The 72,089-nt window shown below is 42.5% G+C and overlaps 3 protein-coding genes and 1 long non-coding RNA gene across 7 annotated transcripts; 3 read left to right on the top strand and 1 right to left on the bottom strand.

Annotated features, from left to right (window-relative positions):
• Positions 1-18,548: 18,548 nt before the first annotated feature.
• On the top strand, positions 18,549-20,705 carry LOC110486556 (ras-related protein Rap-2a). Its single transcript, XM_021558256.2, has one exon. The coding sequence runs from the start codon at positions 18,899-18,901 to the stop codon at positions 19,523-19,525; it is 627 nt and encodes a 208-aa protein (XP_021413931.1). The 5' UTR covers positions 18,549-18,898; the 3' UTR covers positions 19,526-20,705.
• Positions 20,706-23,150: 2,445 nt separating this feature from the next.
• Positions 23,151-35,191, bottom strand: LOC110486555 (phosphoribosyl pyrophosphate synthase-associated protein 1). Of its 4 annotated transcripts, none has more exons than XM_021558253.2 (11): positions 34,814-35,191; positions 34,207-34,259; positions 32,002-32,068; positions 31,433-31,605; positions 29,945-30,060; positions 29,775-29,830; positions 29,524-29,669; positions 28,474-28,518; positions 26,410-26,480; positions 26,067-26,213; positions 23,151-25,398 (listed from the first exon to the last, which is right to left on the bottom strand). In XM_021558253.2, exons 1-11 carry the CDS (start codon positions 34,894-34,896, stop codon positions 25,240-25,242), a joined length of 1,116 nt encoding a protein of 371 aa, XP_021413928.1. In that variant the 5' UTR covers positions 34,897-35,191; the 3' UTR covers positions 23,151-25,239. The 4 variants fall into 4 exon arrangements, with proteins under 4 accessions (XP_021413928.1, XP_021413929.1, XP_021413930.1 ...); XM_021558254.2 differs by having other exon boundaries at positions 34,207-34,256; positions 34,814-35,189; XM_021558255.2 differs by lacking the exon at positions 28,474-28,518.
• A 13,813-nt stretch (positions 35,192-49,004) lies between these two features.
• On the top strand, positions 49,005-55,509 carry LOC110486554 (cytoglobin-1). Its single transcript, XM_021558252.2, has 3 exons — positions 49,005-49,343; positions 54,232-54,463; positions 54,564-55,509. Exons 1-3 carry the CDS (start codon positions 49,201-49,203, stop codon positions 54,720-54,722), a joined length of 534 nt encoding a protein of 177 aa, XP_021413927.1. The 5' UTR covers positions 49,005-49,200; the 3' UTR covers positions 54,723-55,509.
• Positions 55,510-56,429: 920 nt separating this feature from the next.
• Positions 56,430-61,651, top strand: LOC110486553. The gene is made up of 4 exons (XR_002468084.2): positions 56,430-56,615; positions 57,465-58,020; positions 58,122-58,165; positions 60,489-61,651. It is a non-coding gene; the product is annotated as an uncharacterized LOC110486553 (long non-coding RNA).
• The last annotated feature ends 10,438 nt before the right edge of the window (positions 61,652-72,089 follow it).

The following is a 72,089-nucleotide window of genomic DNA, read 5'->3' as shown; positions in this document are numbered from 1 at the left end:
TAGAAGGTCAGTCCTTGCATCCATAGCTAATATCTATGAATTTGAATGCTTACATTTCTCCAGCCCCATCCCTCAGCCTTTTATCCAAACAGTGGCAGGAGAATGGTTTGTTATTGTTTCAACTGCTGATTGGCACTGTAAATGTTGTCTGTGAGAACTGTCTCTGAGCTACTGTACTGTATTACTACTAAGGTGATTGGGGAAGGTTTGTATGAGGACTAGGAGGGCAGAGGCAAATGGGTTTGGAAGTCCGCACACACAGTTTTACCACTGTATGTATTTCTGTGGATTGAATACATGTTTTTGAACAATACAAAGTAATTCAAATGAAAATGGCGATGCTATGACAAACTGCTGGGCGCCATGGACACCACATCAGTTCAGATCATTATCTAAACGAAAGAGAGAGAAGCAGAGGTCACGAGGAGCTTTATCTTACGATGTCAGATCATTTAATGGCTCCTAGTCAGAACAGGCTATTTTAACGGCACAGGCTGAGATCAGTCATAGACGGAGCACTAGATTCTCTCACATTCAGAGGAATAATATTTTTCGAAACATTATAATGACCTAATTATACTGGCTCAGTGGCCACGGGGTCTTAAAGAGAACTAGGCTGAAGGAAAACGTTTGATTAAGTGGTAGTGAGGTGACTGTGAATTTGTCCATCTTCCATTTAATCAGAAGTAATGTGCAGCTTTATTTTTATGTCATGATCCCAACGTTTTGATAGATATTCATTCAAATGTTTGAGGGGGAAACTAAACATTTGTCTGGTGTGCTGGAGTAACCTCTCTCAACATGTTCCACAGAAAAACGTTTAATACAATACAATGGAAAAACAACAGCTCTGACTTTATGTTCTCAGACTTTTCTGAATAATTTCTACATTGAAATAGAGTTGCAAAACAACACAGTATGAAACTGCTGCTGGTCAAAACACAGACATTTCAGTGTAAACACTTTTTCAATATCAATATTTTCCCTCAATATCCACCCGATATGACCTTCTGTGAATATTGATATAGTTCAAGGAGTCCCGCTAGACTTTACAGATTTTGCAGATGAATGTTGAATAGCCCTTGCACTCTGTATTCAATACTGAACAAAAATATAAATGCAACAATTTTACTGACTTACAGTTCATATAAGGAAATGAATACATTTAAATAAATTAGGCCCTAATCTACGGATTTGACATGACTGGGCATGGGCCAAGCCATGGGCGTGCCTGGGAAGGCATAGGCCCACCCACTTGTGAGCCAGGCCCAGCCAATCAGAATGAGATTTTCCCACAAAAGGGCTTTATTACAGACAGAAGTACTCCTCAGTTTCATCAGCTATCCGAGTGACTGGTTTCAGATGATCCCACAGATGAAGAAGCTGGATGTGGAGGTCCTGGGCTGGCGTGGTTACATGTGGTCTGCGGTTGTGAGGTCAGTTGAACGTACTGCCAAATTCTCTAAAATGACGTTGGAGGTGGCTTATGGTAGAGAAATTAACATTACATTTTCTGGCAACAGCACTGGTGGACATTCCTGCAGTCAGCATGCCAATTGCATGCTCCCTCAAAACTTGAGACACCTGTGGTATTGTGTTGTGTGACAAAACTACACATTTTCAAATCAAATCAAATTGTATTTGTCACCTGCGCCGAATACAACAGGTGTAGTGAAATGCTTACTTACAAGCCATTAACCAACAATGCAGTTAGGAAAATACCCCCCCAAAAAAGTAAGAGTCAAAAATAACAAATAATTAAAGAGCAGCAGTAAAATAACAATAGCGGGGCTATATATAGGGGGTACCGGTGTCAAGGTAATTTAGGTCATATGTACACGTAGATAGAGTTATTAAAGTGACTATGCATAGATAATAACAGCGAGTAGCAGCAGCGTAGAAGAGAGGGGGGGGGCAATGCAAATAGTCTGGGTAGCCATTCGATTAGATGTTCAGGACTCTTATGGCTTGGGGGTAGAAGCTGTTTAGAAGCCTCTTGGACCTAGACTTGGCACTCCGGTACCGCTAGCCGTGCGGTGGCAGAGAGAATAGTCTATGACTAGGGTGACTGGAAACAGTTGAAGACTAGGTGCAATGGTGGGTGAGTGACTTGGTGTTTGTAATAAAGTGCAAGGATGAATGATAAACAGAGTCCAGTCTCTGTAAGATGGAGGAGGTTACATGCATATACAACAAGTCACCATAATCAATGACAGAGAGAAAAGTGGCCTGAACAAGCTTCTTTCTAGCCATAAGCGGGAAGCAAGCCTTATTACGAAAATAAAAACCCAATTTCAATTTAAGCAGTCACAAGATTATCCACATGAACTTTAAAGGACAACTTGTCATCCAACCACATACCTAGGTGTTTGTAGGATGACACTTTTGCAGAGTTCTAGCTCTGGTAAAGGCCATGAATTTAGTTTTTTTTTACATTCAAGACCAGTTTGAGACCATAAAGGGAGGCCTGCAGTGACTGAAAAGCAGTCTGGAGGTGAAAATGTAAACACTTGTGCAAAAATGGTCCTCTTTGACTGTGTTCAGCACTGAAAATAAAAGCCAGACACAAACAAATATGAACATAACTCCAGGGACCTGTGGTCATGCAGCAGAACACTGTAAATCACACAGAAACAGGCTCACATATAGTAGACATACACTGACCTCAACAGTAATTGGTGGCGCAGGGAGGAGTGACTTAACATGTTTCCATTCACATGTGATGTGTAATAGGACCCGGGGGCTTGCCCGGGGGTTTCCCAAACGCATCTTAAGGCTAAATTCACCATAGGACTATAGGATCAGATGGTTCTAACTAAGAACTTAGACTTAAATGCTTTTGGGAAGAGCTGTCTAGCCCCCAGGTCCTATTACACATCATATATGAATGGAAACATTGACCGACTAGACTACTACTTTCAACACAACAATTAGGAATGGTCAATGTCATGTAGTGCTGAGCGGTTAACCACAATTTAGTTTTTTTTAACAACTAATTGACCTGACTGTTGGTTAAATTCATTGAATTCCATTTCGTTCGTTCTTTTGCTTCGCTCGGTATCTCTATCTGAAAGCACATGACCTAAGTGATTGATAGTTGGTATTCATAAAAGTACGCCTTATTTACTTTGAAGGACTACTAAAATAGTGATTTTGTAAGACAGCATAGGCAGCAGCTCTATAGGCATGAGATGACTTAAATAATAAAGTCATCAAATAAAACAAATGTAATATACACAACTGAAATAGTTGAATAAAGTAATGTGAATAAATGATTAATAAGTGATAAGCAGTAATGGACACTCACAACCATCATGGGACTTTTGTTTTTAGTTGTTACAGCATTCAACCCACATAATGCATAGTGCATTTAATGTTTAAAAAAATAATTGAAACCAAAATCAATCTAATCTAACCAACCTCAAAAAGTACACATCGATCAGCACTAATGTAATGAAATCTGAAAGGTCAAAAAGTACACATCGATCAGCACTAATGTAATGAAATCTGAAAGGTCAAAAAGTACACATCGATCAGCACTAATGTAATGAAATCTGAAAGGTCAAAAAGTACACATCGATCAGCACTAATGTAATGAAATCTGAAAGGTCAAAAAGTACACGTCGATCAGCACTAATGTAATGAAATCTGAAAGGTCAAAAAGTACACATCGATCAGCACTAATGTAATGAAATCTGAAAGGTCAAAAAGTACACATCGATCAGCACTAATGTAATGAAATCTGAAAGGTCAAAAAGTACACATCGATCAGCACTAATGTAATGAAATCTGAAAGGTCAAAAAGTACACGTCGATCAGCACTAATGTAATGAAATCTGAAAGGTCAAAAAGTACACATCGATCAGCACTAATGTAATGAAATCTGAAAGGTCAAAAAGTACACATCGATCAGCACTAATGTAATGAAATCTGAAAGGTCAAAAAGTACACATCGATCAGCACTAATGTAATGAAATCTGAAAGGTCAAAAAGCATTTGAAATTTTGATAGGATTGTGTAACATTGGAATAACAAGCACACAGGATCTGAGTTCTTTTGAGGACAATATGTCCTGGAAAATAAGAATTCTGACCTTTTTACATTGTGTGAATGTCCCATTTTGCCAAGAGTGCTTTGGGTACAGACAGGTACAGCGCCAGTGGCTGTAAACATGAGTCCCTGGCACATGGGCATCAGGGGATGGGCTACCTTCCTGTCACATCCACTCCAAGACCCAGGAACACAAAGAGGCTCTTTCTATCGCCCAGAGCAGGGTATTTCAGGTTTAATCTTTCAGATGTTCACAGTGCATGGAAGACGGGATAGGTGGGACAGGGAATAGGGAGAAGGGAGGAGGAGGGGCCATCTCCTGTGGTAGAGGAAGGAGCCGTGAGTGTCCCTCTGGGCTCTCTCATGATGAGTTAGTAGAGGGCTGCTGATACACAAAGGTTCCCCTTACTGACCTGGATACAGCACAGAGGTCATCAGGCCTGACTGGTAGCACTCCTTCTGATAACACCTGCTGTCCCTGGATCAGATGAGTCGGGAGAAAAGATCAGAGGCTCACCTGGAAGAGAGTAGGCTACCATACCGGCTCCCACAAACTTAGGGAAGTCTGATTTGAAGACAATTTGGAGTTCTGAATGCAATGATATTTCTTGAAAATATAATGACTTGACAAAAAGCATACATTTTCCTCGATCTGGGTACTTAGACTAGCCTGCAGATATACCATACAAGCTTTCACAGACTCCAAAACAATCTCTACACAATGTTTTCCGATTAGAGAAGTCTGATGAAGACAATTTACAGTTGTGAACGCTTCACTATGTTTGTGAAAATAGAGATTTAACTTGTATAAAAACATGCAATTTCCTCTATCTGAGCACTAGGCTGTAGAAAAAGGCCTAAGTACTTACAGATCAACTTTGAAGACGTGAAGGGAAAACAGTTGGACATCAGAGACAAAATAAAAATTCAATGTCAATAATGGGAGAAGTAATACTGAAATACAGGGAACTAATAATCTGAGTTGAAAAATGTACTAAATCAAAGTCACAGCACTGTGGGAACATCATTAATCAGGTGCAGTAAAATGTTCTTAACACCTAAGCACTCAGTCATTCAGCTCAAAGGTCAGGTGTTTTTCCTCTTTCACCTGGTCTGTTAAATCAGGCTGCAGAGCATCAACATACTAGCCTTAATACATTCTGTACACTGGAAGCGCTTCAGAACTCGACCTACCTCCAACAGCAGAGGGAAATCCCCTTCTGTTGTAATGAGACCACCACTATCCCTCTCTCCTAGGACAATATGTGACACACTAAAGCAACAGCACTATGTCAACAGAGATGGAACCAAGAAGTGAACGGTTGTGGTTTGTGCGCCCTCATTTACCTCCCCCATTCACAAAGACACTAGTCAGAAGGATGGGTGGATCACAATAGGCAAAAGACAAACTAGCCCCGTCATATATTAAGCTGTTGGTGGTAATCAGTACATTTGACCATTTCTTATGTCACTTTTACAGAGCTAATCTATGTAATTCTAATGATTTCGGATATTCAGACTAATTCAATTATCTGCTTTTCAACCTACTAACCTTCAGCTTTTTGGGTTTAGCATAACAATATACACTGAGTGTACTATTTTTTTTTTTAAACTGCTGTTTCCTTGACAGACTGATCAGGTGAATCCAGGTGAACGCAATGATCCCTTATTGATGTCAACTGATAAATCCACTTCAATCAGTGTAGATGAAAAGGAAGAGTCAGGGCAAAATATTTAAGTGCCTTTGAACGGGGTTTGGTAGTAGGTGCCAGGAGCACCGGTTCGAGTGTCAAGAACTGCAACGCTAACTGGGTTTTTCAGGCAGTTTCCCGTGCGTATCAAGAATGGTCCTCCATCCAAAGGGTATCCAGCCAACTTGACACAACTGTGGGAAGCATTGGAGTCAACATGGGACAGCATCCCTGTGGAATGCTTTCAACACCTTGTAGAGTCCATGCCCTGATGAATTAAGGCTGCAAAATGTTTAATATACTCTATGTAGATTAATTATCACAGACTCAAGGTAGAAAATAGACTACATTATCAGATATTTTGCAGTTGAGAATTTATAAACATTATTCTTTAAGAAACTAACCATGAAATCAACATTGAGAACTTCTTCCTTTTGAAAAGGTTCTCCTTGCATTTCTCACATGTATTAATAGAAAATAGTTTCACATTTCATGCCAAAAAAACTCAAATACTATGAGTCAGAAAATAATATTCATATGATAGGTAAGATATAGAAATCTTGCAGAGAGCCTATCCAACTGAAAATCTCTTAGAACAAAATATAAACTATTGGAACAAAGAAAATAACTGATATTGGCACAATAGAGGGAATATTGGAACACAACTAATGAAATTACAGTTAACGAAAATGTACGCTTAATCCAGTATACGACAAGATACCAAATTCTTCAGCACAATGAGTACACCTAATAATGACTCAATAATCCATGCCTTCTGGGAATGCTAGTCCAACAGATTTAGAAAGTTGGCTGTCAGAAGTATTACAATGTAAATATACTTTTAATCCGTCTATTTGCATATTTAAAGACATGGCATATGATGGTGCAGTGAGATACCCGATGACTTGGATGATACTTTTTTCGTCAATCATCTTGAAAAAACGTATACTTAAAAAAATGGAAATCAACCAACCCTCCATCATTAACACAATGGAAAGATCAAATGCTTTATTATCTAAATGTTGAAAGTGTGTGGGCAATGGAGAGAAAGAACCCAAGTGGTGCAGTTTGAGGCCATCCGGCAGAGAGGGATGCGGGTGCTGGAGAAGGGAGTGTGAGCTGGGCAGGGGTGATGTTGTGGATGTGTGTCTATGTTGTCGTTTGTATGTGTATGTTTTGTATCGTAAAAATAACACTCTTCTTGACACTCAGTAACTTATCTATTTGTGGATGGAGGCTCAGTCAATACCAGACTGCCTTTCAAGTCCTTCTAATAATGCTGCCGTGCTATCAGGGCTCCAGACTGCAACATTTATATTATAGAAATCCAATTAAAACTAGAAGTCTTCATAGGATCCCAAAGTGGGTCAGTCTTAAAGAGAGGCGCGGCTTCACGTGATGGTTCTGACGTTACATTCTGGATGAGTCATACCGGGTCAATTCCCTGTCAGCGGAATAGAGAAGATTCCAGAGTGTGCTTTATATCATCCCTTGCACCAAAAAGGAGATAACTACTCAGAATCATGGAGTTTCTCAAGTCTGTGAATAATGATGAATGACCTCATTATTGTACATATTCTATAGCAGGCTCTCCTGCTCCCCTCATCTCGGAGTCCTGTGTGTGACCTACAGATGTTGGATGTTAATTTGACCCCTTTAATCGCAGGAGGAGATATAGGAATATTGGAATATCTGGAAAAATATTTGGAATCGTCGCCAGGGGGCAGCTGGAAGCAATGTTTGTATTCAATGCAGTACCATACCTCCATTGTACCTTCTGCAGGCTAGGTGTAGGCTACAGTGTGTCGCTCGTGAATTCTTATGTGGATTATAATAAATTTACATATTTTTTGGAGGTAGATGTATATTTTGTTAAGGAAAATAGTTTTTTTTAGATCAATTGTTTCATTATATGTTGAAGGCAAGCAATAAGCAGAATAAATTATTGGTTTCCTCAATGCCTGTGGGTCCAGTGGTTACAGCAACTGACCCCGGCATACATACGCCCAAGTCGGCATGGGCTTGAATCTGGCTCACTTCCCTTCGACTTATGGATGAACGTATATTTCTGACACATTAATTCCGTGTGGTTAGAGGGTTAAAACAGAAACAACTCAAAAGGTTAACAGTTTAGGAATTAATTCTGAGTGGTTAAGGTTAGGGCTATGGTTTGGGGAAAGCTTAAAAAAACGCATGCCTATGTTTCATCAGTATTCATTAACTCAGCAAAAAAATGTACGTCCTCACACTGTCAACTGCGTTTATTTTCAGCAAACTTAACATGTGTAAATATGTGTATGAACATAAGATTCAACAACTGAGACAAACTGAACAAGTTCCACAGACAAGTGACTAACAGAAATGGAATAATGTATTCCTGAACAAAGGGCAGTCAAAATCAAAAGTAACAGTCAGTATCTGGTGTGGCCACCAGCTGCATTAATTACTGCAGTGCATCTCCTCCTCATGGACTACACCAGATTTGCCAGTTCTTGCTGTGAGATATTACCCCACTCTTCCACCAAGGCACCTGCAAGTTCCCGGACATTTCTGGGGGGAATGGCCTTAGCCCTCACCCTCTGATCCAATAGGTCCCAGGCGTGCTCAATGGGATTGAGATCCGGGCTCTTCGCTGGCCATTGCAGAGCACTGACATTCCTGTCTTGTAGGAAATCACGCACAGGATGAGCAGTATGGCTGGTGGCATTGTCATGCTGGAGGGTCATGACAGGATGAAAATGCAGGAAGGGTACCATATGAGGGAGGGGGATGTCTTCCCTGTAACACACAAATGACAACAAGCTCAGTCCGATGATGCTGTGACACAGCGCCCCAGACCATGACGGACCCTCCACGTCCAAATCGATCCCGCTCCAGACTACAGGCCTCGGTGTAATGCTCATTCCTTCGACGATAAATCATTCCTGGTGAGGCAAAACTGCGACTTGTCAGTGAAGAGCACATTTTTCCAGTCCTGTCTGGTCCAGCAATGGTGGCTTTGTGCCCATAGGCGACGTTGTTGCCGGTGATACCTGGTGAGGACCTGCCTTACAACAGGCCTACAAGCACTCAGTCCAGCCTCTCTCAGCCTATTACGGACAGTCTGAGCACTGATGGAGGGATTATGCGTTCCTGGTGTAACTTGGGCATTTTTTTGTTGCCATCCTGTACCTGTCCCGCAGGTGTGATGTTCGGATGTACCAATCCTGTGCAGGTGTTGTTACACGTGGTCTGCCACTGCGAGGATGACCAGCTGTCCGTCCTGTCTCCCTGTAGCGCTGTCTTAGGCGTCTCACAGTACGGACATAGCAATTCATTGCCTTGGCAAATCTACAGTCCTCATGCCTCCTTGCAGCATGCCTAAGGCACGTTCACGCAGATGAGCAGGGAACCTGGGCATCTTTCTTTTGGTGTTTTTCAGAGTCAGTAGAAAGGCCTCTTTAGTGTCCTACATTTTCATAACTGTGACCTTAAATGCCTACCATCTGTAAGCTATTAGTGTCTTAATGACCGTTTCACAGGTGTATGTTCATTAATTGTTTTGGTTCATTGAACAAGCATGGGAAACAGTGTTTAAACCCTTTACAATGAAGATCTATGAAGATATTTGGATTTTGACAAATTATCTTTGAAAGACAGGGTCCTGAAAAAGGGATGTTTCTTTTTTTGCTGAGTTTAGTATTCTTAGTGCTTGCTAGAGCATTGTAGCGCAGTGGTCTAAGCTGCGCGCTCCAGCTCCGAGCATCATGAGTTTGCGCCCAATGCTGGGCGATATAGGCTGTGTTTACACAGGCAGCCCAATTATATTATGGGTTTTCACACCTTTCATTATGTGACAATGGATAGGCCAATGGGTAGCCTACAGAATGTAGCCTGTTGGCATATAATCAAATAACAAGGGGCCTATTGCAATCATCGATCGATGGTACTAAATTATCATCAGCTGATGTCTCGTTATACCATCAATACCATTATTGGTCACCTCATTACCGCTCATTAAAAGATGATGTCGGTGTTACCCTTAGTCCTGCTTGCAACCAAATTCTTAAGATATGTTTGCCCTCTGGTTGGTATTGTAATCTGAACTGAGTCCTTTTTGAAGACTATGGGTGATTTATTTATTTAACAATCATTTTGTAAAATAGAGCTAACGTATTTAATTGATTACCACGGCAAATCAAAATGTTTAAAATTATTATAAAACAACAGTTGTTGATGTGTAGTTGTTGATGCCTATTATTTGCAAGTGATAGATTTGGTGTTTGGGGTGTTTGGAGCCACACTGGCTTTGCAAACTTGAGTTGTCTAACCAAGGCAGCAATGAGACACGGCTGGGCACTTACAAGCAATGGTGCTTTTGAAAACTTTTGGGGACACCCGAGTGGATCTACAGCTCAACGAACAAGCGCGCAGGGCAACGGGAGCTGCACAATGAAAAGGTATTGTACTCTTCCCCTGCAATTCTATGAATAAAAATGTCAATTTCAAGGTGACGCAACGCCTGGTTTTATACTGCGTTTCTGTCTAAATGTATAGTGTCTAGAGCCATTGCATCATAATGATGGTAATAAGAGGTGGATTAATTTGGGTGGGACTGTGTAGGACCTCACTGAAGGCCCAGCCCCCAGGCCCACGGCACGCTACTGGATACATACAAAGCTCTCCCTCGCCCTCCATTTGGCAAATCTGAACATAATTCTATCCTCCTGATTCCTGCTTACAAAAAAAATGAAAGCAGGAAGCACCAGTGACTGGGTCAATAAAAAAGTGGTCAGATGAAGCATATGCTAAGCTACAGGAATGTTTTGCTATCACAGACTGGAATATGTTCCTGGATTCTTCCGATGGCATTGAGAAGTACGCCACATCAGTCACTGGCTTCATCAATAAGTGCATTGATGACATCGTCCCCACAGGGACTGTACGTACATACCCCAACCAGAAGCCATGGATTACAGGTAACATCCGCACTGAGCTAAAGGCTAGAGCTGCCGCTTTCAAGGAGTGGGTTATAAGAAATCCAGCTATGCCCTCCGACGAACCATCAAACAGGCGAAGCACCAATAGAGGACTAAGATCGAATCGTACTACACCGGCTCCAGGCAGGGCTTGCAAACCATTACAGACTACAAAGGGAAGCACTGCCGAGAGCTGCCCAGTAACACGAGCAACCCAGACGAGTTAAACTACTTCTATGCACGCTTCGAGGCAAATAATGCTGAAATATGCATGAGAGCACCAGCTGCTCCGGACAACTGCGATCACGCTCTCCGCAGCCAATGTGGGTAAGACCTTTAAACAGGTCAACATTTACAAGGCCACATGGCCAGACGGAATACAAGGATGTGTTCAGTGAGCATGCGCAGACCAACTGGCAAGTGTCTTCACTTACATTTTCAACCTCTCCCTGTCCGAGTCTCTAATACCAACATGTTACAAGTAGACCACCATAGTCCCTGTGCCCCAAAACACTAAGGTAACCTGCCTAAATGACTACTGACCAATAGCAGTCACATCTGTAGCCATGAAGTGCTTTGAAAGGCTGGTCATGGCTCACATCAACACCATTATCCCAGAAACCCTAGACCCGACTCCAATTTGCATACCGCCCCAAAAGATCCACATATGATGCAATTATTGCACTCCACACTGCCCTTTCCCACCTGGACAAAAGGAACACCTACAGTGCCTTGCGAAAGTATTCGGCCCCCTTGAACTTTGCGACCTTTTGCCACATTTCAGGCTTCAAACATAAAGATATAAAACTGTATTTTTTTGTGAAGAATCAACAACAAGTGGGACACAATCATGAAGTGGAACGACATTTATTGGATATTTCAAACTTTTTTAACAAATCAAAAACTGAAAAATTGGCCGTGCAAAATTATTCAGCCCCTTTACTTTCAGTGCAGCAAACTCTCTCCAGAAGTTCAGTGAGGATCTCTGAATGATCCAATGTTGACCTAAATGACTAATGATGATAAATACAATCCACCTGTGTGTAATCAAGTCTCCGTATAAATGCACCTGCACTGTGATAGTCTCAGAGGTCCGTTAAAAGCGCAGAGAGCATCATGAAGAACAAGGAACACACCAGGCAGGTCCGAGATACTGTTGTGAAGAAGTTTAAAGCCGGATTTGGATACAAAAAGATTTCCCAAGCTTTAAACATCCCAAGGAGCACTGTGCAAGCGATAATATTGAAATGGAAGGAGTATCAGACCACTGCAAATCTACCAAGACCTGGCCGTCCCTCTAAACTTTCAGCTCATACAAGGAGAAGACTACAAAGTATTAACTTAAGGGGGCTGAATAATTTTGCACGCCCAATTTTTCAGTTTTTGATTTGTTAAAAAAGTTTGAAATATCCAATAAATGTCGTTCCACTTCATGATTGTGTCCCACTTGTTGTTGATTCTTCACCAAAAAATACAGTTTTATATCTTTATGTTTGAAGCCTGAAATGTGGCAAAAGGTCGCAAAGTTCAAGGGGGCCGAATACTTTCGCAAGGCACTGTATATGAGAATGCTATTTATTGATTACAGCTCAGCGTTCAACACCATAATGCCCTCAAAGCTCATCACTAAGCTAAGGACCCCGGGACTAAACACCTCCCTCTGCAACTGGATCCTGGACTTCCCCCCCCGGCGGTAAGGGTAGGTAACAACACATCCGCCACGCTGATTCCCAACACAGAGGCACCTCATGGGTGCATGCTCTGTCCCATCCTGTACTCCCTGTTCATTCATGACTGCATGGCCAGGCACGACTTCAACACCATCATTATGTTTGCTGTTGACACAACAGAGGTAGGCCTGATCACCGACAACAACAAGACAGCCTATAGGGAGGAGGTCAGAGACCTGGCCATATGGTGAAAGGACAACAACCTCTCCCTCAATGTGATCAAGATCAAAGGAGATGATTGTGGACTACAGGAAAAGGAGGACCGAGCACGCCCCCATTCTCATCGACGGGGCTGCAGTGGAGCAGGTTGAGAGCTTCAAGTTCCTTGGTGTCCACATCACCAATAAACTAACATGGTCCAAGCACACCAAGACAGGCGTGAAGAGGGCACAACAAATCCTTTTCCCCCTCAGGAGACTGAAAAGATTTGGCATAGGTCCTCAGATCCTCTAAAGGTTTTACAGCTGCACCATCGAGAGCTGACTGGTTGCATCACTGCTTGGTATGGCAACTGCTCGGCCTCCGACCACAAGGCACTACAGAGGGTAGTGCGTACGGCCCAGTACATCACTGGGGCCAAGCTTCCTGCCATGCAGGACCAGGACCTCTATACCAGGCTCCGTCAGAGTAAGGCCCTAGTCATAGACTCCTGAACATCTAATCAAACGGCTACCCAGACTATTGCATTGCCCACCCCCTCTTTTACGCCGCTGCTACTCTCTGTTATTATCTATGCATAGTCACTTTAAAAACTCTACCTATATGTACATATTACCTCGACTAACTGGTGCCCCCGCACATTGACTCTGTACATAGTCTCGCTATTGTTATTTTACTGCTGCCTTTTAATTACTTGTTCCTTTTATTTCTTATTCTTATTTGTATTTTTTAAACTGCATTGTTGGTTAGGGGCTTGTAAGTAAGCATTTCACTGTAAGGCTGGAAAAAACCTGGCACCATGCCTACAGTGAAGCATGGTGGTGGCAGCATCATGCTGTGGGGATGTTTTTCAACGGCAGTGACTGGGAGACTAGTCAGGATCGAGGGAAAGATGAATGGAGCAAAGTACAGAGAGATCCTTGATGAAAACCTTCTCCAGAGCACTCAGGACCTCAGACTGGGGCGAAGTTTCACCTTCCAACAAGACAACAACCCTAAGCACACAGCCAAGACAATGCAGGAGTAGCTTCAGGACAAGGATCTGAATGTCCTTGAGTGGCCTAGCCAGAGCCCGAACTTGAACCTAATCGAACATCTCTGGAGAGACTTTAAAATAGCTGTGCAGCAACACTCCCCATCCAACCTGACAGAGCTTGAGAGGATCTGCAAAGAAGAACGGGAGAAACTCCCCAAATACAGATGTGCCAAATTTGTAGCGTCATACCCAAGAAGACTTGAGGCTGTAATCGCTGCCAAAGGTTCTTTAACAAAGTACTTTGTAAATACTTATGTAAATGCAATATTTAAGTTTTTAATTCTTAATACATTTGCAACAATTTATAAAAACCTGTTTTTACTTTGTCATTATGGCGTATTGTGTGTAGATTGATGAGGGGAAAAACCTATTTAATCAATTTTAGAATAATGCTGTAATGTAACAAAATGTGGAAAAAGTGAAGGTGTGAATACTTTCTGAATGCACAGCTAAGTGTACGTCTGCTGCAGAGGAACAAGAGAGAGCCTTAGAAGTGCTCAAAAGATGTTGGCACACCATTTAAAAAGAAGATGGAGAACAAGCTATAGGATGAGAAATACCAGAGTTTTGGCGCAGATAGAGCTGATTATTTTTTACCAATTGATACTTGAAGTCACAAGATCGATATTAAATCGGCAAAATTAAGATTGCGATACTCTACTGTATAGATTTTTCCCCCATCCCTAATTTAAAGCCTGGTCACCTCTGCCAACAAGTGACAGAGGATCAAGTACCCAAACACAATGGAACAATAAGAGCCGACAGAGCGTGCGACTGATGTGCTGTATTCACATCAACATACATACATACATACATACATACTCAAAATAACATCCTATAAAAAAGGCCTATAATCCTACCAGCTAAACATTACTTCACCACCTGTGTATATTGGTATTTTGGTTTACTAGATCAGGTATAGCCTGCCTAACATAAGAAACAACCTAATTCAAATCATTTGCACTATTGCATTCCATCTTCAGCAAAGGAACAGCTGCTCGCAACTGATCCTCTAGCCTACCATATTCCTTTCATTTCCCTGACATACATGTGCACCCCCTGTTTTTCAATGCCAATGTTCTGTACATGCGAGCACTGTGAGCTACACACACACACACACACACACACACACGCGCGCAGGTAGCCTAGCGGTTAGAGCGTTGGGCCAGTAAACGAAAGGTTGCTAGAGTGGACAAGGTAAAAATCTGTCATTCTGCCACTGAACAAGGCAGTTAACCCACTGTTCCTAGGCCGTCATTGTAAATAAGAATGTGTTCTTAACTGACTTGCCTAGTTAAATAAAGGTTCAATAAAAAAACACAAATAAAATAAATAACTAAAAATGATTGCTTGCTGAATGCTGTGAGAGCCCATCCCCCTTCAACAGTGTGTTCTTAGAACAGGCTGTTCCTAACATCACCCATTCACACCCATGCATCATCACTTACACCTCTGGGGCCGTGAGAGCAACACACCAGCTCAGTATCACAGCCGCCGGGGGACTATATATTCTCTTTCGCTCTCCTAGTAGTGTTAGACATACAGGGGAATTTAGGGGGGAATTCTAAGTAAACACATACAGTGACAGGACTCTAATATTACTTTCTGGACTCTTTAATAACTGACAGAGTTGAGAGGGAGCTGAATTGCTGGGGGACACCGAGCCATCAGTAAACACAAGTTTCGGTCTGGAAAGGACAGGACTTTTGAAAGGATCAAAAAGTAATAGAAATGAGGCCAGACTAAGCAAGGCAATGTAGAACATTCAACTAAACAGGAGATTAATTCAACTAGATTTGACCTTCAGGTTGAATGTCTGGAGCCCTGGGAGGACTTATTTTATTTGACAACTTCCTGTATGTGACAACTCTGCACCAGAAAATATATAAAACATGCCTTTGGATGACAGAGATGAAGACTTGAGACAACAAGGCTGCTAGATTAAGCTAAAGGCATTCACTTTCTACCCAACTCCACTCACCATTAGTAATAGGCATCACATCTGCCTTGAGAAGCAGCCTGGATGTTTTGTCTAGCTACCAGTTCCTCAACTTCTTCATAAGATCTTCAAAAAGGGAAGGTTTTCACCCTAGTAAGTAGCCTGAGAGTTGAACTCTACCCTAGTCATGTAACGTGAGAAACTGTGATAAGACTACTACAGACAGTCTCAATCCCATTTAGCACAATAGTACTCAAATGAGATGGCAATCACTCTATAACCCCCTCATATCACAATTCTGCCATAATGCTACTGAAAATTACAATAATTCAGAACAGCACATCAGTAATCAATGCTGTGAATAATGATGCCTTTAATAAGGCACAAATCCCTGCTCATTAAATAATTGTAGCTGTTGTATCAATGGCAACATGTGATAATCACAGCACAGTGAGTGAGTGAGTGAAGCCAGCTAAAGTACATGGGCAATTCCACGGTAACAGATTTTCCACTTTAAAATGTATGCCAAACCAAAAGCAATGATTGCAATGTTTAAAATAAATAAATAAAACTTTGTAATGAGGCTCTTTCAAGTGAATAATTGAGTATGACCGCTGAGTGCAATTCAAATCAAACGTTATGTCGCATGCACGTGTTTAGAAGATGTTATTGCAGGTGTAGTGAAATGCTTGTTTCTCTATCGCCAACAGTGCAGTAATATCTAACCATTTCACAACAATGCACACAAATCTAAAGTAAAGGAATGGAATCAAGAATATAAAAATATTTTGACGGGCAATGTCAGAGCAGAATAGACTAAGATACAGTAGAATAGGATAGAATACATGAGTAATGAAAATATGTAAACATTATGCATGTAATATAGCAGGAGGATCCAGCCATGAAGACACACAGACAGACTCCTTAGCTGAGCTTTGAAGACAGAAGTCCTCCAGAAGAGAACTTTAATGGAGAGGAAAGAGACTTCAAAGCCAGCCGGTGAAGGAGGGAGGGCAACGGGAAAATAAAGCCCTCTCTGCACAACACACTCATTGTCATTCCATGCACATTCTCACTCAGTGTCTATGTGGCTTAACGAGAGCCTAAGTGGCCATGAGGGTGATTTTAGAGAAAGCCTCCTACAGCACGGCCAGTTGAGGGCGTAAGTAGTGGGACTCCCAGGTCCAGGCCAATCCATACACCAATCCATGGAATGCCCCCTATGATGAGCAATCCCACTGAGTGATGCAATACCCTCTCAATGTAAGGGGAACTCCAACTGTGACTCTGGCTTAACTGGGACACCGCAGGATGACAGAGACATAGAGATAAATTACATGCAAGACAAATTGCATAAAAATGCATTGGGATTTGACTAAGTCAAAGTCTGGATCCTTCAACAAGTTCTTATAAACAGTAATAGTGATTACACAGACGTTTCCAGGACATAATCTCTTTTACAGCGCTGTTATAATATGCCATTTTATCTGAGACAGTGACACAGTCCCGGGATTTCCTCGAGTGGTGTGTTTCATTTGAGTCCACAACCTTTCGAAACGTGCTGACCGTTTGGGTCCGGCAGGTCACAGAATGATGAGCATCAAATAACTAACCGGGATCCTGTGGGAGGTGGAGGGCTGAGCTCGACTGACCACACAGACTGCTGGAGGTTTACAGGAAAAGCTAGGGAATGAGTAGAGCTGCTGTCCCTCTCCTTGTTCGGGCGGCGTTCGACGTCACCGGTCTTCTAGCCATCGCCGCTCCACTTTTCATTTTCTATTTGTTTTGTCTTGGTTTTCCGCACACCTGGTTCACATTCCCTCATCTGACTAAATGTATATTACCCTCTATTCCCCCCATGTCTGTGTGTGGAATTGTTTGTTTGTTTGGTTCGCATCAGGCTGGTTTGCGCCGGGTATGTGTTTGACGCGTGTGTTTTGTTTATTGTACCGTGGGCAGTATCGCTGTTTTCCTTGGGCATGAATAAAGTGCGCCTGTTATCACCCATCTCTGCACCTGACTTACCTTCAACCAGTTGCGCACATCGTGACAGCTGCTTTATTTAAAAAAAAAAAACGGAGCTCCAGAAGGCTCTCTCTCACACTGAGCTGAGGAATGGAGAGCAGAAGGACACCTGATCGCTGTGGTAAAGCCTGATAACAGCCTGATAACCTGGCTGTGGTAAAGAAGTAGCTGTATCCATAGATGTAGATATGGTACTAAAGAGTACATATGTGTGTCTATCAATAGCTCAAAGCACAGTATGTACTAAGGCAGAAGCCATACTCACAAAGATATTGCAATGTATCACACAATGCATCAAACATGCAAGCTCCCTTGTCAACACCTTTTGTAGGCATAAAAGCAAGTGAGCTTTTCATAAATTCATTCTGCCGTGCTCACTCAAGGTCCCAAGTGTTGTAAAAGATGAGTGATTAATTGCTGGTCCTTTATGATCAGCATGGCATACCAATGATGTCATATAAGAAATTAACATGCAATGTGTGTTATCTTAATTTGATCTCTTGTTGCAGAGAATGTGGAATGCAAACTTGTACTGTTTGAGGTTTAAAAAGGCTTACAAAAGTTTGTAATTTCCACTTAACAATTTCAAACTTGATTTGCCCTAACAAAAAATGCATCAACACCTACAAAAATGCCCATTAATTATAATCATTCACATTTCCTGTTGCTGCAGGATTTATTTTCCTACTGTGAGAAACAGGTCAAATTGAGATAATACATCTGTACATACATATTGCATAAAAGAACAGTCAACATACATTCTATAGTACACAAACACATAGGCTGATTTAACAATCCCACACACAGAGCAGACAATTTCTTTTTTGTGTGCAAAAGGTCTTATGAAAGTATACAATCGTGGGTATACAAAAATCATCTCACTGCAAACAATGCATAATACATACACCCGCTGGTTTGGGCTCACTCCTATCCATCACCTCCCTCCTTCGCAATCTGATTCTGTGTCGTTTGCATGAGTCTTTCTGACTGGCTGCTTTGAATTCACTCAAAGAGACACTCCACTCTCCTGATTGGATGAGAGCAGGAGGGGGCATGGAATCTCTGATTGAAAAAGACCATAAATAGCGTGCACAGGCAACCAGACATACACAGATGCAACTGCCAGCTACTCTCAGTGATTTACTACTACAACCTACCACACCGTCCCTGTTTACTGACTAACTCCAGCAGCTTCTGCAGCAGAGTCCAACTTCTCCATCATCTCTAAAGGTTCAAGGAGAGTTATTTTGTAAAAATAGCAGAATTGGAAGAGAGAGAGCCAGTGTTAAAGTGTGTTAGAGGAAGTCATCATGTCTCTAGTAGTGAAGGAGAAGACTGAGGTGCGTCTGGTGTTCCTGGGGGCAGCTGGCGTGGGAAAGACAGCCCTGATCAGCCGCTTCCTCCAGGACACATTTGAACCCAAGCACCGGCGCACCGTGGAGGAACTGCACAGCAAGGAGTTTGACATCGGAGGGGCCAAGGTCACCATCCACATCATGGACACCAGCGGCAGCTACTCCTTCCCAGCCATGAGGAAGCTCTGCATTCAGAACAGCGACGCGTTCGCCCTTGTGTACGCCATCAATGACCCGGACTCCCTGGAGGCTGTCAAGAGCCTGCGAGACGAGATCCTGGCGGTCAAAGAAGACAAGTTCACACCCATCGTGGTGGTCGGCAACAAGACGGACCGGCATGGCGAGAGGACGGTGTCCAGCGAAGACGTGCTGTCCACTGTGGAGCTGGACTGGAACAACAGCTTCTTGGAGACGTCTGCCAAGGAGAACAACAACGTACTGGAGGTGTTCAGGGAGCTGCTGCAACAAGCCAACCTGCCCAGTCGGCTGAGCCCCGCACTGAGACGACGCAGGGAGACCTTCCCCAAAGACGGCAACAAACGCCCCCCCATGAACAAGACCAACAGCTGCCTCATTTCCTAAGGCAGAGGGGCTGGAGGGGTCTGACAGACAGACAAAGACAGACAGGGGACAGAGAGGCTGAGGATGGGGACCCGAAGCTGGGTCAGTGTTACAGACAAACACAGTGGAGTTGAATGTGCTACTACTGCTGCTGCTATAGACCGTGCTGCTGAGTTGGAGTCTGACGGCTTCAATTCCCTGTAAGCCTCCTCATCTAACCATCCTAAGTATCTCCACCACAGCATTTCCACTGAAGTACAGGAAAGGAACACTGACTGTTAAAGGGGAAGCGGAACTAATGACATCACACAGGTGTGGGACATTGATAAATCTGAAACTAAATGAAAGAGGTGCAAGAACACAATGTCCTGAATGTGGTGGTGTCATTGTTAAAAATATACTGTGACAGTGCAAAAGTGGCAATGAGCTTACTTTGTCAAGTTTTCAATCTATGTCCTACTATGTTACTGTTGTGTTTGCCTTTTGTAAGTGTTGACGGTGTTCACTTGCAATAACTGTGACGATAGACAGTTGTGGCTAATTGGGAAAAGGCTGAATTTGGACAACGTGTCATGAGAGCTTTTTTTATTCATCAAGTGAAGTTTCTTTGCGACAAATCTTTATTTTGCTTGTCATGGCAACAAATCATAGTATGTTCTGAGTCAACTCTGGTTGCGTTCCTCATTCTATAAAACCAATTTGTTGTTTGGCAATATTCATATGCACTTAGGAGTTATTTTGCACAGATATCATTATTTATTAAAAAACGTACAAAATGTGTTCAAATATAAATGATATAGTGTATTGTTTTTCTATGAAAATTTGAAGTACATGTTGATGATTAAATCATGTTTATTCACCAAAACAGTATAACAAATACGTTATGGCTTTATTACTTGTTGTATATATATTGTCTATTCATGATAAATAAAATATTATTATATATCAAAGTATTAGTCATGGTCATTTTCGGTGGACTCATTTTGGCTCGTGCTTACTGGAAAAGAAAGTGCAATAAACTAATGGCCAAGTAATAACACATCTGGTATGAGGTGTGACAAGGACTTATTTATCATGCAAACATCAAATCTCTTTACCCAAGTCAAAACTCAACAAGCCAGAGACTGTATAACAGACTAGCCAGAGATGATATTTAGAACTTACAAAGCAATACCCCCAAAAATCTGTCCATTTCCAGTATGATTGCAGCAGAGACCTGGCCAAACTCTGGAATAAATAAAAAGAACACAAACAAGCATACAATCAACAAGACACACATGTGGTTATGCTGACAAAATCAGCTTCAGTACCAGGGGTGTAGAATCATCCCAAAACATCATACCAGTATCACAAATCCACTTCCTCAAAAATCATCAACAAGTATCCTATCTCTTCAAGTATCTTCACCATCCTACCCATGCTAGATTACAGAGACGCAATTTGTAGATCGGCAGGAAATGGTGAAATCGAGAGGCTAGATGTTCTTTACCATTCGGCTATGAGATTTGCCACCAATGCTCCTTATAGGACACATCACCACACTCTATACTCCTCTGTAAACTGGTCATCTCTGTATACCAGTCACAAGACCCATTGGTTGATGCTTATTTATAAAAACCCCTATCTGAAATATCTACTGCAGCCCTCATCCTCCACATACAACACCAGTTCTGCCAGTTACATTCTGTTAAAGGTCCCCAAAGCACACACATCCCTGGGTCGCTCCTCTTTTCAGTTCGCTGCAGCTAGTGACTGGAACGAGCTGCAAAAATCACTCAAACTGGACTGTTTTATCTCCATCTCTTCATTCAAAGACTCAATCATGGACACTCTTACTGATAGTTGTGGCTGCTTTGTGTGATGTATTGTTTCTACCTTCTTGCTCCTTGTGCTGTTGTCTGTGTCCAATAATGTTTGTACCATGTTTTGTGCTGCTGCCATGTTGTGTTGCTACCATGTTGTTGTCGTCATGTTGTGTTGCTACCATGCTATGTTGTCTTAGGACTCTCTTTATGTAGTGTCTCTTGTCGTGATGTGTGTTTGGTCCTATATTATATTTTTTACCCCAGCCCCTGTCCCCGCAGGAGGCCTTTTGCCTTTTGGTAGGCCCTAACTGACATGCCTAGCTAAATAAAATGTTAAAATGTTACAGTAAGTTGTCTCACATTACCCTCTAGTGGTAGGCCTATATGTTTTTGACATTGCTTGTCTGTCACACAACGCACCTTGAAATCTATGGGGAAACCTGTTAGTTAATACAAAACCTGGCCAGAGCAGAAATAAAATACTAGGGAACCTCTCACTGTGCCAGACAAAAGACCATTGTTTGTGCTGCTCGGCAGGATGTCAACTTGTTCCTCCAATGCCCAGATCATTGACATGGCTAGTAACAGAAACCATTATGCAGGGAATCATGCCTAGGTTCCATATGAAAAGAGTGTGAAATTCTCATATAAGGATCTACTTTCCTGATCAATGCATCGTTAACCTGACACTGCCACAAATAATGTCAGTTATATAATAGACATTTCAGATTTAGCATATGACTTCCTGTAGCGATCTATATCAACAATTACCTGCAGATAATGTTTCCATAGTAACAATCAGAATCCAGTATAAGCGTACTTAATGAAAGTTAAGACTGTAACAACTGTGCGCTAGTGATAATTCTAATATATAGTACTGTGCACACACATGCACACAGAAATATGTTTCCCCTTTCCAGCCACACACAGAGACATGGTGCATTGTTTCCCTCTGCCCAGACGAGGAAGTGACCTATGATCTGTGACACTCTAGTTCCTCTTTGGGTCCTGTTTAAACACACAGCTGTCAATGCACCAGCTGGTTCACACTCACCACCGCGCACCGACAGAGACCCACACTCAGGTGCGTACCACTCTCTCCGGGGTTGGAAGGGCTTCCGTTTACCATCTTTCAAAACTTAAAGAAGAATGTACAATTTATGTTATAGGCGATGGTCTAACTTACAGCTCCTAAATATTATGCATGCAAATTATTTTCTGTGATCCATAAGGCCAACATCAGAAGTCAGCACTTCTAGTTAAAATATATTATGTTACTAGTCTATAATGTCTTTATCATACCTTTTTACAGTTCTTAGGAGTGGTGGTGAAGAATTTTAGCATGTGCATCCTTACCAATGCCTCCACTGCAAGGGATAAGAGTTTTCTAGTCCGTCTCTGCCCCTCGACTTGGTCAAAGCTCCTCAGTGATGAGTAGAAACCTGAGAAGTTTGGAACAAGTAAAGGGTCCCTGACTTCATCTGAATAAGTTGTCTCACTGTACTGTCCACTCACTGCATTAGGTAGCTATACTACAACAACACAAACCAGAAGTAATGTTCTCTGATCAAAGCGTAGATAAAACTCAATGGTATTTTCCCCTGATCAAGTATAACAACTGACAATATTGGGATTGTACGATGGTCAAATAATTGTGTAATTATAAATCAATAGTTCTGGGATCTGATGAAGGTTGACCTGAATAATGTGAATGGTTCATTTTAACAGAAGAGTAAATTGATTGTTAAGACTAGAGATACTAGAATTCTCCAGAATAAAATGTAACTGGTTACATTATTAAACACATAACAATTTTGTTCACCAATAAAAAGTCTGGCAAAAACAAACGAAGCCGAAAGGTTTATTTTAACTTACAAAAAATTGGATGCAGACACCAATTATTCGATTAAATCATAAACTCACAAATAGGCCACATCAAGATCAGACAATGAGAGTGAAGTAACAAATCAATGTGCTATCGGAAGACATGGATATGAGTTGGCATAGCAACAGCTATTTCTCTCCAAGAAGGACCTTTCCTCATGTCTGTACCACACACAGGTATAGTTAACGGTTTACAATTAGCACATCCTACAGGATAACAAAGGAACGAATGTCAACAACAAAAGTAACAAAGAATGGTAAAGAGAAAGTTCTGCGGAACGGAATGCAACACATTTACATTTGCAGACTTTGCTGTACCAGAGACATAGGCACAAGCATTAAGAGCGCTTTTTCTTCACATACATTATGCGTTTGCCTCAGAAACATATCTCCCTGAGCTTAAAGCTCCAACAGAGGGTTCAGACACAACTTCCCTTGAACATCAGTTTGACTATTAGTCCACATCTTTTCATAGGGGACACTAAATGGCATCCATCATGACAGATCTCAGTCCTCCTGATCAGCAAGTTGACACCACAATTTCATACATCACGGTAAAGGGTCACGATTACAATTTCTATATTCAAAACCATGACCTCAGCATGGACACATAATGCATATATTGTCAGTCATTCTGAATGCCGATGAGAAGCAACAAGACTATATAGGAAAGTCTACTACAAAGTCAGGATGTCATATCCCCCTTTAATATAAAAGGTTATATCCATTCAGATATTCAGCTGATGTTATAGTTTGCCCAACGATCTGTGTCAATCATGACATTTGTTAGTTACACAGAGAACAGTTGACTGACTGGACCAATACAGTAACAATGACTAGGACAGTGTTTGGGATTCAAACATGGTGGGTCAAAAGTTCCTAATCTGTGGCCTAATGTGTGGTGGTAGACAATACATGTGGTCTTATTAGATGTATTTGGTGAGTCAGCCTGAATTCACGAGGCTTAGGTGTCACACACAACTGGTTGGGAGCTGCTGTACTAGGGTTCCTTTAGCTTTGTTCTCAGTAGGTTTTGCATTAACACACATGCATCTAAATGCAAAGCAGTCACAGTGCTCGGTAGGCCTGGAGGGTCAGGGGTGTGGGGGGAAATGATTCAAGCAATAAGTGATGTTATTGGGGAGATACTTAAAAAGAGTGAAATAGGGTCAACCTCCTTCATAACGGAGAACTGAAGAAAAAGCCATCATTAGATATGTTGGCAGTGGCTAAACCAGGGGTGAGCAATCATTTTGGCTCAAGGGCCACATCGGGATTTCAACATTTATCACAAGGCGGCACAGATTTTTCCCAAAAGCAATTTTGGAAAAAAAGGAAAAAGGGCAGTTGTTTGAAAAAAATATTGGCCCATTATAATATCTACATACTTTCTATCTAGCTTCAAACGCTCAAGAGTGGCCTGGAGTTTTTTTGACCCAAAATAATTTCTCCCCCCCCCCCCAAAAAAATACATATATATTTTTTCCCACCCCTGGGCTAGACAAGGAAAGCTAGTTTTCATCGTAACACTCACCCTACACCTTTTACTCAGGTGGGAAAAACAGTGAACAGTGAACCAACAAAATAACAAATCCCTTCATATCTTGAAGCATGGAGGAATTAAAAAAGACATGAAACTACCATGGAGGTGAGGTACAGTAATTCATGCATTGCTGGTTTGCCAGACCTTAGCATAGTAAGGCAAAAAAAACACAAAAGACCTGACAACAAATACGCACGTTAAATCAACCTTTTAGTATTGCTCAACTTTTTGTTTCTTTTATCACTTTTATTGAGCAACTCCATGTTATGTTTCGGGCACTAAAAGCTGATGAAAATACATTTTATTGGTTTGTAAGAGGGGATATGATGACGGTACTCCCCCTCGTCCTAGTCATCAGAACTAGGCTGTGTGTGAAGGTGCAGACAACAGGGACAGTATGCACTTCTTGCACTGTGGAGAGAGGAGGGGACCATAGCATGTATACCACCAGCCTTCCTCCGAACACCTCACCTCCAGCACAGACTCAACCATATGTCTCTGGCCTAGTCGTCCACCGTGATGTTGCGGAATAGGTAGGCCATGGACTCCCCATTGTGGATGCGTCGGATGGCCTCGGCCAGGATCATACTGACGTCCACTGTCTTGATCTTGGGACACTGGAGCTTCTGTACCTCATGAGGGACGGTGTTAGTCACCACCACCTGGGGGGCAGACAGACAGGGAACAGAGGAGGAAATACCATAATGAAGGTTGGCCGTGTGCAGGAGATCACCTGCTGGGTGTCCACGAACAGTGTTGATATTACATGTAGAATCGCTTGGCGATAGGACGGCCGGGCCACCCGCTGCTTTCAACCGTTCGTCGGCGTGGTATATTTTGTCTCATTCCCAGACTGAACTGTGCCTGACTACCGTATCTTATAACAGCCTTTATACAGGCGATGAAACATCCTACGAATCAAGTTGCAATATCTTGCACACAGGTGGTACATAGAAAGTGTTGGCACTGCCTTTCTGTTGTAAAGTGATTGAAAAGCTTTTAGGATGAGGAACTGAGCACTTCCCCATTCAAGATGTAGTGATAAATTCAGAACACAGGGCTGCTGTTACAGATGTAGGATCTTAATTTGATCACCTTGTTGCAGGAAATGTAATGCAGGAAATCTAAAACTTGTAGTGTATTTGAAGTTTAAAAAGGTTTCTGAAGTTTGTCATTTCCACTTGATTTTCCCTCATGAAACATGTATCAACCCCTACAAAAACATCTATTAATTACAATCCACATAATAATTCACATTTCCTGCTGCTGCAGGATTATTTTCCTGCTGTAGCAGACTGTCTGAAATGAAGATCCTACATCTGTATCTCACCTCGTCGATGGCGGACTCCTCAATAAGACGGGGGGCATCGGCAGACAGCAGCCCATGTGTAGCCATGATGTAGATCTTATAAGCTCCTCTCTCCTTCAGAATCTCAGCTGCCGCCACAAAGTCCTCCACGTCGTCGATGATGTCATCCTGGGAAAGAACGGCAACCACGGGATTGGAAATGATGTACGCCTGTAGTTCCTTCATCCATAATCTAAGGCTGTCATATTCTGTTATTAAATACAATGTGGCAAAATGTTGCAAATTCAGTTCAAGTGGCTCATTATAGCACAGGCCTTCCAGGACAAAACCACAAATGGCCCAAACAAATGGGCACATTTCTTACAACAATGATGGCGATTCTTCCACCGACATCTCCTACAACAGTGATCGGGGGCTTCTCCTTGGCCATCATTACTGAAAAGGAAGAATGAACTGGTCACTGCTAGTCATCACATACAGTATCCATAGGCATAAACAGTAAAACTAGTGAGGATACATCTCAGAGTAGATTGGGTAAAATGGGTTCAAAAGTATGAGCTTTCCACAATTACAAAGTCCAATTTCAATCACTGGTATGATGATGTATTCTTCAATTAATAGTTGATGTTCCATGCAATTCCCCCCCCCCCCCTTCTGGGTAACTGACTAACATTCTCACTTCAAAATTAAATGTAATTGGGAAATTAGATAAATTATGTCAATTGTCCAAATTATACCCTTATAGATTTAAATGGAATGCCAAACTCATTCCAGCACAAGGATAATCAAAATTACAGGCTTTTTGCCTAGCATACCCAATCAGACGCTGATATTACATTTCCTCCACAACACAGTCTGCTCAGAGCTCAGTGCAGACATTTGGCAACAGTTTGCATATAGCAATATGCACAACCTAATCTTGTCGTTAATCCATCAAAAACGATAGAGGCAGACAAGCACTGATGAGGTAATCACACGCTTACTAATGTTCCAGGTTTGTCTTATTGAACACCACTGTTGTCAGTCAATGGGGGAAGCGCACAATCAGCGGATGGACAATCAGCCAGCCAGAGTGGGGAAGCTGATTGTGGGGGTGGAAGCTAGAGATGAGTAGGGAACACAGGTTCATGCCAGGAACACATTCCTTCCTGGAACACATGCCTTCCTTACAGGGGACCACACACAAGCAATAATAAGCACTGGAACATTTCAGCTTTTCAAAATGCATCAATATCACCACTAGGTCTTAAAACCTTCTGTAGTCTTAAAGAGGTACAACATAGAATGATTTCAGGTAGAATATAGAAATTAATCAAAATGATCTAGTAAAAACTATAGTTAGGCCTACACATATGTTAGAGATAAACTTGTCTTGGATATATGTGAGGCAAGAGTTGAAAAGCCTGAAGATCTCAGCAATCCTCTCAATGAAGCTAGAAGCCAGCATTGCTGGGCTAAGGAATACATATGCTATAATACAACTAATATGTGATAGTCATGGCCTGAGGTTATAAGCAGGTTTCATATTCACACCCAAACCAGTAGATGTGTTGTTATTGACATGTAGGGTCCACGTTTAGGATTTATAGTTATTTAAATGTGGGAAGGCCCAAGGTGTGTGACACAGCAGCCCACTGGTTTGTATGGGCAGCAGGGAAGAAGGTGAACACAACATAACCCTGACCTGACCTACTGTGGTGTACTGTACTGTGTGTTCAGCAGCACACACAAGAACAACATGTTGCCACCCACCCAAAAATCTGGATCTTTGCTTTAGATTCTGAAAAAAAGGATTATCTTGTTTCCTCTTCCTATCATGATGTATTAGGCCCACATATCAACGGCATGCTTAATTAGTATTCAAAACATGCATTTCTGAAGGCCAGGTGTTAATCAGACTCCTTCGGGCGAGGCTTCAATAGGGAAGCATGATGTGTTGATTGGCAAGATGAGTCCGGATGAAAATAAAAACATGAATCTGGGAGAAATGGTTCCATTTGTCAGATGATTGAAGAGAGTCTCACAAAGCAACTAACGGAGGGCTTTCAGCCCATCTTGCAGAACAGTCTGAAGTCTCTGCCTCTGACACCGGCACACTGCTGGAGACCTGACTGTGGATCAAGGAAGACATTGATCCATTCCTGATGAGGATCTCATCTACAGTATGCAGTGAGGGTACATAGGCGTCAGTACACCCACTATGGATCTGTAGCGCTGGACCACATCAACTAACTGACCCAGATCATTTGTAATTGGTCCATTGATTGTCTTTGTTATGCTTTCCTCAATCACAACTGAGGACCTTGCACTTAAGACTGTTTGTTGGCAAGATGATTCGAAAACCCTTGATCACTACATGCACGCATTTAGGAACCATTTGGAGAGGATCCATTTGGTGGTCAAAAGGGAATTAAGTTTACGGTCGTACTTGGGAGCTCTATGCCTGGGAACGGAGCTTGTTGTTTGCTGCCAGCTATTATCAACAAATAAACACCACGTTAACACACATCCACAGAGACTGGACATAACAGACTACGAAGACATGAAGCCAGGACTGGGAAAATCCTCTTACATGAAGCAAAATCTTTAAAGCTAACCCGTGAAGAATCCAAAACCATTCCACTAAGCTTATTCATTCAAGAAATGTGTAGGACAGTTTGCAACTGACCCAGGCTTACAATAAGAGGATTTTTAAAGTCAAGGATAATAAATTAAGTAAATAATACAAATATTATTACAAACACTAAAGCTGAAGGGGGACACAGCCAGTTGGCATAATAAATACTCTGGAGTCATTTGCCAATGACACAAAGCCCAGACAGAAAGTCTGACCATGTTGTCAGACCCGACTGTTTTAACAGCCTTACCGCGAATGTACTGAGAAAATGAGACATATCCAATATCAAGTTAGTGTCATTCTCTCAAAATGAAAAACTAAATGTATGTTCTCTTATTCAAAATGTCATTTTTAAACATGCAAACCATTCTAAAACGATTTGGTATGAATGAATTTACATTTTAGGGAGGCTACGGTCGCAACATTAGTAGAGGCAGTGTATGTGTGGAATTAGAACGTGCAGTAAATAGGCTACACAATTCAAGATCCTTAAAAAATTATGTCAGGTGTTAAAATGGTTATAGCAGAATCGTCACTTATGAAGCGGTTAGTGCTGACATTAAATCCATATGATGAGGATTTTGCCATGGATATTTTGGGGGTTTGAAATAATTATTCAAATAATTCAGAGACTTGAACATTTCACACTACACTTAACATATTTTTGGATGCAACCATTGACGAGTACAGGCATCTATGCATCCATCTATATCTTACAGACACAGCCTGACCAACACTAAAGAATTGGGGAAGCTACAGACAAAGATACAGTTTCAATTTGATCTGATGGCAGACTGACTACAACTACACCTGGCTAGTTACCAAGCTATAAGCTATATAGGGCTTCTAGAGAGGTCTTACAAGGCAACTCCAGCCCAGGGTGTCCTGAGGTGTTACGGACACAGGGGGGAGAGTGTCGTCCGTCAGCCATGTCAGACTCTGAACACTGAGCCTCGCCATGCATCACTGCCAGGCCCAAACGCAGTCGCTCTGCATAGGACTGAGCTCTGAAAGACAACAGCAAGAAAACACCGGAGAAATGCAGACACCCTTTTACATTATGTACATTAGATGATCACACTCCAGGCCTCCGTAACTAAATAATATGTTACCTCTTAGCAGCAGACGGTGACTTTGCAACAATAATGGCGTTTCTGTAATCTGGGACCTGAAGGGAAGTGAGAGGAGCCCACATTTGACATTGAATAGGCTGCTGTGTGTAGTTTACTATCTTACAACTTTACTACCAGGCATGGCACATGAGCTACAGTGAGATGGTTACCTCCTCCTGGATGTACTGAAGCAGGAAGGGGGAGGCACGCAGGTTGTCCACTGGAAAACTGAAGAAGCCCTGAATCTCCTTCTGATGTAAGTCCATGGTGATGATGTGAGTTAAACCTGGAAGGAGAAAGAGAGAGGATGAGAAAAGAGACTGAAGAAACAGCAGACTGCTTTTAAGAGAGGGTGCAGAATGAGAAATCAGCCACAGAGGCAAGTTTAAAGGGAAATGTAAAACATTTTCCACTTCAAATTCTTCTCCAGCACAACCCCAACATCAACACATCAACGCACGTTTCTGTTTTGTAATAAAAAAGATAGGTGGATAAGTGCTTCCAATGACATCATCAACCAATTAGTAGACAATTAGAAGTCATTCCCTACTCATTATTGGTTAAAATCACGTGATGCACACCGCTGACGTCATTGGAAACACTTATCTTCCTCTATATTTTTTTCCACAAAACAAAAAAAATGTGCCATTTTCACATATGTTGATGTTGGGCTGAAGATTACAAATATGAAGTTGAAATATGTAGACATTTTCCTTTAACACAGATGGTCAAGGGCAATGTAAACAGTAAACTGTTAACACTTGCAAACAGGCTGTAATTCCTCGACGTACACATCACAGACAAACTGAATTGGTCCACCCACACAGACAGAATCGTGAAGAAGGCGCAGCAGCGCCTCTTCAACTTCAGGAGGCTGAAGAAATTCGACTTGTCACCAAAAGCACTCACAAACTTATACAGATGCACAATCGAGAGCATCCTGTCGGGCTGTATCACCGCCTGGTACGGCAACTGCTCCGCCCACAACCGTAAGGCTCTCCAGAGGGTAGTGAGGTCTACACAACGCATCACCGGGGGAAAACTACCTGCCCTCCAGGACACCTACACCACCCGATGTCACAGGAAGGCCATAAAGATCATCAAGGACAACAACCACCCGAGCCACTGCCTGTTCACCCCGCTATCATCCAGAAGGCGAGGTCAGTACAGGTGCATCAAAGCTGGGACCGAGAGACTGAAAAACAGCTTCTATCTCAAGGCCTTCAGACTGTTAAACAGCCATCACTAACATTGAGTGGCTGCTGCCAACACACTGACTCAACTCCAGCCACTTTAATAATGGGAATTGATGGGAAATGATGTAAAATATATCACTAGCCACTTTAAACAATGCTACCTAATATAATGTTTACACACCCTACATTATTCATCTCATATGTATATACTGCACTCGATACCATCTACTGTATCTTGCCTATGCTGCTCTGTACCATCACTCATTCATATATCTTTATGTACATATTCTTTATCCCTTTACACTTGTGTCTGTAAGGTAGTAGTTTTGGAATTGTTAGCTAGATTACTTGTTGGTTATTACTGCATTGTCGGAACTAGAAGCACAAGCATTTCGCTACACTCGCATTAACATCTGCTAACCATGTGTATGTGACAAATAAAATTTGATTTGATTTAATTACCTGCTTTGGCTAGCATGGAAGCCAGCAGCTTGCACACTATGGAACCCCTTTTTCTCATCTTACACTGCTTGCTGTAGGGGAAATAGGGAATGACCCCAATTATGTTCTTTGCACAGGAGGTCTTAAGGGCGTAGGCCATGACCAGCAGCTCCATGATGGCCGTGTTGACATCTCTGGTTAAAACAAGGTTAAAACAAGGGAAAAGTGTCAATAACAAATAATGGTCACATTTATGGTGCGGTCAGTGCAAACAGAGGGCAACAGCATATGCTCAGTACAGCTTGTGCACGCCAAGTCAGATGACAGATAAGAGGATGGCTATTAATAACACTGGTAGCTATTCATATTATGGTAGATGAGCTTGTGCCTGATTTATAGTGTGTGAATCAAACAGGTTTGAATATGGGTAATGCAACCTAACACGTGATATGACTGTGTGAATACCCCTCCTACAACATTGCATTGATATGCATAGTCCTAAAGGCTGCACCACATTACACACAGTATAGGTGTGTGTGTGTGTCCTAGAACAGAAGTGTGGAGGAGATGACATATTTCAGTCTACTCACCTGGGTATGGTCTGGATGATGAAGATAGTTTGGCCGCGAACAGATTCCTTCACGTCTACTCTGGTCTCTATCAAGGGTCACATAAAGTTGAATCAACAGCAAGTGTGGGTAATATGCTAACTTTACACTTACATTTCCCCAAATGTGCCTAGACTTGTTTATGTCAACTAGGACATAACACTCAGTTCAGGCATAATTATCAAGCCATTGTAAATACTCATCTGTAACATGTCATGTTTTCCAAAAGAGAAAAATGCTTTGTATCAGGCCAAACAAATAAGTTGTCCTTTGTATTAGCAGAGTAGGCAGAGTGACTGGGTTTCAACTAGGAGTTGGAACTGATTCAGGGAACAGAACCAATGTTTTTTTTTGAGGAACAGAATCGGGAACGAACGTGATCTATACTGTTCCGGACAGAAGAGTTATTTTAAATGTATGGGAACCGGTTAATAAAATTATGTTATGTTCCAGGTATTTTTTTCCAGTCCCACAAAAAAATGCAACGAAGTGCCTATGCAAATCCCTTCCTCTCTCGCTCTCAATTTCAGTACCATCTCGCACCCTACACTGTCCAATCCATGCCCCCTACACTGTCCAACCCATGTAAATAGCTATCCACACTAATTGGTGGTGATTTAATTTCAAACTAAATGTTTAAAAAACATCTTCAATTTCAGAGGTTTAAAAAGGAACAGAAAGGAATGATATAAACTGTTTTTGTGGGTTAGAAACGGTTCACAAATTAATTTTGCTGTTGGAACAGTGCAACAGAACGAAAAATAAAATTGATGGTTCTGTACATTTCCCTCCCCCCCATCTACACACAATATCCCGTAGTTTAAAAAAAGTTTACAAATTTGTGCAAATTTATTACAAATAAAAAACTGAAATATCACATTTACATAAGTATTGAGACCCTTTACTGAGTAATTTATTGAAGCACCTTTGGCAGCAATTACAGCCCTGAGTCTTCTTGGGTACGACGCTACAAGCATGGCACACCTGTATTTGGGCAGTTTCTCCCATTCTTCTCTGCAGATCCTCTCAAGCTCTGTCAGGTTGGATGGGGAACATTGCTACACAGCTACTTTCAGGTCTCTCCAGAGATGTTTGATCAGGTTCAAGTCCAGGCTCTGGCTGGGCCACTCAAGGACACTTGTCCCGAAGCCCCTCCTGCGTTGTATTGGCTTTGTGATATGGGTCGTTGTTCTGTTGGAAGGTGAACCTTCACCCCTGTGGTTCCAGGTTTCCTCCAGACGTGACGCTTGGAATACAGGCCAAAGAGTTCAAACTTGGTTTCATCAGACCAGAGAATCGTGTTTCTCATGGTTTGAGAGTCTTTAGGTACCTTTCAGCAAACTCCAAGCAGGCTGTCATGTGCCTTTTACTGAGTGGCTTCCATCTGGCCACTCTACCATAAAGGCCTGATTGGTGGAGTGCTGCAGAGATGGTTGTCCTTCTGGAAGGTTCTCCCATCTCCACAGAGGAACTCTGGTATTCTGTCAGAGTGACCATCGGGTTCTTGGTCACCTCCCTGACCAAGGCCCTTCAACCCGATTGCTCAGTTTGGCTGGGTGGCCAGCTCTATGTAAAGTCTTAGTGGTTCCAAACTTCTTCCATTTAAGAATGATGGAGGCCACTGTGTTCTTGGGGACCTTCAATGCTGCAGAAATGTTTTGGTACCCTTCCCCAGATCTGTACCTCGACACAATCCTGTCTCGGAGCTATACGACAATTCCTTCGACCTAATGGCTTGGTTTTTGCTCTGACATACACTGTCAACTGTGGGACCTTTTATAGACAGGTGTATGCCATTCCATGTCTAATCAACTGAATTTACTACAGGTGGACTCCCATCAAGTTTTAGAAACATTTGAGTCTCATAGCAAAGGGTCTGAATACTTATGTAAATAAGTGATTTCATTTTCAAAATTGTAATAGTTACAAACATTTCTAAAAACCTTTTTTTGCTTTGTCATTATGGGATATTGTGTGAAGATTGATGAGTTTGTTTTAAAAAATATATATATTTTAGAATATTGGCTGTAACGTAACAAAGTGAAGGGGTATGAATACTTTCCGAATGCACAGTATACCAGTGGAGGCTGCTGAGAGGAGGATGGCTCATGTTATTATTCCAATTATTATGAGCTGTCCTCCCCTCAGCAGCCTCCCCTGTTATATACATAATTAGTTTCAACTCACCTCTATTAGACTCTTGATAGACCACCGACTTGCCCAATTCAACTCCTAGTCTTCTGAAAAAACACACCAGACAAGAGGTATGACACTGTGATGTGTCTTATTCAGACAGGACAGAGGCCCTGCATGGAAACTGATCCCACTCTGACTAAGCCTGCTGTACCTCTATCATTTGAAACCCAAGCAAGCAAGCAACATGTTGCAATGTGTCACATTGTAATTCAGAGACAGTGGGCCCACTACCTTGCATATCTAGACATGGGAAGAGTTCATCTAGATCACAGGCACTCGCTCCCTGTTTCAATGTCACTAACGTTAATAAGAGACAGTTCCCAGTTTCACACAGCCGATACGCCCACCATTGTCTCACATTAAATCAGTTCCCTTAAGCCTCTGAATGTCATTGTCAACATCTAGCAAATGACCAACTCATAAACCCAATCGATTAATGACAGTAAGCAAGACCCTTGGCTAAATTCAAATGACTTCATCTGTGGCCATGCACCTGCAAACACCAGCATACACATTTTTGCGAGCTAGCTAGCAACATTATCTGCTTATCTATCTATCATAACACATACATTTAGCTAGAACAATAAAATATACATACTCGGTTATCTTCTTGGCTAGTTCTGTACATGCTGCAGTAGAATTGGCAGAGAAGACCCGATAACCACTTTTTGCGACATTCATTCTGGCAGCTGGTTAGCTAGCTAGCACCTGTGTAAACCGCTAGCTAACGTTACCACACTTGCAGCTTGCTAGCAAGCTAAGCTAACTGTTAGGTAGTCATACGAAGAAAGATACAAAAACGTGCGACGTTGATGTTAAAATGCACTTTGTTATTTTTAGACCTTATTAAATCCAGTATAAATATAATCTCCCAAAATAGTTATGCTCGTTGAGTGAAACCTCTTTAGGTTGTTGTCTGTCTGACTGTCTGTCTGGCTGGCTGTGCAAGAGATGAACAACACCAACAACTAAAAATCATCCTGAACCAAATCAAAATACCAATCTGGGGAAAGTATTTTTTATTTATTTGACAGACCTGCCGCCTGTTATTAGTTGAGTTAGTGATGTTATGTATTTTTAGTTGGAAACGGGAGTGTTTTTTAATAAATTAGTTATATAGATTCCTGCACTGGGAGTCAAGTAGCCCAAAGGCCGGCAGACAGCGATATTGAGTCGTTTCATTTCACCGTCCATCTTATTCTATTTTATTTAACCAGGCAAGTCAGTTAAGAACAGAGTATTATTTAGAATGATGGCCCACCCCAGCCAAACCCAGATGACACTGGGCCAATTGTGCAGGGCCAATTGTGCACCACCCTATGGGACTCCCAATCACAGCCTAATGTGATACAGCCTGGATTTGAACCAGGGAATGTAGTAGGATTTGAACCATGTAGGAGTGACACCTCTTGCACTGACATGCAGCCCTTAGACTGCGCCACTGGGCTGGCTTTATGAGATGTGAATGAGAGGCTTGTAAGAATCATGACTCTTTGTAGTTTTTAGTTCATCATTTGCTGGTCCTGGTCCTGCGTGCTCTGGGCATTACTTACTCAAATGAACAAAATTAGTCCAAATTTGGGCCATCTGACTGAATGAGTCGAAAAGATCAGTCAGGAGCTTGCGGAGATTTATAGTCTTGCATGATGTCTACTTTGATGCTAATTAGCTTTTTCTATTATATGAGAATAAATAGAGGCGAATATGTTGATAAAACTCAGAGAGAGATTTACATGGTTATCAAAACATCATGCCAATGTAAGCCTACACGAAACACAGCCCTTATTTTAAGTGTTTCTAAAATACCCTATGGGAAAAACGTATAGTGTACAAATGATTGGAACCATTTCCCTGTTGGATCACTACGTTCTATTTGTATTATGACAACTCCACTGTGGGGCTCTATTAGGTTAGCGGTGAAAAAACACAGACTGCTGCAACCTGATTGTCTGAACGCGATACACAACATCTGGGATTAACATTTAGTTACTCTAGCAGGGCGGTGGAAAATGTTTTTTTTTTACAAGGAAAGTACACATATTTTCCCAAATGTTTCCGCCATCTCTCTATTAAATAAAGCTAATGAGGAAGGTGAAGCCTATGCAGCCTTAATGGAGAATGTTTCAGGTACAAAAAAGTCCACTAGGGATAGGAATGTATTGCCGGCTGCATACAATGCATTTGGACGGTAAAATGAAAGGATTCAATATCGCTATCTGCCGAACTTTGGGCTTGAAATCAAGAGTTTAGTTAAACCTAATTTGCTTCTTGCAGCAATCATCATGCGGATAGTGCTGATGTGATGCACTACTGCTGTGTTGACAGGACATCTCTGATCTATCTATCCTACAAAGGATACCCAAAACAATACATTCATGTTTTCCTTTAGGCTATGTATAAAATAAGCATGGAAACATTTTAGATGTCTCTGTGTGTGTGTGTGTGTGTGTGTGTGTGTGTGTGTGAGTGTGGTTGGGTGGGTGGGTTGGTTCCTGTTCATTTGTTTTCTTCTTGCAATTGCTCAAAATAACCTCAAGAGGTCAACAACTGTCAAGTTTTAATCAGACCGTGCGTTGATCTAAGTAACACAATTAAAAAAAATGCCCATCAAAATCTGTCACCCCCTAAGGTTGATGTCAGCGCCCATGTGGAAATCAAGCTGGAGTGGTGTTTGTCAGACCATGATTTTCTCACAAAATCACCTGTAGCGTCCAAACGGTTTGGCCTAGAAATCGATTAGGACCCCTCTATGGGAAGATGAGACTCTCATTGTCACGTTCTGACCATAGTTCTTGTGTGTTTTCCTTGTTTTAGTGTTGGTCAGGACGTGAGCTGGGTGGGCATTCTATGTTGTGTGTCTAGTTTGTCTATTTCTAGGTTTGGCCTGATATGGTTCTCAATCAGAGGCAGGTGTTAGTCATTGTCTCTGATTGGGAACCATATTTAGGTAGTCTGTTTTGTGGTGGGTTTGGCGGGTGATTGTTTCCTGTCTTTGTGTTTGCTGCACCAGATAGGACTGTTTCGGTTTTGCATTTTGTTCTTAGTTAGTTTCTCTTATTAAAGAACCATGAACTTTAGCCACGCTGCATTTTGGTCCTCCTCTCCTTCCCAGGAAGAAAGCCGTTACACTCATGAACACGATGAGGTTCTCAAGCATTTGGGCCATCTGCCAACTTCTGTCTGTAGCGTCCAAACAGTTTGGGCTACACACTAATATTCCAGGACATAAGGAGAAAGATCAGTGCGGTAACAGAGATGTGTTTTATGTGAAACACTTTGCAAGCCTTGTCTTGTGAGTGTAAGCTAACGCCTACTGAAGACCCTGGAAGATCATTAGCATCATGTGGAAAGCAGTCCAGTGTATCAAATTCACAATATAAATTACAGAGTCACAGTGGCACATGCTCCAGCTTGCACTTGACTAACCTATTCCCATATATTTTTCATTGACAAGACAACGTCCACACCCAGCAAACCTGCCCTTAATCATTGGGTATGTGTTCAAGTTCACACTACTTTATAATTTATATCTTGCAAAACATCGATCCCTCTCATATTCAAAAGTACAAGTGAAAAGCTGTACTTTCTATGGACATCTCATGTTTCACATAGATTTCCTTGATGGAGACGTTTAGAATCACTTTTACAGGAATTGGACCTCACAAAGCAAGGTGTTGAACATGTATCAGCTCAAGCTTGTAACCCTTATATGATAGTGATTTTTTGACTCCCAAGTAACCTACTTTCTGCTTACACATCCAATCCACAAGCCTCTTGTTGATTAGGTCCCCAACCCCCTCTGTTGTTACTGTATCTATTATTACCAAACCACAAGGATGGAAAGAAGGAGATTGTGAGATAATAAGGTAACTTCTACGCCAATGTCAAAGCACAATCTCAAAAGAAAAAGGAGCGAGTTCATTAGAAAGTGCATTGATGATGTCGTTCCCATAGCAACGATTAAAACATTCCCAAACCAGAAACCGTGGATTGATGGCAGCATTCGTGTGAAACTGAAAGCCCGAACCACTGCTTTTAACCAGGGAAAGGTAAACAGTGTAGCTATTCCCTCAGCAAGGCAATCAAACAAGCTAAGCGTCAGTATAGAGACAAAGTAGAGTCACAATTCAACGGCTCAGACACAAGAGGTATGTGGCAGGGTCTACAGTCAATCACGGCTAACAAAAAGAAAACCAGCCGCATCATGGACCAGGATGTCTTGCTCCCAGGCAGACTAAATAACTGTTTTGCCCGCTTTGAGGACAATACAGTGCCACTGACACAGCCCCAACCCAAACCTGCGGACTCTCCTTCACTGCAGCCGAGGTGAGGAAAACATTTAAACGTGTTAACCCTCGCAAGGCTGCAGGCCCAGACGGCATCCCCAGCCGCGTCCTCAGAGCATGCGCAGACCAGCTGGCTGGTGTGTTTACGGACATATTCAATCAAGCCTTATCCCAGTCTGCTGTTCCCACAAGAGGGCCACCATTGTCCCTGTTCCCAAGAAAGCTAAGGTAACTGAGCTAAATGACTACCGCCTCGTAGCACTCACTTCCGTCATCATGAAGTGCTTTGAGAGACTAGTCAAGGACCATATCACCTCCACCCTACCTGACACCCTAGACCCACTCCAAATTGCTTACCGCCCAAATAGGTCCACAGACGATGCAATCTCAACCACACTGCACACTGCCCTAACCCATCTGGACAAGTGGAATACCTATGTGAGAATGCTGTTCATCGACTACAGCTCAGCATTTAACACCATAGTACCCTCCAAACTCGTCATCAAGCTCGAGACCCTGGGTCTCGACCCCGCCCTGTGCAACTGGGTACTGGACTTCCTGACGGGCCGCCCCCAGGTGGTGAGGGTAGGTAACAACATCTCCACCCCGCTGATCCTCAACTCTGGGGCCCCACAAGGGTGCGTTCTGAGCCCTCTCCTGTACTCCCTGTTCACCCATGACTGCGTGGCCATGCACGCCTCCAGCTCAATCATCAAGTTTGCGGACAACACTACAGTGGTATGCTTGATTACCAACAACGACGAGACGGCCTACAGGGAGGAGGTGAGGGCCCTCGGAGTGTGGTATCAGGAAAATAACCTCACACTCAACGTCAATAAAACAAAGGAGATGATCGTGGACTTCAGGAAACAGCAGAGGGAGCACCCCCCTATCCACATCGATGGAACAGTAGTGGAGAGGGTAGTAAGTTTTAAGTTCCTCGGCGTATGTAACAGTACTCTTCTTGCGTTGTGTACAATCAGTCATCGACACGGAACTCCAACATGTAGCACCAGTCATGTAGCTTTATTCTGATAGGAACGGCACAAAATTGCACGTCATGCAATGCTCGTCTCACCATCCAACTCTGCACTCACGCACGCTGGTTTGGTGCTTGTTCACTGGGCTAGTTACCAAAGTAATACAATTACAATATACAATATAATATCTTTAACAATGTACCTGATAGGAACGGCACAAAATTGCACGTCATGCAATGTTCGTCTCACCATCCAACTCTGCACTCACGCACTGTACAAAATATATGAACCCCCCCACCTGACACAGTAAGTTGCTAGCTAGTACTGGCGGGAATTCTTTACAACAAAATGCACAACAAATATTCTCCAAAAACCGCTGTATCTTATGTGTGATGTTCGAATAACATTTACAAACAATTTGATATAAATTGTACATTTAAATCATCACTTGAAAGTATAAAAATCACTTTTGATGTACAGTGCTTGGCAACCAACAACTTACCGCTGGTTTGGTGCTTGTTCACTGGGACGATTCTAACTGGAACATTCCCCCTCGTAAGCAAGCTACACAAACCAGCCAATAAGATGCCATGTTGAGTAGGTGAAGGCAAGACAAACTCAAACCAAAAACCCATTGGCTTAACAATAAAGTGGCAAGTGGAATCACCAATATAACCCTGTTACACTCCCCCCCTACTGAATTCCACTTGCCAAGAAAAATAACAAAATACAAAACGGCACTGTGCAAACATACCAGATACAGAGACACTCAACATATGTACAGAATAATCCAGAGAAACAAAATATATATACTACCTAATAGAGAGAACTAAAAGGTAAAGCTGTGTATATCAAGGATGCAGACCCTGCTTTAAATCAGTCACTAAATATTCCAGTCATTAGACTATTCTCCTTCAGAATTAGAGTGAAAAGCGATTGATCAATCCCCTTAGCCCTCATAGGTAAACATGCCTGTCACATGTTAAGTACACTCGGTGACTTTAAAACATCCAAGTAATAAAATAAACCACCATAAGAGACGTTATCATATCCGTCACATTACCATCCTGCAACCTCTAATCATGGTCACACTGATGTAAAAGCAAAACAAATAAAAGATGTCAATACCATTGACCCCTCTATTCACATATCTAACCTTCAAGAGCTAACTTTCTGCTGATTCATAATCTCAATCAGCTTCATCATGGACACCCTTCAACACCATTGCTTTCATGGAGGCTGGAACCACATAGATACATTTTCCTCTTTGTAACCACATTCTTCGAAACACGATACAGTACACCCATCTTCATGGTCAACTTGTCCCAACTTCTGAGAAGACACAAAACCTCAACACTCTCATGGGCACACTCTCTCCTGGATGGTCTTCTCCCCCTCTCCACAAAGAAGATGACTTTGCTGATCACGTTGTCATCACGCTGCTTACTCATCAGTAGGTCGTGTGGCAGAACATCGACATCGGTCTGCTCTGATGGCATAACAGCCTGTGGGAGCTGTGGCAACAGCAGTGCATGTGAGCCCACTTCACCCACCCAGCACCTGTGTGAATGAAGAACAGCTGCAACTTCATGTCTTGATAAAGCACCAGATGGGGGGTCAACAGTAGCCTGACAGCTAATGACCACTTCGTTGGAGTCAGAGGCTTTGTCAAAGGGGTGGCTGGACCAGCGAAACACATCTTGCACTCTGTCTGTGCGCACAGCGTCGGCTTCAGCTAGTAAGGTCTCGTACGGGACCCTTGTCAGGCGATGGAGTGCACTGGGTCGTACGAAGGGCTCTCTGCTCAAAGCATCTGCAACAACATTTATTTTTCCAGGGATGTACTTAATGTCAAACTCGTACGGTGCCAGCTTGGCGACCCATCTCTGTTCACAAGCATCAAGCTTTGCTTTGGTCAGAATGTATGTCAAGGGATTATTATCCATCCATACTGTGAACTGCTGTCCCCGTAGCCAGTGGTGGAACTTGTCACAGATAGCCCATTTCATGGCAAAGAACTCGAGCCTGTGCGCAGGATACCTCGACTGTGCATAACTGAGGGACTTGCTCGAAGGCTATAGGTCTCGCTGTAGCTCCTGGTTCCTGCACCTGAGATAGCACAGCACCTAAGCCATTGCTGGATGCATCCACCGAGAGTAGAAAGGGTTTTTTGTAGTTGGGGTGGGCCAACAAAACCTGGTCCAGTAAGGCTTGCTTTAGCTGGAATAAGGCCTGTCTGCATTCTGTTGTCCAGTCGGCAGCCGTCACCTTCCTGACAGGTGAGCTTCGCTTCTTTTTCCAGCGTGGAGCCTTGTGTCCAGTAGTCAATCCAAAGAGAGGCTTTGCAATGTTCGAGCAACCTTCAATGAACTGAAGGTTCACCACCATTCCAAGGAATGACCTCAATTTCTTCTGAGATGGAATGTCAGTGCCATCTTTCATCAGATCAGCTTCTGTTACTCCTGTAATGGCCCTCACCTTCTCGGGGTCTGTAGCTACACCATCTGCACTAATGATATGCCCCAGAAACTTCACAGACCTCTGCAGAAAGTGACACTTTTTTGGCGCCAACTTCAGGTTGTGAGCCTTGAGATGCTCAAAAACCATTTCCAGGCGCTGTATAGCCAGATCTTCAGTGGGCGCATAGACCAAGACATCGTCAAGGTAACACAGCAGGCTAAGAAAGTTCTGATCCCCAAAGATGTTTAGCATCATCCTCATAAAGGTTGCCGGACTATTACATAACCCCTGTGGCATTCGATTGTATTCGTACAATCCAAATGGCGACGTAAAAGCTGTGAATCTCCGGTCATCCTCATGCACTTCCACATTGTAGTAGCCAGAGGTAAGGTCCATTGTCGAGAAAAAGGCATTTCCACCTAACGCAGCCAGCGCGTCAGCCTGGTGAGGGAGTGGGTGGGCGTCTTTGATGGTGCGAGCATTGAGCAAACGAAAATCAGTACAGAGTCTCAGGTCTCCAGACTTCTTCCATAGAAGGACAAGGGGAGAGGCGAACTCACTACTAGACTTCCTTATGATATTACGTTCTTCCATCTCATTCAATGCTTGTTTGAGCTTCTCATAATTATTTGGTGAAAGGCGTCGGTAGGGCATCCGAAAGGGTTTCTCATCACTTAGTTGAATGCGGTGAAGACATCCGGAAGCTTTTCCACAATCCAACTTGTGCCTGGAAAAAAATAGACTGGTACTCAGCTATGAGCTGGATGAGTTTCTTCTTACCAGCAGGAGACGCTTGACAGGAGGAGACATCAATATCAGTCAAACCTAAGACCTCAGGATCGCTTGAACTGTCAGGTCCGTCAGTATCGTGAAGTTGGCTGGAACCGTCAGTCAGTGTCAAGTCATCTTGGCAGTCAGTGAGTATATCAGCCGTTCTCTGCACTTGCTGCTGGAAAGCTGCTGATGAATCATCATTCACACACGAACAGTCAAAATCCTCTAGAGCCATGCAAGGAAAGACATCGGCTAGAGTGGCGTTTCGTCTCAATGTCACTGTCTTCTGAGAAGGGTTTATCACTAACAGGGAGCCACCCATCCCCCCACAATAGAGCTACTGTCCTCCCTACCAGTATTGACCTTGGTGTTGACCTTGAACTGCTGGGCTCAATGACAACAGCACTGCCAGCTGATAGATTCTGAGTGTTTCGTAGTCTGCCCCAGACTAAGTGCTCCTGCATAGGCTCTAGAGTCACAGCCCCTTTTAGTCTCACAGTTCCAACTTTGTCAGGTACTTCACTGTCTCTCCATCTCTCCACATTAGCCATCATATCGATTAGCTTGCTCTCCTCACCCCTGTCACACACAGGAGTATAAACCCTCTTCCAGAGATCTCCATCCGTCTTCAGGTGGCGAATCAAGTGCTTTAGGAGATTGCTGCCCAAGATGAGGTCATCACTCTGGCCTTCAACCACCAGTGTAGGCACAGCAACTCTACATCCGTACACCTCCATCTCCAGCTCACATACTCCCAAAGGCCTCGTCTTCAACCCACCACAACCAACCAAGACTACCTCTGTAGGACTCAATGATGGACTTTTCAACACTCCTGCATGCAACAGTTCAGGTAAGACCCTAGAGCTCAAGGTACAAGCCATGGATCCACTGTCAAGCATAGCTCTCACTTCTACTTCTCCTCCTATTAACACCTTGGCATAGAATAAATCATCATACGGGGAAAGTCTCTGTGTGTTCTGCATTATGATACTCTTCTCAGTCTCCATTTCGTCACAAACACTTTTATATACAGACTTCAAATCAACAGCTCTCACTGATGGGGACTCTACAAAATGCCCAACACTCTCCCCTTCTACATGCAGGCCTACTAGTTTTCCGGGAGCTGAGCAGTGATTACTGTAGGGACTCCACCAGCTGTGCTCAGAGCTGCGGCCTTGGGGCACTGAGAGCGTGCGTGGCCAGCTACATGACAAAGAAAGCAGAGGTGATTGGCCCTGCAGTGAAAGTAAGTATCATGTCCAGCATCCCCGCACATGTTACATGGCCCATTAGACTTCACTTTGCTCCTATTCCCTTTTTGGAACTTATGGTCAGACTGTTGTGGCCTCTGCTCCAGCACACGCTCCAGCATTGCAAGGATACGTTCCATCGGCTCAGCTGAGCCCTGAATAGTCTGGGCTGGGTAAGGCAACGTATTGGGTACTTCCATGTGGGTTCTCACAGCAGGCATGGTGATCGGCATGACAGCACCAACTTCCTGCTTCATTGTTGCGATGGCTGGGGTCAACTTAGATAAGTGAGAGTACCTCCGCTCCCTCCTGTATTCATCCAGCCTCTCATGAACATCTGCAGCAGTCCACTGCTGTAATGGCTTGCACTTAAAGATAAGCGACAGTTCAGCATTAGGGCAATGTCTGAGAAACATGACTGTGAGCTCACGAGATGGGTCTTCAACACTTTTTTCCTGTCTCTTTAGACAATCTTCAGCAACCTCCATAGCCCTGCTCAGTCTGAGCCAATATTCAAATGGTTGTTCATCAGTCAGAGGTAATGTGGCATAAAAATCAGCAAGGGGCATGCTTGAAAAAACAGTGTCACTAAAATGTTGTTTCAGTATGTCAAAGATGGGACTCGGGCCTTTAGATAAATCAATGGAGGGATTGCTGCGTATGCCAACTTTAACAACATCGCGGGCCCTTCCCATAAGCCTGCCCATAACCTCAACTGCTTGGTCCATCACAGACACGCCCCTCTTACGCATGTAAACCATTACCATATCCTCCCACTCATGCACTGTGCACTTTTCAGAGCCATCCCCCGAAAGTACACCGGTTCCCTGATATCAGACTTCAATACCAGGTTCAGGCCTGACACATCCATACCCCTCGAGCTGCATACACTCCCCATAACATTGTCCCCAACATGCCCAACAATTGCCTTTGACTCCAAACAGGAGGCAATGTTCTCCCCATTGGAATGACCAATCCATGGAGACCTCCCCACTCCCTGTATTTGGCAAAACTCTTTCATACACATCCTTGGGCGTGTCCATGGGTAACCTATCATCAAAACCCTCCAGTTTGGGCATAGGTGTAGAAGTAACTGGAATTTTGGCTGAACCCCTACCAACAGATGGTGACAGATTAAATGACAGGAAACCCCTACCTCTCCCAACACCTTCCATTTTAACAATGGGAAATCAACACCCTAATAAAAATGTAAATAGCAAAACATGTATACATATATATATATTTTTAAACCTCACGTAAAAATCTAACCTATATCTAGTACACTGGTAAAACTCACCCTACTTATATCAGATATTCATTAGAATTGCAATTAAACAAGTAACACAAAAGTTCGTCAATTTCGATAATAAAACGTTCTAGTGGCGCCCTCTTGTGGCGAAATGCGATATCGCCATAAACTGCACCAGCAACGTCTTATCTGATTCTTCAACAGCAACCACGGCGAAGTTCTGATATGGAAATCCAAGGACGATCCGATCCAGAAGAACGGTCACGGCACCACTGTAACAGTACTCTTCTTGCGTTGTGTACAATCAGTCATCGACACGGAACTCCAACATGTAGCACCAGTCATGTAGCTTTATTCTGATAGGAACGGCACAAAATTGCACGTCATGCAATGCTCGTCTCACCATCCAACTCTGCACTCACGCACTGTACAAAATATATGAACCCCCCCACCAGACACAGTAAGTTGCTAGCTAGTACTGGCGGGAATTCTTTACAACAAAATGCACAACAAATATTCTCCAAAAACCGCTGTATCTTATGTGTGATGTTCGAATAACATTTACAAACAATTTGATATAAATTGTACATTTAAATCATCACTTGAGAGTATAAAAATCACTTTTGATGTACAGTGCCTGGCCACCAACATCTTACCGCTGGTTTGGTGCTTGTTCACTGGGACGATTCTTACTGGAACGTCCCCCCTCGTAAGCAAGCTACGCAAACCAGCCAATAAGATGCCATGTTGAGTAGGTGAAGGCAAGACAACTCAAACCAAAAACCCATTGGCTTAACAATAAAGTGGCAAGGGGAATCACCAATATAACCCTGTTACACGTACACATCACGGACAAACTGAATTGGTCCACCCACACAGACAGCGTCGTGAAGAAGGCGCAGCAGCGCCTCTTCAACCTCAGGAGGCTGAAGAAATGTGGCTTGTCACCAAAAGCAGTCACAAACTTCTACAGATATACAATCGAGAGCATCATGTCGGTCTGTATCACCGCCTGGTACAGCAACTGCTCCGCCCACAACCGTAAGGCTCTCCAGAGGGTAGTGAGGTCTACACAACGCATCACCGGAGGCAAACTACCTGCCCTCCAAGACACCTACACCACCCGATGTCACAGGAAGGCCATAAAGATCATCAAGGACAACAACCACCCGAGCCACTGCCTGTTCACCCCGCTATCATCCAGAAGGCGAGGTCAGTACAGGTGCATCAAAGCAGGAACCGATAGACTGAAAAACAGCTTCTATCTCAAGGCCATCAGACTGTTAAACAGCCACCACTAACATTGAGTGGCTGCTGCCAACACACTGACTCAACTCCAGCCACTTTAATAATGGGAATTGATGGAAATTGATGGAAAATATACCACTAACCACTTTAAACAATGCTACTTAATATGTTTACATACCCTACATTACTCATCTCATATGTATATACTGTACCCTATATCATCTACTGCATCTTTATGTAATACATGTATCACTAGCCACTTTAACTATGCCACTTTGTTTACATACCCTACATTACTCATCTCATATGTATATACTGTACTTGATACCATCTACTGCATCTTGCCTATGCCGTTATGGACCATCACTCATTCATATATCTTTGTGTACATATTCTTTATCCCTTTACACTTGTGTGTATAAGGTAGTAGTTTTGGAATTGTTATGATAGATTACTCGTTGGTTATTACTGCATTGTCGGAACTAGAAGCACAAGCATTTCGATACACTCGCATTAACATCTGCTAACCACGTGTATGTGACAAATACATTTTATTTGATTTGAGGATCAAATTTAATTCATAACAAGACATGTCTGGAGATAACACTGCCAACAGTAAACAAGCCATGAATTGTTGAGGTTTGTAAATGTGCAACTTGATACTTCAGGGAGTGTACCTGTGGACAACAGAAATACAATTCTAGTTACTGATATGATCTTTCCTTTTTTATGGAGGAAAACTAAACTAACAAAAGTCTGCTCCATTTCTAGCATACCTTCATCTTTTGAGCAATGCCCTTTATCTGTGTTGGTTCCTGTTCATTTGGTTTCTTCTTGCAATTGCTCAAAGTAACCTTGAGGTCAACAACTGTCAAGTTTTAATCAGACCGTGCGTCAATCTAAGTAACACAATTTAAAAAATGCCCATCAAAATCCATCACCCCCTAAGGATGATGTCAGCGCCCCTGTGGAAATCAAGCTGGAGCGGTGTTTGTCAAACGGTTTGGCCTAGAAATCGATTAGGACCCCTCTATGGGAAGATGAGACTCTCATGAACACGATGAGGTTCTCAAGCATTTGGGCAATCTGCCAACTTCTGTCTGTAGCGTCCAAACAGTTTGGGCTACACACTAATATGCCAGGACATAAGGAGAAAGATCAGTGCGGTAACAGAGATGTGTTTTATGTGAAACACTTTGCAAGCCGTGTCTTGTGAGTGTAAGCTAACGCCTACTGAAGACCCTGGAAGATCATTAGCATCATGTGGAAAGCAGTCCAGTGTATCAAATTCACAATATCAGTTACAGAGTCACAGTGGCACATGCTTCAGCTTGCACTGCTCACCGCTTGACTAACCTATTCCCCATATATTTTTCATTGACAAGACAACGTCCACACCCAGCAAACCTGCCCTTAATCATTGGGTATGTGTTCAAGTTCACACTACTTTATAATTTATATCTTGCAAAACATCAATCCCTCTCATATTCAAAAGTACAAGTGAAAAGCTGTACTTTCTATGGACATCTCATGTTTCACATAGATTTCCTTGATGGAGACGTTTAGAATCACTTTTACAGGAATTGGACCTCACAAAGCAAGGTGTTGAACATGTATCAGCTCAAGCTTGTAACCCTTATATGATAGTGATTTTTTGACTCCCAAGTAACCTACTTTCTGCTTACACATCCAATCCACAAGCCTCTTGTTGATTAGGTCCCCAACCCCCTCTGTTGTTACTGTATCTATTATTACCAAACCACAAGGATGGAAAGAAGGAGATTGTGAGATAATAAGGTAACTTCTACGCCAATGTCAAAGCACAATCTCAAAAGAAAAAGGAGGATCAAACTTAATTCATAACAAGACATGTCTGGAGATAACACTGCCAACAGTAAACAAGCCATGAATTGTCGAGGTTTGTACATGTGCAACTTGATACTTCAGGGAGTGTACCTGTGGACAACAGAAATACAATTCTAGTTACTGATATGATCTTTCCTTTTTTATGGAGGAAAACTAAACCATCAAAAGTCTGCTCCATTTCTAGCATACCTTCATCTTTTGAGCAATGCCCTTAATCTGTGTTCATATGAGAGCAAACATAACATTTTGTCTAATGCAGATCATTTTCACAATGCCCTATAGCTGTTAAAACCTGTCTAGGACACACGTTCCGCTAACGGAACCCCCCCCTCCCAACATTCCGCTGAAAAGGTGGCGCGGGAAATTCAAAAATATTTTTGGGAAATATTTAACTTTCACACATGAACTGTTTTTCCACATATTACTCTTGAAAAATCTGAATGCTTTTCCTCTCAATATCCCCTCCCATACACACACACTCACGCACAAACATGAAGCACTTCGCTACACCCACAATAACATCTGCTGAACATGTGTATGTGACCAATAAAATTTTATTTGATGAACACACAAAAACAGAAAATAGGCAAGTACCAAATTGGGTGGGGAGGGAGAGGGGAGAGAAAGAGAGAGAGGAGGTGTGTGGCTCCTCCTCACTCTGTGTGCGCTCTCTTCCTCTCGCTTTTTAGTGTGTTCCTCATTCACTCACTCAGAAAAGGTTGAGAGAGGGTCTCTCAACAAGAGAAGGGTAATAAAAAGGGGATTGTTTGAACGAGAGAGACTGTGTAAACAAAAGGAACTGGGTTTTGTTCTTGGGGACTCTTATCACCTGTCTTCAACACACCACTCCTGCAGCACTATAGGACTCCTGGATGGAGAGGCAGCAGGGAGAGGTAAATGCAGATCGCCTGGAGCGCCTAGATCCACTCTGTGACTCAGAGAGAGAGATGATCAAGGACACCTGGGCCAAAGTCTACCAGAACTGTGATGATGTCGGGGTGGCCATTCTCATCAGGTAAACTTTACCTATACTCTCTTTCCCTTGTTTCTTGCCTATAACATCTTGAAATTGTCAGTCTAAAGACACTGAAAAACTTGCCTAGGTGCACCCATTTCCATTTGGGGAGTTGTGGAGGGCTGATGACAGAAGAGCTGTAACTTACTGAATGCTGACTGTTTCAACACAGCACACACATATTGTTCTTTTTTTAGTTTTAGTTTTTTACCCCTTTTTCTCCCCAATTTCGTGGTATCCAATTGTTTTAGTAGCTACTATCTTGTCTCACCGCTACAACTCCCGTACGGGCTCGGGAGAGACGAAGGTTGAAAGTCATGCGTCCTCCGATACACAACCCAACCAAGCCGCACTGCTTCTTAACACAGCGCCATCCAACCCGGAAGCCAGCCGCACCAATGTGTCGGAGGAAACACCGTGCACCTGGCAACTTTGGTTAGCGCGCACTGCGCCCGGCCCGCCACAGGAGTCGCTGGTGCGCGATGAAACAAGGATTTCCCTACTGGCCAAACCCTCCCTAACCCGGACGACGCTAGGCCAATTGCGCGTCGCCCCACGGACCTCCCGATCGCGGCCGGTTACGGCAGAGCCTGGGCGCGAACCCAGAGTCTCTGGTGGCACAGCTGGCGCTGCAGAACAGCGCCCTTAACCACTGCGCCCCCCGGGAGGTTCTTGCTGAACATTATGTGTGCGCACACACACGCACACACACACACAAACAGAGCTGGTGATTGCAGTCCCCTGACCAGTGGTAACAGCTTCTGCCACCACAGGGAGCAAAACTCTCAGCAGCATCTTGTTATCATAGGGATGTTCAGGGCCTCAACCAAGGCTGATTTTAGATCCAGGCTAAAGTTTGTTTCTCCTTAATTATTACATTGCCAACATGGAAATTGCACATGGCTCCTTATCTTGCTCAATGGTTGTTTTACCAAATCGTGTTGCAATAGTTGAGTTTAATAACTCGACAGCTTCCCAGTCAGGTACGTCCTGCGCCTGCTCCTCGCACTTTCCCTGAAGTGCGTGTCCCCAGTCCAGTACGTCCTGTGCCTCCTCCCCGCACTCGCCCTGAAGTGCGTGTCCCCAGTCCAGTACGTCCTGTGCCTCCTCCCCGCACTCGCCCTGAAGTGCATGTCACTAGTCCGGTGCCATCTGTACCGGACCCACGCATCAGGCCTCCAGTGCGCTTCCCCAGTCCAGTACATCCTGTGCCTCCTCCCCGCACTCGCCCTGAGGTGCGTGTCACCAGCCCAATATCACCAGTGCAGGCCCCACGCACCAGGCTTCCTGCGACGATCCCCAGTCCAGAGCTTCCGACGACAGTTCCCAGTCCAGAGCTTCCGGCAAAAGTTCCTAGTCCAGAGCTTCCGGCGACAGTGCCAAGTCCAGAGCTTCCGGCGACATTTCACAGTCCGAAACCTCCTGACACGGTCCACGGTCCGAAACCTCCTGACACGGTCCACGGTCCGAAACCTCCTGAGACGGTCAACGGTCCGGAACCTCCTGCAACGGTTCACAGTCCAAAAATTCCTGCGATGGTCAACGGTCTGAAACCTCCTGCTCCATGGCCGGAGCCTTCCCCTGTGCCGATGCCCAGTCTAAACACGGCATCCAGTCCAGCTCCAAGGCCAGAGTCTTCTTCTGCGTTGGTGCCCAGTCCAGGCACAACGTCCAGTCCCACTCCATGGCGGGAGCTTTCCCCTGTGCCGATGTCCAGTCCAAACACGGCGTCCAGTCCAGCTCCATGGCAGGAGCCCTCCTCTACGCCGATGCCCAGCCCAGACACGGCGTCCATCCTGGGTTCATGGCTGGATCCGCGGGATGAGTGGGTTCTTCGGCCCGCACCAGAGCCACCACCACAGATGGTGGATCCGAGAGCTGAGCAGGTTCCCCCCTAACCCTCCCTTTTTGTTTCAGATTTTGCGGTCGGAGTCCGCAACTTCGCAACTTTGGGGGGGGATACTGTCGAGTCCTGACCATAGAAAGCTTTTATTTTCTATGGTAGAGTAGGTCAGGGCGTGACTGGGGGGTTGTTCTAGTTTATATTTTCTAGGTTCATTTTCTATGTTTGTCACGTTCACTGTCTTCAAACTCCCTGTCATAGATGAGCCAAGGTTCAGTGTGCATGTAATTCCACGTTTTTAATAAAGTGAAACCTTCACAAAAAACAGGTAAACAGAAACGGTACGTGACGCAACCGTGGCGCACACAAACACTCACAGAAAATAAATAATTACCCACAACATTAGGTGGGAAAAAGGCTGCCTAAGTATGATTCCCAATCAGAGACAACGTGGGAACCACACTCGGCCAAAACCAAAGAAATTGAAAACATAGAATGCCCACCCAAATCACACCCTGACCTAACCAAATAGAGAAATAAAACGGTTCTTTAAGGTCAGGGCGTGACAATGTTGGTGATTTGTATGATTCCCAATTAGAGGCAGCTGTTTATCGTTGTCTCTAATTGGGGATCATACTTAAGTATACTTTTTTCCACCTGTGGGTTATGGGATATTGTTTATGTTAAGTTGCGTGTCGTCACGGTTCGTTTATTATTTATTTGTTTTGTATTTGCTTAAGTTTCACTTCATGAATTAAAAGTATGTGGAACTCAAAGTACGATGCGCCTTGGTCCGATCATTATTACGAACAGCGTGACAGACTCTTTGCATCAACTTCGTGTAATTGTCAATAAAAGCCTTCAACACTTATGCAATGCTTGTAATTATATATTCAGTATTCCATAGTAACATCTGACAAAAGTATCTAAAGACAGTGAAGCAGCAAACGTTGTGAAAATTAATATTTGTGTCATTCTCAAAACGTTTGGCCACGACTAGTTAAAAGGACATCATCTTGGTCATAAATTGCAATGCTTTCATTTGATGCAATACTTGAATACCGGTACTTAAACATCTTAAGCCTCAAATTGCTCTGAGGCATTCCAAATGCCTGTAGTATTACATGGTGACATGGAGCACTTACAAGGAGACAACTTTAGCTGTCAAGGGGTCTTTGAATCTTTGGAGATTTGAAGGCATGTTCAAGTATAATGTTAAACCTCAAACCTCAACTGTTCTCTCTCTCTCTCTGTCAGTTTAATACTAAAAGCTATGCTTGGTTAATTTAGCTCTCTACATAACTAAAATAGCCAATGTGAAATACAACATTTTCAGAGAGCTATGGGTATCAGTGATGCATCTCATTGTAACACAATCCAGGGTATCCATATGTAGTTGTATTTGCACTTATCAAATACCTATACAATTTCCACCTAGGGAAAGTATGTCACATTTAGAACAGCCATGCAAGTATCTCAGAAATGAGCCCTGTCCCAGAGTAGGATTAACAGGCGGATGATTATAAAACACTAATGAGACTATTTATATGCAGCCACTATAGATCAAGGGAGAGATTAAACACCACTGTCTTCACTACTTATGAGTGAAACATAGGACCTGGCTTTACAATTGAAAGTCATTGCATAGACCCTCCACTTTATGCAGAAGAAAATGAGACACCCCCTCCTCTGTCTTCCTTGTCTGCTTCCTCCCAACACTTGATGTCACTGGTGAAGGTTGTGGAAGCCATGTGCTTTCATCGAAGCACAATGGCTTCCTCATAAAGCTTCCATTTTCTGTTGTGGGTTTCAAAAGGATAGTGGTATGGGACATCTGGAACAGATACACACAGACAGCTGTATTGTATCTGTCCTGGTCACGGTAGGCTGTAGTTTATTGCTCAATACTATTCTCTTTCATAATGTGTTCAAACCAGTTTATTCCACAAAGAAAACCTATATCATCATTGGAGTTATTCTGTTTTTATATGGTAGAGAATTAGATATGTGGTACGTAAGGAATATGTCTTATCCTAATACCTTGTTTGGGTGTTTACGAGCGCTGACAGGAATACACAAATATTGTAGCAAACCAATGTTGAACATGAGTGTGGGTGTAGGTGCATCCATCCAAACCAACCATATGGTATATCCCTGTGATGTAGAGCTAATTGTCTCCAACCCCGACAGTAACACAGTGAGAGGGAAGCAGCAGATGAAGTCACTGCTGCCTGAGTACACACAGCCATTCTGACCGTTTATTTCAGTGTGTAATTACACAAGCAACCAACTAACCATCTCAATTTCATTAGCGCACTTCACTGTTGGTCTGCTAATCCTAGGGCCAGACATGGAGATGATGAAACACCAGCTTTGTGAGTTTTAGGGGAGAGCTGTGCAGTTTGTCACTGTCAGCCACTGAGACCAGACATCAGGGACCACATTGGAAACAAGTGGAATCGCTATACCCTGTTATCGCCTGGGTTGTACCCAGTGCACATTTTTCCAAATAAATCAATCACCTGGACGAACAGGTCTCCTAGACTCAGGAGAACATAGCAGTAGTCACCGAAATGCCAGGATGTACACAGACCTGTAGCATGATGACAGGCTGGGTGTGATACTGTATATCACAGGCCGGGTGTGATACTGTATATCACAGGCTGGGGGTGATACTGTATATCACAGGCTGGGGGTGATACTGTATATCACAGGCTGGGGGTGATAGTGTGATACTGTGGTACATGATATAATTGTGCTTGTTTTTCTATCTTCACTCAGTTTTTTTGTTAACTGACACACATTTCTTCTGCCTTATCAGCTAGAAGAAATGTATGTTTTTATCAACACAGCTATATTGTATTTGAATAGCACATGCTTGTGCTCAGGCCATGGTTGAGTAAATGAAGCATAACCTGTACAGAACCTGGATAGTGGTTAAACATTAAAAGGGAAAATATGCTCTGCAGCTGTGTCAACACGCTCCAACTATGTTTACTTATAATATCTCACTGGGCCAAGTAATGCACCTCCTTTCTTCTACAGGCTCTTTGTGAACTTCCCCTCCTCCAAGCAGTACTTTAGCCAGTTCCAACAGGTGGAGGACCCTGAGGAGCTGGAGAGGAGTGCCCAGCTCAAGAAGCACTCCCGCAGGGTGATGAACGCCATCAACACCCTGGTGGAGAACCTCCATGACGGGGACAAGATGGTGGCTGTTCTGAAGCTGCTGGGCAAGGCCCATGCACTCAGACACAGGGTGGAGCCTGTCTACTTCAAGGTGAGGTAGAACCAGGCAACATGTTTTCACATAACCATTATCCACAGGCAAACCAAAGCAAATGTATCACTCATTACATTTCCCTCTCTCTCTTTCTCAGATCCTGTGTGGGGTGATTCTGGAGGTGCTGGTTGAAGACTTTCCTGATTACATCACTCCAGAGGTGGCAGTGGCGTGGACCAAACTGCTGGATGCCATCTACTGGCACGTGAAAGGCGTGTATGAGGAGGTGGGCTGGGCCTCCAGCTCTGCTGTGTGAACCATCTGTCTGTCTGTGTCAAAGTAACCGTCAGTGACTACTGTGGACTCCCGGAGACTGACTACTACCGGGCCTTGGCTTAGGAGCAGGACGATCTACGTCTGACCATTCAAGGGACGAAATGTATCTTTCCAAAGCTCATAGAATCTTCCTATGTATCATCATGGCTCCCTCCCTGTATCTTTCCCATGCCCCACTGTGGGGTGTGTTCTTCTGATGGACTCTCTTATGAATGATGGGGTGGTGGTTTGTGCTGACTTTGGTTGGAATGTGTGTGAATAGCCATATGTGTGTATGCATTTATGTTTGAGGTAGAGCATAAGCCCTACACAGACTGCTAGAATCGTGGATGTCTCTTCAGTTACATTGCCATGAGATTATGTTGAAGATTGAGGATTGGCAGACATAAGAACTGTTTTATGTCATAGAGACAGTCTAAACGTACACGCTCATACACATTTTTATCTTTACACCAAAAACAGATATACAGGGGAGAGTATGTCTTCTGCTACTCACACAGTTGTTAACCTGGGTTGTGCCTTTCTTTATTTCTGACACTGACATTAAGATCTTTGTTCATTTCATGTGATGCTTTGCTGGTGTTTCCTGGGCAGTATATTGTATTTCAGAATCAGTCACCCTTCAGAATCAGATCCACTTTACTGTCACAAAATGAGAAATAATAACTTGTGAGGTGTGGTGTCCACATTTAAGCAATGTAAATGTTTTTTTTTTTATCAATGTCTGTATCTGCATAATAACATAATAAAACAATTATGATCTATAATGGAAATCATGACATGCATATTATTCTTAGTGCCTTGTTTTTCACTGTGAGGTATTAGCACTCTCTTTCCTCCTGCTGTGGCCTACTCCCTGTGAGTCAGCAGTCCTAACGATAGGTGGATTAGCAGGAGGCCTAAAGGTATTTATACCTCCCATGTCACGAGACACTCAGAGAGAGTGTTGCTCAGTTCTGAATCCAACCACCTCTCCCTGCACATCAATGATTGTTGTGGGAGCACAAGTGCACATGTGGCCTTTCACGCCAGCATCAATAAAGACTTGTGTACCACCGTATGTGCTCCCCCATACCAACCTACTGTATATAGATATCATTACACAATAGAAGGTGCAGTAACAATACATTAGTATAATGAGTCTGGATTACTTCATGACTTCTATGAAGATGCAATAGAACTACTATTGATATGTTATTTACATATATGCCGAATCTGACACTGAAAACAATGACATGAACATGAACACACAAACATTAAGACATGCTTTGTCCCCAAGATGAAGGCTTAATCTAGGTTTTCATTACATAAATGATTTTACACAAGATCAAGTTCAAGTAAATTCAAGAATTCTAGTAGCCTACAAGTGCATGCATTTGTTTAATTTAGGCTACACGCTCTACTCTATCAAAGCCCTGAGACATTACACAATAAAAACAAAACACTCATTATGACTTTAAGCATGAGAGTATGCTACTACAGCAAAATCAGGGTCCATGACAGCGTTGCAGTGCTAGTTCAACCCACACCACATGAATGGCCACAGCACATAGTGCCCCTGTAAAGCTACACTAGTGGCGATGGAGGATTGAAAGGTTGAGCTCAGACCACAAACACTACTTTCTGTTTACCTCCTGCCCCTGCAACAAGGCCTTCCCCTGATCTGAGCTAATCCCACAGGCTAATCTTGCCACTAGCTTGAGAGCCACAGGAATCATTCTACTCTCCCTCAATGGGAGGAATAGTCCCAGTGTTCTAACCCAGCTGCAGTCCCAAAACGGGATACATGTGATAGGACCATGTGCACCACTACGATGGTCCTCACCACTATTGCTGTCATCCTATACAGAAAGTTCTCAAACCGAGTCGAACCGTAAGTACTCTTGTTTTTACTCTTTCTCATCCTCTGCCTATTGCTCTGGTCACGTTCACTTCTTGAGGGAAAACCAAGATGAAAGTACACAGAGCAACATGTATCTGGTCACATGTACAGGTAAGGTTGACAGATTTTGTGAAATGTACCTTGGTTGGTTCGATATGTTTAGTTTTTTAATAGTTTTTGGTTGCTTTGTACTTACCTCATGCATCACAGTGTTATGTCACACAGTGCATCAGAACTGTTAACGGTAGTGTATTTTGATACTGCCATGGAATTCTCTCATGGGATTTGTGTACTGTTTGTAAGTGTTCTCATGCCCATCATGGAAAATTATGGCAAATGTCTCAATAGCACTGAATGTTAATTATTTCAACAGATGAAATTTAGTCCACACAACCTTTGGGTTGGTAGACGTTCATGTTATACCTCCCTCCTTAAATAACCTTCTGTCTTATATAACCACACAAAACGCAACATATCATACTAATTTGAGTGTCCCGGACAGAGGGACTATATATTAACAAAATTGTGTCTAATGTAGGGATGAATAAAGAAAAATGCATCTGAGCTCTTGAGCAGAGGGCTGCTAATTGACTCTAAGTGCAATCCTCTCAGCCCCCCTGGCCCTGCATGACCACTCACACGGCAACAGCACACAATTTCATGTGGCTGCAGCAACATATCAAGCTCAAAAGCATGGACACATATTCATTATCTGATTATATCAAATTAGATCCATAGTTTTATCAGTCTTACTGACAAGTCAAGAATTGTAATGAAGCTTCAATATGTGCTAACATCAACAATACTGGATTGATGAATGTCCCTCATCTCCCATTTCAGGCACAATGTTGATGATACCAATGAGGAGCCCTACATGAAGAGCAATGGAGTCGACCCTAAGAAATAATAACTCTCACAGCAGATGTAGCTCTAGTCTACAGTCTACATGGTAGATAAAAGTAAAATAACAAGTAGCCTACAGAACTGAATGCTGTCTGATATTTCAAGATGTGGAAAGGAATGCAAGAGGAGGAGGGGAGGAGAGAGGGAGGTAAAATGGAACATGTGGCAGAAGTAGAGATGCATGAAGTGAGAAGATGTATGCCCGTTCCACATTTAGCTTTCAAGTACTCACCACTACGCTGCTCCCACTAAATTATTTAGTGGCAGAACAACAATCTATCAACTCTGTGGAAGGTTATTATAAATGCATTACCTCCCCAAGCCTACCAGTTCAATGGAGTCGTGCAGGGCCTCATAAATATGGGTCAATAAAGGGACACACACAAAAGACTCAGGATGAATGAAATAGGCTTTATTGTTTTAGTGTGAACTTTCACCCTACCTGTGCGTAGAAGCTCTCAGATCTGAGGCGGGTCTTTTCAAATTAAGAGACGTGAGTTTATTCATTTATTCATAGCATGATATCTCCCTAAATTATTAATGTCCCCCCACATGTACGCTTTTATGCACCCTCTTTTCTCTCTTTTCTTCCAGACACGAACTGAAGACAGGTCTTCAACTTGATGGCTACACATCTGGTGAGTTCTCTCAACGGCTGCATTCTATGTCTCAAACTTAAACACCAGAAATGGAAAAGTACTTCTGAATTACTACTCATTACTACTACCTGAGATCTACACAAAACCTACTGCTTTACTACTTGATTGCTATTGAGATGTGTAGTAAACCAGTAGTGATTTAGACACTACATATTTCCTATTCAAGTGAACATATAATTCTTCCTTGATGACTACTGAGCTTTTGGGTATCTGCTACTTAAACCTCTTCGGGATCGGTGTCCCTTCCACGGGATGTTAGAGCTAACATAGGCTAATGCGATTAGCATGAGGTTGTAAGTAACAAGTAAATTTCCCAGGGCATAGACATATCTGATACTGGCAGAAAGCTTAAATTCTTGTTAATCTAACTGCACAGTCCAATTTACAGTAGCTATTACAGTGAACGAATACCATGCTATTGTTTGAAAAGAGTGCACAGTTTTGAACTTGAAAAGTTATTAATAAACAAATTAGGCACATTTGGGCAGTCTTGATCCCAAAATGTAACATAAATGCAATGGTTCATTGGATCAGTCTAAAACTTTGCATATACACTGCTGCCATCTAGTGGCCAAAATCTAAATTGCACCTGGGATGGAATAATACATTATTGCCTTTCTCTTGCATTTCAAAGATGATGGTACCAGATCTAATGTGTTATATTCTCCTATATTCCCTTCACATTTTCACAAACTTCAAAGTGTTTCTTTTCAGATGGTATCAAGAATATGCACATCTTTGCTTCAGGGCCTGAACTACAGACAGTTAGATTTGGGTATGTCATTTTAAGGTGAAAATTGAAAAAAAGGGTCCGATCCTTAAGAGGTTTTTAAATACGATTCTCTTTTTTTGTTGCAGCCACGTTTCTCCACCACGCAATATTTTAGAAAATAAAGACAAGCACCAGAGACAACAGAATATATGCCATTATCAATAATTTGCAATCAGAGGTCATATAAGACAACACAGAAAAACATTTACATACAAGCATACTTATTAGCTAGCATGACAAAAACAGAGGCTACATAGCTACATTCCAATGGGGCTCGCAAACAACTAGGCTAAACACAACACCGTTTTGACAAGCAATCTTTTTGATGTGGTAAAAAGTTATATAAACTGCTAAACAACAACATGAAACTATTCAGAAAACACAAACAAAAGTTAAACTTACAGATAGTGCAAGCATAAAGGCTATGAAAGACAGGATGATGAAGGATAGAAGATGATTACATTCGGAATTGTCAAGAACAGTAGCTAGCCAACAACAACCAACTACTTCCTGTTTTGCCTTCATCTGCGGTTGCGAAAAGCCTGTGTAATCTGGCAAGTGTTGAAATGACTTATTTCCTACCAACATCAAGTAGTAAAAACTATACCTGATTACCATTGAAAAGCCTGTGTAGAAAAGCTGTAGAATTTTGACTACATATTTACTACATGCATCATGTAGTAAAAAGCTCTACCTGATTACTACTGTAATCACTAATGTTTTCATGCTGAACACTACAAAACACTACTTGTCTATCTTGAGTAGTGCATAATCTACACAATCCTTACAAGTCTCTACATAGTCACTACTGCACAAATAGGTTTTGTGTAATAATTCAGTAGTACTTTTTCATGAGGGCTAATTTACCCAGTGGTGGAAAGTACTTACAGTAAGTAAAAAATACTTTAAAGTACTACTTAAGTAGTTTTTGGGGTATCTGTAATTTCCTATTTATATTTTTGACAACTTTTACTTCACTACATTCCTAAAGAAAATAGTATACTTTTTACTCCATACATTTTCCTTGACACCCAAAAGTACTCATTACAATTTGAATGCTTAGCGGTACAGGAAATGGTCCAATTCAGAGACTTATCAAGAGAACGTCCCTGGTCATCCCTACTGCCTCTGATCTGGCAGACTCACTAAACACAAATGCTTAGTTTGTAAATTATGTCTGAGTGGCGGAGTGTGCCTCTGGCTGTCAAAAAATAATACTAATAATAAGGAAATCGTGTCATCTGGTTTGCTTAATATAAGGAATTTTATGTATTTTTACTTTTACTCAAGTATGACAAGTATACTTTTTCCACCACTGTACTTAAGTACATTTAAAACCAGATACTTTTAGACGTTTATTCAAGTAGTATTTTACTGGGTGTCTCACTTTTACTTGAGTCATTTTCTGTGAAGGTATCTTTACTTTTACTCAAGTCTGACAATTGAATAGTTTTCCACCTCTGAATATACCACTGCTGATTGAAGCTCCTTGCTAACATGTTAACTTCTGTGCTTTGGGTATTTTTTCAGTCTAGTTTGACAGGCAAACATCCTATAACCTAAACCCCAAAAGGGGTATGTTACAGACAACAGCAGCAGCTCCATCTCAGTCATCTGGAATTGATGCAGCTGGCGCCATTGCCTCTCCAGTGTTCAGAGACTGTGCATTGCCATGTGAAAAGCATCTGGAATTAATAACAGGCCAGGGCAAGCCAGCACAACAAGAATATTTTTTTTATCACATCTTCAATCCCCCATCTGTCCTGCAGATCCCTCTAATGTTATTTCAGCATAGGATTGTCCCAGGAGGCCTCCCTCCTCCTTCTTGAGGCAGGAGAATTCAATTTCTGGGAATGAAACCTCAACCAATCACATCTTGGTGGAGCTGAATCTACAGAACAACATCTTGGTTTATTGTGGGTTTCTTGTTTTGTAGAGTTGGATGTTTTATTAAGGCTTAAAGTAGGCCAATGATCAATGTAAAACTGTTGGAATGTGTTCCGTGCCTCAAAAAACAGTAGTTTTCTTTGATTGTCAAATAGGGCTGTACAGATTTGTGTCCATTGAGTAAATTATAATGGCTTTTAAAGAAGAGGCAGAACTTTAAAATGATGCACTTTAAATGGTAGGATGTTTTTGGTAATCTTTCACATTCCTAAAGTGACTTAAATATTGTTTTTGACTGAAACAAGGAGCTTTGGATAAGCAATATGTTTAAAATGAAATCGCTTGAACCCATAAATATTTGACCAAATGTCAGAGAACATAAATGTCTTGTAGTGAAGATGTGTGTGCCATGGCTACTAAATCTAAAGAGCAATGGAGAGAGGCCTCTGTTTTGTACCTCTATGTCAACCCTCTCCAGTCACAATGCATTGCTGCAAGTGAACCACCTCTTCCCCTACACCTTTAGCGTCCCGTTGGTCCCATTGAAGGAGCAACAGTCAGAAAGAGGTGTCTGCCTATGTTCAAAACACAGCTCCAACTTTACTTGACATTTTTAAAAGCAGCTAGGTGTCACCTTAGTAAACGTCTGCCTTGAGTCAGAGCTTGGTGATGATGGTGGTTACTGGTAGGACGGTTTGTTACAGAATCGACTTTCCTTTGACATGACATCTTACAACTTGCTTCTTCTCTCTAAAGCAAACATTATGTATGTTCTTTGCTCTCCCCACCTGATCAAATAAAGAGATTGGAAAAAATGTTTTTAGTTTGTACATATTTTTATGGCCTTGGTTTGAATTTTCCCTTGTTGTAGGATATCTACTCCCAAATGTTGCATTGTATGTACTGCATGATGACCATTACTGTATTACCACTTATAAGAGACCCTTCAACATGTAACATACACAGTCTGAGATATTGAATCTGTTCATGCTTGTTTTTTTAACCACTTCAAACAAGAAGAATTAAGCAATGCCTCAGGAAGACATCACCTGACCTCATAAGGATAAAACAGTGATCACAAACGTGAGCAGGTAAATATAGCTCTGCTGCTGACACAACAGCCTTGTTATTTACTTCCAATCTCACCAGACGTCAACATGACAGTGGTTACTATCAAATCATTAGACTGGCAAATGACCCCACAAATAGATTGAAGGACCTTGAAAAAAGTCCATAAAGAAGCCAAACGAGTCATGTTTAGGAAGACGCAGGGCTCTCGACCTTCGCCTCTCCCGAGTCCATACGGGAGTTGCAGCGATGGGAAAAGACTTACTGCCAATTATATACTACGAAATCGGGAAGGAAAATGGGTATAAAAAAAATAACAAAAACAAGAAGCCAAACGAAAACACCTGTGGTGTTACAGGCAACACAATATTGTCTTTGCTAATAACACCAGTTTCATGACAATAACAAGATGTTCCTGAATAAATAGTTTGCAAATGCAGACTTTGGAAGAGGGTATAGAAGACTTTCATTACCTCTGATCTCCCCACCTCCCTCAAAACTATAAAGGGATGGCAATACCCACTAGAGATAAATGGAACAGTTGCTGTTAAAACAACCATGAGCAACCCAAAAAACGTGAAGTGGTGGTTAGAGGTCCCTCCATCTTCTACAAGCCTCCTCAGAGTAAGGCCTGGAGTGGAGACATCTGAAAAGGCCTTTGAGTGCTGGGGAAGTGGTCAGGGGGAGGGGGGGGTTGTTAGTAGGGCTGTTACTGTCCCACTAGACACACTATAGTTGAATCAACGTTGTTTCCATGTTATTTCAATGAAATTACGTTGAACCAACCGCCACACCAGCAGTCACGAGTCATGACCACAGTCAAATTCCACGTGACTGTTGAGGTATATAGGCTTCTCCAAAACTGAGTGCTGATAGTCATTAGCAGCCTACCAAACTTGCTAACGGCCAGTCGTTAATGGCCAGTCGTTAATGGCCTGGTACTCAGCGCTCTGTTGTCACGCTAATTAATATCAATGCAAATGAAATTGAAAATCAAATCAAACACTTCATGAGAGCCCTGGCATTCAGAAATTGAGCGGAATATATTGTGTTCATATAAGCCCATGTTGTACAAAAGTTCTACAGGCTATAATATGAAAACAGAGTTTTGATGGCCTATATTAAAAAGAGGAGGATCCCATAAGCTTTCTATAGGCGAGGCCTACTACATTGTACAAAAATATAAATGAAACAAATGTTTTGGTCCCATGTCTCATGAGCTGAAATAAAAGATCCCAGAAATGTTCCATATTGACAAAAAGCTTATTTTTCTCAAATGTTGTGCACAAATTTGTTTACATCCCTGTTAGGGAGCATTTTTCCTTGGTCAAGATAATCCATCCATCTGACAGGGGTGCCATATCTAGAAGCTGATTAATTAAACAACATGATCATTACACAGGTGCACCTTGTGCTGGGGACAATAAAATGTCACTCTAAAATATGCAGTTTTCCCACACAACAGAATGCCACAAATCTCGAGTTTTCTAGGAACGTGCAATTGGCAATCTAACTGCAGGAATGTCCATCAGAGCCGTTGCCAGATAATTTAATGTTAATTTCTATACCATAAGCCGCCTCCAATGTCGTTTTAAAGAATTTGGCTGTACGTCCAACTGACCTCACAACCGCAGACCACGTGTATGGTGTCGTGTGGGCAAGCGGTTTTCCGATGTCAACGTTGTGAACAGAGTGCCCCATGGTGTCACTCTGGTGGGGTTATGGTATGGGCAGGCATAAGCTACAGACGACGAATACAATTGCATTTTATTGATGGCATTTGAATGCACAGAGGTACTGTACCGTGATGAGATCCTGAGGCCCATTGTCATGCCATTCATCTGCCACCATCGTCTCATGTTTCAGCATGATAATGCATGGCCCCATGTCGCAAGGATTTGAACAAGGATTTCCTGGAAACTGAAAATGGCCCAGTTCTTCCATGGTCTGCATACTCACCAGAAATGTCACCCATTGAGCATGTTTGGGATGCTCTGCATGTTGCGTTTATATTTGTACTCAGTAAATAATTACTACGGTCTAAATAAAAATATTCAAAATACTTCACCAGAGACATGACTTAGCCACACAGGATCATTAGCTTGTTTAAAAAAAAATGCTATGGATAGTTTCAAATCACAAGTGTGTAAGCCTATGCTTATTTGGGAATCACGGAATTGGGTAACATGAACGGCAAAATGTCTAGCTGATTGAGATGTGTCTGTCAGTGACAAGCATCTAAAATATGTGTGAAAATAATATGTCTTGAGTATAATATAAAATGTTGCAACAAGGAGGGGAGGGGTAGGTGGAGAAGACATGTCTCTCTCCAGAATGTGCTCAGTGGTCTCCTAACAATTATTGTGCATTAATTGTTTCATTATGTGAATTGTTTGCCCTATGATTGTTAATTTTTTAAGATACATTTCCCATTTCATACAGTTGAAGTCAGAAGTTTACATACACCTCAGCCAAATACATTTCAATTCTGTTTTTCACAATTTCTGACATTTAATCTTAGTAAAAATGTCCTGTCTTAAGTCAGTTAGGATCACCACTTTATTTTAAGAATGTGAAATGTCAGAATAATAGTAGAGAGAATTATTTCAGCCTTTATTTCTTTCATCACATTCCCAGTGGGTCAGAAGTTTACATACACTCAATTAGTATTTGGTAGCATTGCCTTTAAATTGTTTAACATAGGACAAATGTTTTGGGTAGCCTTCCACAAGCTTCCCACAATAAATTGGGTGAATTTTGGCTCATTCCTCCTGACAGAGCTGGTGAAACTGAGTCAGGTTTGTAGGCCTCCTTGCTCGCACACACTTTTTCAGTTCTGCCCACAGATTTTCTATAGGATTGAGGTCAGGGCTTTGTGATGGCCACTCCAATACCTTGACTTTGTTGTCCTTCAGCCAACTCGCCACAACTTGTGGAAGTATGCTTGGGGTCATTGTCCATTTGGAACACCCATTTGAAACCAAGCTTAAACTTCCTGACTGATATTCTGAGATGTTGCTTCAATATATCCACATAATTTTACCTCCTCATGATGCCATCTATTTTAGACGTGAAGTGCACCAGTCCCTCCTGCAGCAAAGCACCCCCACAACATTGATGCTGCCACCGCGGTGCTTCACGGTTGGGATGGTGTTCTTCGGCTTGCAATCCTCCCCCTTTTTCCTCCAAACATAACGATGGTCATTATGGCCAAACAGTTCTATTTTTGTTTCATCAGACCAGAGGACATTTCTCCAAAAAGTACGATCTTTGTCCCCATGTGCAGTTGCAAACTGTAGTCTGGCTTTTTTTATGGCGGTTTTGGAGCAGTGGCTTCATCCTTGCTGAGCGGCCTTTCAAGTTGTGTCGATATAGGACTCGTTTTACTGTGGATATAGATTTGTACCTGTGGTCTCCAGCATCTTCACAAGGTCCTTTGCTGTTGTTCTGGGATTGATTTGCACTTTTGGCACCAAAGTACGAGACAGAACGCATCTCCTTCCTGAGCGGTATGAAGGCTGCGTGGTCCCATGGTGTTATACTTGCGTACTACTGTTTGTACAGATGAACGTGGTACCTTCAGGTGTTTGGAAATTGCTCCCAAGGATGAACCAGACTTCTGGTGGTCTAAAAAAATTCTGAGGTCTTGGCTGATTTCTTTTGATTTTCCCATGATGTCAAGTAAAGAGGCACTGAGTTTGAAGGTAGGCATTGAAATACATCCACAGGTACACCTCCAATTGACTCAAATTATGTCAATTAGCCTATCAGAAGCGTCTAAAGCCATGACATCATTTTATGACATTTTCCAAGCTGTTTAAAGGCACACTAAACTTAGTGTATGTAAACTTCTGACCCACTGGAATTGTGATACAGTGAATTATAAGTGAAATAATCTGTCTGTAACCAATTGTTGGAAAAATGACTTGTGTCATGCACAAAGTAGATGTCCTAACCGACTTGCCAATACTATAGTTTGTTAACAAGAAATTTGTGGAGTGGTTGAAAAACAAGTTTTAATGACTCCAACCTAAGTGTATGTAAACTTCCAACTTCAACTGTATGTCACCAGTAGGCCTGTACCGTTAATCTCCAGTCATTTTGTTACATTAATTTCTGTTAATGCATGTATTAATTACAGTAATTTGCCATTCTCATTCTCGGAATGGAAACATTGTTTGCAAAATTCACAACCTCCTACACTTGTGAGAAACAAGTTAATGTAGGAAAGTGCCCATTTGGCAATGTCTGATATCTGATTGTCTTAACTCACCACGTCCACCCACAAAGAAGATGAGATTCTCAAAAAAAAAAATATTCACCTCACACAGTAAGTCAACAGTCTGTTTTTTTAACATCCATTGCGAATGATTTGAAATGTTTTTGTTGAAACATCATTCCAACACCTCCAGCCTCCATAATCACCAAACCTCAGTATGAAAGACCATAATATCATGATCAGTGGATTCAGAAAGTATTCAGACCCTTTGACTTTTTCCACATTTTGTTACGTTGCAGCCTTATTCTAAAATAGATTAAATGGCTTTTTTCCCCCTCAAGCTACACACAATACCCCATAATGACAAAGCAAAAACAGTTTTTTACAAAAACGAAAATAACACATTTACGTAAGTATTCAGAACCTTTACTCAGTACTTTGTTGAAGCACCTTTGGCAGCAATTACAGCCTTGAGTCTTCTTGGGTATGACGCTACAAGCTCAGCACATCTGTATTTGGGGTGTTTCTCCCATTCTCCTCTGCAGATCCTCTCAAGCTCTGTCAGGTTGGATGAAGAACATAGCTGCACAGCTATTTTCAGGTCTCTCCAGAGATGTTTGACCAGGTTCAGGTCCGGGCTCTTGTTTGGCCCCTCACGGACATTCAGAGACTTGTCCCGAAACCACTCCTGTGTTGTCTTGGCTTTGTGCTTAGGGTTGCTGTCTTGTTGGAAGGTGAACATTCACCCTGAGGTCCTGAGCACTCTGGAGCAGGTTTTCATCAAGGATCTCTCTTTACTTTGCTCTGTTCTTTCCCTTGATCCTGACTAGTCTCCCAGTCCCTGCAGCTGAAAAACATCCCCACAGCATGATGCTCACACCACCATGCTTCACCGTAGGCATAGTGGCAGGTTTCCTCCAGACGTGACGCTTGGCATTCAGGCCAGAGTTCAATCTTGATTTCATCAGACCAGAGAATCTTGTTTCTCATGGTCTGAGAGTCTTTAGGTGCCTTTCGGCAAACTCCAAGCGGGCTGTCATGTGCCTTTTACTGAGGAGTGGCTTCCGTCTGGCCACTCTACCATAAAGGCCTGATTGGTGGAGTGCTGCAGAGATGGTTGTCCCTCTGGAAGTTTCTCCCATCTCCACAGAGGAACTAGCAACCTTTCAGTTACTGGCCCAACGCTCTAACCACTAGGCTACCTGGGCTACTCGCAATAATATATATATATATATATTTTTTTTTTACCCCCTTTTTCTCCGCAATTTCGTGGTATCCAATTGTTAGTAGCTACTATTTTGTCTCATCGCTACAACTCCCGTACGGGCTCGGGAGACGAAGGTCGAAAGTCATGCATCCTCCGATACACAACCCAACCAAGCCGTACTGCTTCTTAACACAGCGCGTATCCAACCCGGAAGCCATACGCACAAATGTGTCAGAAGGAACACCGTGCACCTGGCAACCTTGGTTAGCACGCCACCCGGGAGGCCCTTTCAATAATATTTTTAATGACTGGTATACGCCCACAGCATTCTGTTGTTGGACGGACGGACGGACGGACGGACACACACACACACACACACACACACACACACACACAGAAAAGTATCAGAGCACAAGGTGAGACCCAGATGCAGACACAGGAGGCAGATGGTTGGAGTCTTACAATAATAATCCAGAGGGGTAGGCAAGAGAATGGTCGTGGACAGGCAAAAGGTCCAAACCAGTTCAGAGCCCAGGAGGTACAGAGTGGCAGGCAGGCTCGAGGTCAAGGCAAAAGGCAGGCGGGTAAAGAGTCCAGAAACAGGCAAGGGTCAAAACCGGGAAGACTAGCAAAAAGAGAATAGAGAAGGCAAGCAACCGGGAAAAACACGCTGGTTGACTTGGACATATAAGACGAACTGGCACAGAGAGACAGGGATAAATACACTGGCACAGAGAGACAGGAAACACAGGGATAAATACACTGGGGAAAACAAGCAACACCTGGAGGGGGTGGAGACAAACACACGGACAGGTGAAACTGATCAGGGTGTGACAAAAAAGCTGCTTTTTAACATGCATAATAAAAAAATTGTAAGGAAAATTATTTCACTCATATTGTAATTAATTATAGGTCATATTTCATAGAGATCTGGAAACACTGGACAGTTACTTTAAAGGTCGACTTTGGACAAAACCACAAATATAACAGCTTTAAATTGGATAGCTGATCAATGCATCATTATATCAGGTCATTTAATGCTTAAAAACAGAAGTGCCATTTCTTACCAATCTCTACAGTTTCTGTGCAAAAACCAATCATGTGAAATGACCTCAACACATACTGGAGGAGTTACTGGCTAGTTACAAGTGGCCAGCTTAGCTAATCAACTAGCTACGTCGGTCTCGGAGTGCATGACCAGAATGACAAATCGATGAACCACCAAAAGCGAGACGGAAAAGCTGCTTTTAACCTACTTAATTTTTAAAAAGTTTTAAATTATAAATGTATATTTGAAAATTGAGAAAGGAGGAGTTTGACTGTTTTTTGTGCCCAAAGTCAACCTTTAAAGCTAATTTCCTACATTTTGCCATTGCTTATGACGTGTTCATATGCTACCTGCTGGGCCCCAACTAAAAAAATTAAAACATTTAAAGTAATTATTGGCGGGGAGGGGGCAAATCGACCTGTTCTGAACATTGGAGTCGCATCATTTAAAACATTTTTTTAAAACCTTTATTTAACCAGGCAAGTCAGTTAAGAACAAATTCTTATTTTCAATAACAGTGGGTTAACTGCCTGTTCAGGGGCAGAACGACAGATTTGTACCTTGTCAGCTTGGGGGTTTGAACTTGCACAACCTTACTAGTCCAACGCTCTAACCACCAGGCTACCCTGCCGCCCCATGCAACCTTAGAAATCTCTAGCCACTTTAATAATTAAATAAATGTATCACTAGTCACTTTAAACAAGGTCACTTTATATAATGTTTACATACCCGACATTACATCTCATATGTATATACTGTACTCTATACCATCTACTGCATCTTGCCTATCCCATTCGGCCATCACTCATCCATATATTTATATGTACATATTCTTATTAATTCCTTTACACTTGTGTGTATAAGGTAGTTGTGAAATTGTTAGATTACTTGTTAGATTACTACACGGTCAGAACTAGAAGTACAAGCATTTCGCTACACTTGCATTTACATCTGCTAACCATGTGTGTGACCAATAACATTTGATTTGATTTAGAACGTATTAGAAATCAAAACATACAGCTTAAGGTTTGTATCACAGCTAAAGTTGCATAAATAATTAAGCATATAAGAGGACCTGTTTCAAATTATCACTTTGTTAAATGTGCTCCCTCATTTGGAAAAATATATTTTCTATTTTATTCAGCTATATTCAATTGTATTCCTCTTACTACAAAATAATGCCATGGGAATTATAAGCAAACCTTGTCTGCTAAATGAACTAGTGTGGCCTACAGTCATATTGCATAGCCAGATCAGGACCTAACATATGGACAACTCAGAATATGCTATTCTGTTCTTCTGAAATAGGCAACATTTTCTTCATATCATCATTTTCTTCAGACCTGCCTAAAATAAATAGATTTATTGTAATGTGTAGGCTATATTAAATGTATTTGTTAAGAGTTTTTTTAAATGTAGATGTTCCAAAGGTCTGCATCAGTGGCTTGTAGGCTATGTGTGGAAGCCTATGTACGCTAAATGTGTTTATGTTAATTAACGGTCAATTACCGTGAGACTGGCAGTTATTTGCATGACAATTACCGTCTGACACAATTCTATGATCTCTACTGCCCTACTTGTTAGGAGCTCAAATACAATTGGTTTAATCCCACCTCACAAACCTAAGTGCTCTGTGTTGTTGGTGCTGGAATGGGAAGGGGACAAGATGTTTTGCATGTAACCAATAAAGTTTTCAAGATCTATAACTTTCAAATCGCAGCATTATAGCTAGCATTGGCTAGCTTTTTCAAGCAGAAATTTGCTTCTTGCAACACTAACTCAAAAAAGTTCTGGGACACTGTAAAGTCCATGGAGAATAAGAACACCTCCTCCCAGCTGCCCACTGCACTGAAGATAGGAAACACTGTCACCACTGATAAATCCACCATAATTGAAAATATAAGCAAAATATAATTGAAAATATAAGCATTTTTCTACTGCTGGCCATGCTTTCCACCTGGCTACTCCTGCCCCTGTCAACAGCACTGCACCCCCAACAGCAACTCGCCCAAGCCTTCCCCATTTCTCCTTCTCCCAAATCCATTCAGCTGTCCATCCATTCAGAACATTCAGCTGATGTTCTGAAAGAGCTGCAAGACCCTTTCTTTCTAAAATTATCTGCCGAAATTGTTGCCACCCCTATTACTAGCCTGTTCAACCTCTCTTTCGTGTCGTCTGAGATTCCCAAAGATTGGAAAGCAGCTGCGGTCATCCCCCTCTTCAAAGGGGGGGACACTCTTGACCCAAACTGCTACAGACCTATATCTATCCTACCATGCCTTTCTAAGGTCTTCGAAAGCCAAGTCAACAAACAGATTACCGACCATTTCGAATCTCACCATACTTTCTCTGCTATGCAATCTGGTTTCAGAGCTGGTCATGGGTGCACCTCAGCCACGCTCAAGGTCCTAAACGATATCTTAACCGCCATCGATAAGAAACATTACTGTGCAGCCGTATTCATTGATCTGGCCAAGGCTTTCGACTCTGTCAATCACCACATCCTCATCGGCAGACTCAACAGCCTTGGTTTCTCAAATGATTGCCTCGCCTGGTTCACCAACTACTTCTCTGATAGAGTTCAGTGTGTCAAATCGGAGGGTCTGTTGTCCGGACCTCTGGCAGTCTCTATGGGGGTGCCACAGGGTTCAATTCTTGGACCGACTCTCTTCTCTGTATACATCAATGAGGTCGCTCTTGCTGCTGGTGAGTCTCTGATCCACCTCTACGCAGACGACACCATTCTGTATACTTCCGGCCCTTATTTGGACACTGTGTTAACAACCCTCCAGGCAAGCTTCAATGCCATACAACTTTCCTTCCGTGGCCTCCAATTGCTCTTAAATACAAGTAAAACTAAATGCATGCTCTTCAACCGATCGCTACCTTACCTACCCGCCTATCCAACATCACTACTCTGGACGGCTCTGACTTAGAATACATGGACAACTACAAATACTTAGGTGTCTGGTTAGACTGTAAACTCTCCTTCCAGACCCATATCAAACATCTCCAATCCAAAGTTAAATCTAGAATTGGCTTCCTATTTCGCAACAAAGCATCCTTCACTCATGCTGCCAAACATACCCTTGTAAAACTGACCATCCTACCAATCCTCGACTTTGGCGATGTCATTTACAAAATAGCCTCCAATACCCTACTCAACAAATTGGATGCAGTCTATCACAGTGCAATCCGTTTTGTCACCAAAGCCCCATATACTACCCACCATTGCGACCTGTACGCTCTCGTTGGCTGGCCCTCGCTTCATACTCGTCGCCAAACCCACTGGCTCCATGTCATCTACAAGACCCTGCTAGGTAAAGTCCCCCCTTATCTCAGCTCGCTGGTCACCATAGCATCTCCCACCTGTAGCACACGCTCCAGCAGGTATATCTCTCTAGTCACCCCCAAAACCAATTCTTTCTTTGGCCGCCTCTCTTTCCAGTTCTCTGCTGCCAATGACTGGAACGAACTACAAAAATCTCTGAAACTGGAAACACTTATCTCCCTCACTAGCTTTAAGCACCAACTGTCAGAGCAGCTCACAGATTACTGCACCTGTACATAGCCCACCTACAATTTAGCCCAAACAACTACCTCTTTCCCAACTGTATTTAATTTATTTATTTTGCTCCTTTGCACCCCATTATTTTTATTTCTACTTTGCACATTCTTCCATTGCAAAACGACCATTCCAGT

Source organism: Oncorhynchus mykiss, chromosome 13 (genome assembly GCF_013265735.2).
Source record: "Oncorhynchus mykiss isolate Arlee chromosome 13, USDA_OmykA_1.1, whole genome shotgun sequence".
In the NCBI taxonomy this organism is placed as follows: domain Eukaryota; kingdom Metazoa; phylum Chordata; class Actinopteri; order Salmoniformes; family Salmonidae; genus Oncorhynchus; species Oncorhynchus mykiss.
This window is presented reverse-complemented; position numbering and strand designations above follow the sequence as displayed.

Excerpts from the sequence above, each read along its gene's own strand:
- LOC110486556 (XM_021558256.2), top strand. The coding sequence starts at position 18,899 with ATGTCTCTAGTAGTGAAGGAGAAGACTGAGGTGCGTCTGGTGTTCCTG.
- LOC110486555 (XM_021558253.2), bottom strand. The coding sequence starts at position 34,896 with ATGAATGTCGCAAAAAGTGGTTATCGGGTCTTCTCTGCCAATTCTACT. Across the intron at positions 32,069-34,206 it reads CTATCAAGAGTCTAATAGAG|AGACCAGAGTAGACGTGAAG; the intron begins GTGAGTTGAAAC and ends GACCCTTGATAG. Across the intron at positions 25,399-26,066 it reads AGGAGTCCGCCATCGACGAG|GTGGTGGTGACTAACACCGT; the intron begins GTGAGATACAGA and ends TCTGCCCCCCAG.
- LOC110486554 (XM_021558252.2), top strand. The coding sequence starts at position 49,201 with ATGGAGAGGCAGCAGGGAGAGGTAAATGCAGATCGCCTGGAGCGCCTA. Across the intron at positions 49,344-54,231 it reads GGGGTGGCCATTCTCATCAG|GCTCTTTGTGAACTTCCCCT; the intron begins GTAAACTTTACC and ends TTTCTTCTACAG. Across the intron at positions 54,464-54,563 it reads TGGAGCCTGTCTACTTCAAG|ATCCTGTGTGGGGTGATTCT; the intron begins GTGAGGTAGAAC and ends TCTCTTTCTCAG.